The sequence below is a fragment of the Sinohyriopsis cumingii genome, chromosome 16 (genome assembly GCF_028554795.1).
Source record: "Sinohyriopsis cumingii isolate HCF-2022 chromosome 16, ASM2855479v2, whole genome shotgun sequence".
In the NCBI taxonomy this organism is placed as follows: Eukaryota; Metazoa; Mollusca; class Bivalvia; order Unionida; family Unionidae; genus Sinohyriopsis; species Sinohyriopsis cumingii.
In genome coordinates, this window is record NC_142976.1 from 88775966 (window position 1) to 88848054 (window position 72089).

Consider the following 72089-nt stretch of genomic DNA (forward strand, 5'->3'; position numbering starts at 1 on the left):
AATATAAACTTTTTGCCGAGTTCAAACTGTTGGTTTTCGCGTAGGATGACACAGCAAGTACGTGTGATTTAGCCGGTCCTCAAAAGGTCACGTGCATTCAAATTTCCATCTTTTCATTCAAATGCAACTATTTCCAGAAAATGCAATATAATCCATGCTAATATTTTGTTATATTTTGTGTCCAAGTTAATCCTAATATACAAAAGATAATTAAAGTGCATCTGAACATACAACTAATTAGCTGGATTTCGTCACTAATGTAAAAAATGAAGGAACTTAATCAGTATCGTGATATATTTAAGACTTATGTCCCTTGTTTCTTAAAATAGTTTTTATGTAGATTAAAAGTGTTTAGGTAAAACATGATCCAGCAAGTCGCAGAATTTTTTTATTGGTGATGCGGTTATTTAAAATTGGGATTTTCTTGTCGCATTTTATAGCAAAAACAAATCGTTGTGTTGCATTATCAGTGATGTTTATTTACATCAAACAGAGTTCATTATGAATTATACGATATGCTGAAAATCAGATAAAGAAAATAGCACATATATCTTTAAGAACTCTTAATAAATTTAAGAAAGGAAAGGAAACTATTTAAACTAAACAAAAGCAATGTTAGTAATCATCACGCTGTACGATAACAATTCTCTCAGTCTATATTTGCGCGTTAACCAGTGATGATATCCTTGATGGTTGTGCCTGCATCACAGCATGAACTAGTCGTGCAAGCGTAGTATCCCTGGTAATTTCCTGGCATCAGACACACGCACGTGTTGCAGCCGTCAACCGCTTGCCACTGTGCTCCCAGCACGTACCAACCGTCGTTACCCTGGTAATGGCATTCCCCTGGGAGCTCTTGAAATTTCGGTTTAGCTAGAAATAATGTTTTCTTAATAAGTGAAGGGCATGAAACAGCCTGGACATATTTATGCATTTCATTGAAGTTAACACCCTGTCTGCAATGTCCACAGAAAACAGGAAAAACCAATAAATTTATGCAGAAAATATATGTAGTATTAGCATACTTGGTGTTAGACTATCATGGACCCATAGGCTCTGAATCAAGGTTATTCATTCTTGCTTAGTAACGTACAGCTTATGGAGACTTTATGTTTAAAATATTTTAGACTATGACTTGATTTATTCAGTAAAGCGACGTGTACACATCTTGGATCTTTGGCAGCTAAAAATCGTAATTTTTAACACGCTTTTTAATTCATAAGGAATTTTATTTAACGATGCTGAACGTGCTTGCTGGTTTAGAAACGAAATTTACGTTCCAGCTTTAAAAACAGTGGCAAAAAGCTTTTGAATCTTTTGAGAAATGTATAGTTCTGCACATATTTTAAATAAAATGCCTATCTCTTGAGTTGTTTCGAAACGTTTCCATACCATATACAGGAATTGCTTTCACCTCGCTGTTGCAAAGCAAGTACATACGTGTATGGCAAGCCATTGAGACCATAACTTGGTAACGCTTTGCGGTCTCGATGCTTGATTACGAGAACCATCAAAATGGAACTTTTCAATTGCATGATCTCATTAGGTCACTTAATCGAGCGCTCCATTACGCGTTCTCGATTTTTCTATTCGCAAAAGAGAACTTCCTATTCGCGTAATCAAAATGCCAGGCTAGCTAACGGCCATAACGTCAGAACTTTTCTCGTTCTCATAGGTCTAATGCACATGTTCAATACTCGATCGAGTGATATCGAGAGAACCAATCGCACATGATCACGTATTGGAGAAAACTGGAATACATGTTGTAGAGGCTCTAATACATGATTTCGAATCTGCTATACGAGAACTCGAGAGAGCGGACATGAAACGTCCTTTGACTCACATGATTATGTATTCTGAACAACAGGATTGCGCGTTGTGGAGGCCCAAATGAGCATTCTGGAGACAATCAACTGAAGAAAAAAAAAACATTTTAATCACGTACTAAAGAAAACAGGAATGAGTGCTCTTGAGAACTGAATACGAGATCTCGCACGACTCAATCAGAAAATTAAATTTAATCTGCGATTATAACGTGACGTTTACTTTATTTACATTGCAACTATACGATATGCTATTTTAATTTGCGGACAAAATAGTTCATTATTTTGGCAATTATATCACGGAGGAAGTTTATTTTCTGGCTGAACACCATCAAACACTGGGGAATTTACTAGTAGGAACTAATGAGACAGAGATTAATAAGTATTTAGAGTAAAATCGGTCTACCTGTCCATTGTACTTTATTTAGAGTAAAAGATGTCTACTTGTCCATTGTACTTTATTTCTGTGGGTATATTCCCTTATTTACCTACTTTTTGTAGGGACCCTTATCAACAAACATACAAGATATAGTAACAAACTTTTCCGTTCAGTAATTTTGGACATGTTTCGTACACTTCCATGACCAGTACAGCTCAACAACAAATACACATTACAGATCGCTTTTGCAGTAACACTGGAATGTTAGTTAACTTGGATAGGACACGAAAAAGTGTGTTTCACAATGAAAGACATTTTAGGAATTATAAAAATGTTTTGTTTTTTCTATAAATGGGACACAAATTGGTACAGTTTCATTTTACAAGTAGATGGGTCTTGTGTTTGTACCCAAAGTATCCTGGACTATGTACCAAATAAATATTAGTAACTATTTCGCGAGGTGGAGAACTCTGTAACGCTTAAAGGAATGTTCGATTATGTGCGTCATGCAATTGGCAAATTTCTTCTTACTGATTCGAATTCGCGTAATCCATCGAGAAGCGTTTCCATTTTATGGCCCTAATGGCTGCCATATACATGGTTCATCCTATACGTTGTACTTGAGGGTGTAAACAATTCCAGACGGCTAAGATACAGTTTGTGCCTTTTATTATTTATATGCATCCTATAAAACTGATCACAAAAGAAGCCATTAAAATTTCATTTAAATTCATATAAAGTTAGGCAATATGAATATTTTTGGGGCTGTCCAAACTGTGGTTTGTATTAAATTTACGGAAAATTTAAAGATTGTATAATTGTATGATTGAGATTCTCTCTAGCTAAACAAAATGGTATGGTTCAGCATTTATTAAGTCTTTTTAATCATGCCGTAAGGAACATATATTAAACACATTAAACCAGTTTTCCTGGCTAATACCTTTTCTCGCGGTATCTTGATGTCCCATTTCTTTAAAATATGTATTTGACGCCATTTCATTCTCGGATGCAATCATCCTCCGAACTCCGTGAAAATAAATAGCATTCATGTAAAGTAGTAAGTCTAGAGTTTAACTTTAGTCATATTATCTCCCCTTGGAACTTGAAAAATGTTTCGATTATTGGGACTCCAGGCAACTAGAATTTGGTTTTGAAAAAAAAGAAACGATTTAGGAACTATGTGGGAAATGAAGTTGTTTTAAATAAACCAACTTCTTCGAATAATTTGATTAGAGGCAATAAAGCATGTTCCGCATTTAAGGTATATTTACACCACATGAGCCAATGAATTGTGTTTCTCTGGATCTATGCTAAATGGTAACGAATATTACTTGCATTTAACAGAAAGTGGCATATAAGCCTAAACAACAAATAAAATCATTAAAGATTTCAGCCTGTTGGATTTTGCATGGGATGACAAAGCTAGTACGTGTGATTCAACAGGTCCCTAAAAGATCACGTACATTCAAACTTCCAATAATTTTATTCAAATGCAACTATTTCTAGAAAATGCAATACAACTTATGTTCATATTGCCATATGTTGTGTCCAAATTAACGCCTAACATAACAAGAATAATCAAAGTACATATCAGCCAAGAACTAGTGAACTGGATTTCGTCACATGTATAGAAAACCAAGGAACCAGTCTGACTGGTTCTGGTGTTAAAGTTTATGTCCCTTTGCTTCTCAAAATGGCTTTTAAAATAGATTTATAAACTGTTGCAAGTAAGACAAGATTCAGTCAAAGAAATTCGTTATAGGTGAATAACGATATTGCTGAATACCAATGAGGTTATTTAAAGATGGAATTTTTCTAATCCGTCTTTATAGTGAGAACTAATGGTTGAGTTGAATTATAACTGAGATTTATTTTACATTAAACAAAGTTCATTAAGAATGATTTGAGAAACCGAAAATCAAGGTAAAAAGAGAAAATACCACATTTTATATTTTTAACAACTCTTAATAAATTTTAACAAAATAAGGAAAATGTTTCAACTAATCAGACATAAACAATGTTAGTAATATTCACGATCTACGATAAAATTTTCTCATCCTATATTTGCACGTTAACCAGTGATGATGTCCTTTATGTTTGTGCCTGCATCACAGCACGAACTAGCTGTGCAAGTGTAGTATCCCTGGTAATTTCCCGGCCTCAAACACACGCACGTGTTGCAGCCGTCCAACGCCTGCCACTGGGCTCCTAGCGAATACCAACCGTCGGTACCCCGGTAACGACAATCCAGTGGGAGTTCTTGAAATTTCGGTTTAGCTAGAAATAATTTTTTCTTAATAAGTGAAGGGCGTGAAACTAGACAGCCTGGATATATTTATGCATTGAATGAAGTTAACGACCACTCTAGAATTTCCACAGAAAACAGGAAAAACCAGAACATTTAATAAAACAAATCACTGTTGTTTTAGGAAATTGATTTTTAGACTACCTCGGACGCAAATAAACTGTGAATCAATGTTTATTAATCTTGTTTTTATAAACAAGTTCGTACTGTGTGTATTGTGTGATCAGTCTGTAACATATAATGTAACATATAATTTATGGAAATATATTTAAATTTGTTGAAAATATCATGGTTTATTCAGGAAACTAGTGTTTACACACTTGGCACTTTAAAATCGAGCCTTAAACCTAGCAGATAAATTAAACCGTAAACTGTCAAGCTGTACAAGGAGGAAGCGAAAAGAAAGAGAGCTTGAACTTTACGTCATGCTTTACTGTGTTAACATGAAATGAACTGTAATACACCATGGGGAGAACAGTTGGTTGTAACGGGAAAAAAGTACCTCATGTAAAGTTCAAAGTTCGTGTCCAAACCGAACGTGAAAAATATAATGTTAGACTTGCTGCATGGGTTTAGCTTGAGGTCGCTGTTTTCCCTCTATTTCCATGGACCATAGCACAGTAGACGCTGTCATTAAATGATTCTTAAACCGGCTAATACCACAAATAAATTTCCTAAAAATTTAATCAAACTAAGGATCTCACATTCACGAGTCTCTAATTGCATATTTGCAAGAATGTTTCTAGTTCAGTTTGGAATGGTTTATGAGTATGCAATTAAAAATTGTTGGTCGGAATTCATATGACACACCAGAAAACAGGTATCAATCACCTAATAAACACAATTATTCTTATCTCTAATTACTTATAGATGATAATGTCCACAAAAATCATTTTATTAAGCATTCTGATGGAGCCAATTTACGAAGCACATCATTGATGTCGTAAGAGACAGTTCATCCGGTTTTAGTACGACGACTACAAACTGAATAATTATTCTTTTTAACAAATATTTTCCCAACATGGGTTCCACATAGTCAAACAAATAAGTACTATAGTATTTACACCATCCCGTTTGTTTACATCCCCGCCCCGACCGATTTTAAAAACAAAAGGCTCTATTAATATTTTTAAAAATGCATTAAACTTAGTCATTTTACTCATTTATTTGTTATTTCTAGCCTGATTGTTGCCAAAAGGTCCCAAACACTATAAACTTGGCGTTTCGAATCAAACGGAAGTTTCTTTAGTAACACGGTCCGCCGCATCTGCATGGGCAAGTCTGTGTTTCCAAGCAACAGATATGATGTAGCTCACCGTCTTTGATAATCTCAATAATTCCGTAAAGTTTGGAGTTACATTTCTTTGAACAAATGTATACAATAGTTCTCCATTTTATTTGTTCAATTCTTTTATAAATATTAAAACTAGACATTGCAAATATCAGACGCAGGCGACACACTTTCTGGTGAAATCGTCAATGCTAGAACCACCAAAAGGACAATGAGCAGTCTGTCTGCTTCTTTACATCGGGAGCTTCCGTTTCCTTTGAAACGCCAATAATTCGACAGTGTTAGGGACCCCTAAGCGACAGTCAGGTTAGAAATTACAAATCAATGCATTAAATGACTAAGTTTTGTGAATTTTTATATATCCTTCATACTTTTCGCTTTTAAAATCGGTAGGCGGTGCAGACAAACGGGAGTGTATGTGAATACTATAAAACTCATCGAATCTATAAACGGACACGTCAAACAAATATCAAATATCCAAAGTTTCTTACAATGTCTACGCCCGAGACATCACTCGCCCCCGAGTGATCACAAACGTCATGCCAGTGATCGCAAATGGCAAGTAAATGATATGCTAATAAGCTATCCCATATTTAATTCATTATTCCTGAAGTAGGATTCTAGAGCTATAAAAAATAAGATATTTTCTATATCTCAAGTGGTCATGCCACTGACCCTACACAACCATCAATCTTAAACTAAATCATAATCTTGGATATATATATATATATATATATATATATATATATATATATATATATATATATATATATATATATATATATACACACACACACACATATATATATATATATATATATATATATATATATATATATATATATATATATATATATATATATATATATATATATATATGTGTGCACAGCGAGCTCCAGTTCGGCTGTAACTTTATCACTAATGCACCAGACATCCTTGAGCATTCTCATGTTTGTCGATATGGTAAGTCTGATTGCTTTAAAAAATTCCATTCAATTCATGACCGGTCGATAATTAAAAAAACAACAATATAAGTTGTTCTTGTTGTTGTTGTTGTGGGGGTTTAACGTCATTTTTCAGCACACGATAGGCTATACATGGCGGCCAGTATTAATGGTCGAGGAAGAACCCGGGAAAACCCCGGAAAGAACCACCGACCCACGAGAAGCTACTGGCAAGCTTTCTCACATACCCACTGAATCCGAGACTAGAACCCACGCAGACAGAGGTGAGATGGTAGTGATCCGTAACGGAGAGCGCTTTAGACCACTGGGCCACTCGGGACCCCTAACAATATAAGTAAGACGCTTTAAGAAACTTATGTTTCAAATATGAACATAAGCGCCCGGCCTTCTGTAGTCGTGTTGCGTTTAACAAGGCTCGAGTAACTTAGTTTTGTGAGAAGAAATGGTATTCACCGGCGACTCCTCACCACTCCAGTATCCGTTTGTTTTGTTTCCATACTCGTAAGGTGCTCTCACCACTCCAGTATCCGTTTGTTTTGTTTCCATACTCGTAAGGTGCTCTCCTCTGTGCCAAAGCTTATCTCTGTCAGTCATAGTGAGATATGGTCATATTCTATTCTTATTAGTCTCACCATATACATGATACTATTTTCCCTGGATGTCAGAAGATTCAGATCCACGCTCAGACTGTACCGAACATGGCTTCAGTCAATTAATTGAACAATCTGAGTTGTCTTATGACCGTTCTTAGTGATGAGGCACGTGACAATAGTTACCTTCTTATTAATGTGTCATGATCCAGTCAACTGATCCAGGCAAATTTACTTGCAGTTTGGTTCTCAGCGAATCGTGTAACCCACACCCAAGTCACCATCTCAGAAAGATTGATCATGAGTCTTCGGAAAATAGGTGGCATTCTGATGCCGAACAGAGATGCCTGATCTCTCGTATTTCTTTTGCCGCCATATTGCCTCCCTATATCGTGAACACGAACTGCACGCGCTATGTAGTTCTCAGCTATACTTCTGGGCAATGGAACTCACTTTGGATAAGCGCAATGGCAAAACTTAAACTTTGTTCAGAGTATATGGTTGGGTTGGGGCTCAGCATTGTCCCTTGCTGGAAGAAATGTCTGGAGACAGTGCGGAAACCAAGACCTTATATGGCAATTACAGGTTATTGGAAACGACGGACTTGATGTCTATGACAGTATGGTTAAATTCTTCGGACAAACTAACTATACGTTTTATCGTCGCACCTTACACCTGGTGGAGTGAAATCTTGAAAGAGTTCCACTTTGGAGTCGTTAGAAAACATTTAGATGTTGACAAAAAAAAAACAGTAAAGTTCGTCAACGGTACTACTGACCAGGTGTGGGAGTGAGAGTTGAGAATATTGTACAATATGTTTCGCTTACGATCGGCACAAGAATTCCGACCATTAGCGCCAAGCGAAACCCCAGGCCATAACGGTTGATGAAATAGGGGAGCTGGTAACGCTCGATATGTTATGATCATACCGGTATTTCTATGGATATGATATGCGTATAGTATATACCGGTATTTCTCTATGGATATTATATGCGTATTGAGTACCATACTGGTATTTCCATGGATATAATATGTGTATAGTAGTACAATACCGGTATTACATGGATATGATATGCATATAGTAACATACCGATATTTACATGGATATGATTTGAGTACAGTACACGACCACATCTCTTGTCCGTATTTGTTCTTAGCAGTTGTCGTCTGGCAAATGTCAGCGATAGGACACTTTTTCTAGTTTTACTTGGGATTGAATTGACAATTAAAGTTTAAATATGAAATTTGTTAATGCTTTTCTACAAGTATTTACAGTATGTGTACCATTTCCTTTCATTCAAATACATTATTGTACGGTATTCAAGCGCTGATATCTGGTAAAATGTTCGTTAGATCTGTTTTGTATACATGACAATAGTTTCGTTTAAAAAACATAACAAACATTACTACACAAACATTTGTTAAAGATATTTTAATTGTACAGTATTTATCATTTTATTTACATCATGTCAGCATGGAACTAGATGAGCTATTGTTGTACTTAATGGTTGCTATGGCCCACCCTTCTGTATTGATCACATACATGTTTATTCCATATGCCAATGCAGCCAATGAACACAGCCAAGTGTAGGATTATGACCCTTATCCAATATGCCAATACAGCCAACGAACACAGTCAATAATAGGATTATGACATTATCGCATATGTCAATGCAGCCAATGAACACATTCAAGTGTAGGATTATGGCACTTATCCCATATACCAATAAAGCCAATGAACACAGTCAATGGTAGGATTGTGACACTCATCCCATATACCAGTGCAGCCAAAGAACACAGTCAATGGTACATTTATGACATTATCCCATATGCCAATGCAGCTAATGAACACAGTCAATGATAGGATTCCGTATACCTTACGCCATGCAGCCAACGAACACAGTCAAGGGTAGGATTATGACCCTTGTCACATATGCCAATGCAGCCAACGAACACCGTCGATTGTAGGATTATAACCCTTACCCCATATGCCAATGCAGCCACTGAGCACAGCCAAGGGTAGGATTTTATGACCGTTATCCCATATGCCAATGCAGCCAATTAACACAGTCAAGGGTAGGATTATGACCCTCATCTCATATGCCAACGCAGCCAACGGACACAGTCAAGTGTAGGATTATTACCTTTATCCCATATGCCAATGCAGCTAATGAACATATTCAATTGTAGGATTATGACCCTTATCCCATATGCCAATGTAGTCAATGAACACAGTCAAGTGTAGGATTATGACCCTTATCCCATATGCCAATGCAGCCAATGAACACAGTCAAGGGTATGATTATGCATATACCAATGCAGCCAATGAACACAGTCAAGTGTAGGATTATGCATATACCAATGCAGCCAAAGAACACAGTCAAGTGTGGTATTATGACACTTATCGCATATGCCAATGCAGCCAATGAACACAGGCAATGGTAGGATTATGACTCTAATCCCATATACCAATGCAGCCAACGAACAGTCAAGGGTAGGGTTCCTTATCCCGTATGCCAATGCAGCCAATAAACACAATCAAGTGTAGGATTATGACCCTTATCCCATAAGCTAATGCAGCCAATGAACACAGACAAGTGTATGATTATGAACCTTATCCCATAAGCTAATGCAGCCAACGGACACAGTCAAGTGTAGGATTATGACCCTTATCCCATATGCAAATGCAGCTAATCAACGCAATCAAGTGTAGGATTATGACACTTATCCCATATGCCAATGCAGCCAACGGACACAGTCAAGTGTAGGATTATGATGCTTATCCCATATGCAAATGCAGCTAATCAACGCAGTCAAGTGTGGTATTATGACACTTATCCCATATGCCAATGCAGCCAACAAACACAGTCAAGTGTAGGATTATGACGCTTATCCCATATGCAAATGCAGCTAATCAACGCAGTCAAGTGTGGTATTATGACACTTATTCCATATTCCAATGCAGCCAACAAACACGGTCAATTGTAGAACTATGACACTTATCCCATATTCCAATGCAGCCAACAAACACGGTCAATTGTAGAACTATGACACTTATCCCATATGCCAATGCAGCCAACAAACACGGTCAATTGTAGAACTATGACACTTATTCCATATGCCAATGCAGCCAACAAATACAGTCAGTTGTAGAATTATGACACTTATCCCATATGCCAATGGAGCAAGCGAACACCATCAAGGTTAGAATTATGACCCTTATCCCATATGCCAATGCAGCCAACGAACAGAGTCAGCGGTAGGATTGTGACGCCAATGAGCACAGTCAAGTGTAGGATTATGACCCTTATCCCAAATGCCAATACAGCCAATGAACAGAGTCAGCGGTAGGATTGTGACGCCAATGAGCACAGTCAAGTGTAGGATTATGACCCTTATCCCAAATGCCAATACAGCCAATGAACAGAGTCAGCGGTAGGATTGTGACGCCAATGAGCACAGTCAAGTGTAGGATTATGACCCTTATCCCAAATGCCAATACAGCCAATGAACAGAGTCAGCGGTAGGATTGTGACGCCAATGAACACAGTCAAGTGTAGAATTATGACCATAATCAGAGACAATAAGAGAACTTAAACTGTGTTGTGATTAGGGCATATATTGTGACAGCCATGGTGATTATATGCAGGCCTTTTAATGTATAATTAAATATGTATACAAATGTTAAAGACAAAAAAATTATTTAATCCGTCTTCATGTTTGTAATTGTTGTTCTTGATTTATAATTGTCTCTATTTTTGTTTAGGTATACACTAACTTAATTTCTGCTAAAACAATCAATGGAAAGACAAAATTATTAAATATTTAATGTTCGAAAATTTCCCATGAGGTGACAATAACAGAGCAGAAGAACTTTCGTTTAGGATAGAAACCAAAATATTTTAAAGCTTAAAATCTTTAATTTTTTTAACTTACAAATGCTCTCTTGTCTATGTAGAACATGACTCTTGAAAACTTTGAAGTTATTATGGACAACTCATAAATTGTAATCTTACTGTATTTTCAGAAACCATTTTAAATCTAATTGTATTCTTGTAAATTTAATTTTGTTTTGTCAAATCAATGTGAAGAGATCCGGAAAATCTTCTAATATCTTCAAGTTGTAACATATTATTTTCTTTGGAGGTCATATATATATATATATATATATCAAATGTGAAATTAATTATTGTTTCATACTTTACAGTTTTAACGGCTTTGCTTGGTCTACTGGGAAGATAAAAAGCTAATGATTTAATGTCAGTATCATAGAAAGTTATATGTCAATGACAGATTTTTTTTTACAATAATATCCTTTTAAATACAATATATAGACAGCTACATTTAACGCGTTCCAAAATTGACAATAAAAGAACATCACTTTCAGATATCGATATGGTTGCTTCAGTACTAAAGCAATTAAATATGTATGGGAATTCTTTTAAACAATGTAGAATTTGTTACGATATTGTCATTTAAAATGATGCAACAATCTTTAAGTACACATTTATATTAAGTATGATTCCGAATGTCCTGTAGCATATGAATTTTTAATCATCTACAGCATCATTTCAAACAATAGAAAGAGAATGTCAAGAAAAGAGAAATGAAAGTTTAAAGAATGAATTAACTCACCGCTCTAAGCACGCATTATACAAACAGCAATGATTAGCTTTCTAAACAATAAGAGCAGTCAAGCAGACAATGAATTTCTCAGCAGATATTATTGATATAGAAAAATTTCCAAGAAGTAGAACCATACCTAAAGATCATAATAAGCGCCAAAAATCTTGGTTCTGTTAAAAGATTCTGATTCTGTTAAAGTCAAGCTATATTTTGTGATAACACTTGTAATGACGACAGAAGACGTACCTACTTGTAAGGATTAGTATCACAAAAAATAAACATCATATAAAATATGAAATGCAAAGGATATATAATAGACTAATTCAAATTATTACGCATCAAATTTGCCAAGAGGATAAGTCAAAATATGAAAAAGTATTTAGGAAAAATAGTCTATTTAGCATAACCTGTAGACAGGTGCCACCCAATGAGAGCAAGGTCATAAACAAAATTACCAGAATAGGTGAACGACAATATTGCCTGCATTGAAGATATAAGAAAAGGACAATAAATGTTTCCTTTATAATGCCTGTAGACAATGATGTTGTAACATTTAGAAACTACCATTATTAACTTGAAGTATTGCACGTTTTATATTATGATTTTTAAAAGCATCATAAACCAATATCTATTTGCAAACAAAACTCAAAAACATCGTCGCCGATAAAAACAGTAAAACTATTGTCAGAATTTTGCGTTAATGGAAAATCAGATGACGAAGACTATGGGCATTTATTATACAGAGAAGTCTATACTGCATGGAAAGGTTAAGAGGTTAGTTTTAGGATTGGTCAGCCTGGTATCAGGATAATATGAGTGGGTGGGACACGATGCGACATGTCCGCGGCTTGATGCCCCAGTACTAGACATCACTATAAACTGCCACACTGCAGATATCGTAGCGATATAACTGGAAAATTGTTAAAGCTACGTTAAAAATCCAAATCACACACACACACACACACACACACTTCTCCCGGCCGAGTCATACCAAAGACTTTCAAAAATTGTACTAACAGCTGCATCGCTTGGTGCTCAGCATTAAGAGGTTAGTGTTAGGACTGGTCGGCCTGGTGTCAGGATAATGTGACTGGATGGGACATCATGATACATGTCTGCAGCATGATGCCCCAGTGCTAAACATCGCTATAAACTGCCACACTGCAGACATCTTAGCGATATGACTGAAATTTTTTTAAAGCTACGTTAAAAATCCAAGTCACACACACACACACACACACACACACACACACACACACTTTAATAAGCTAACCTCATCTGGGTATTAGGTAATCTCATAAGTATAAATTGTAAGCTGTGTCTGTTCTAATTCCCATCTTTTCGCATGCTAATATTGTAATACAGTCCCTTCTAAGTGCACAACTCACCGAATCCCGAGGCGTTGCACGCTTTTCCCGTGCATTGCATCCCTCGTTCAGTACACAGGCACTTGTTGCATCCATCAGCGGCCATAAACACGTCGCCGATATTATGAGTGTGGAAATAATACATACAGACGGGTTCCCCGGCAGTGTGGCCTATAAAGGTAGACACATTAATCTGATATACAGACATGACAATTCCAAATTTAATAATGTTGAAATATGATCGCTTCATTGCATAAACATCAGTAGAGTTACCAACAGAAATATGAAGAAGATGTAGTCGTGTTCATTATCTTATTAAGTAATGGTAATGAAAATACACAGCTCTGTGTGTGTGAACGTTAGTTAAACAAGCACCATATCAGCAATAAATATTCATAAATCAGATAATAACTAGTTTCAGTCGACAACTCGAAGGATTTGTTTCTTTCCAGATTTGCTTGAGAACGCGTTAAAATATAAAACTGAACAAATTTACGTAAAACTTGATAATTCACACAAACCTCCATTATCAATGTTATTTAGTTCACATACAACAAGATCGAAATTAAATTGAATTTATGTAATTCCAGTCCTTTGAATTGAAAATCCGTAAAATTATGATTTAATGCATTTTTGATACATAGAAATGGTGGATGATATAGAATCGCAAAGTAGTATCAGCAGCAGGACATGATATTTATGCAAATCAATTTTATGGGCACTGGTCTCCAGTTTCCGTGAATTAAAGTGATTATAAACTTCGGATAGGCCATTTGATGGCATGCTTTGAGGTCTCGACGCTTGACAGAAACGTTCTGGAGACTCACCAGCTATAAATGAGTGCATTGTGTATGGCTCAAATGATCAAGGGAGGCGGGGGGAGGCGGGGGGGGGGAGCTCTACTTTAACAGGACTTGATCGTTATCGATTTCAAAATTACATTTTATCTGTTAGTTTATACTAAAGGCTCTTGTCAAGTGAAGTAACTACGTGACGACTTCAGCCATGCCCTAATAGTAATCTCTGTGGAAGACAAGCTGGCAGATGCTCCTTTAAAATTCGAGTATTTTTAGTTATTTTGTTTAACAAAACAGGCTAAAAAAATATCGCCTTGATTATTGAAATAATAGACAACAAAGAAACTTACTAAATGTTTTTTTTTATTCAAAGGCGTTGTATGATATTGTCCTGTGATTCAAATATTTTATTTCAGTGATCTTCATGCACGTATTTTTTACCTTTGATTTCTACAGATGGATACTTTCTTGCAATCAAATACTTTTCAGAAATAATTATGAGTATCGATTACTTCTGTGAAGACAAAATATTATATTTTGAAGACCTCTATACTTCCGATGATCGGCCTCCTGTCTGTACATATAATTGCTTGTGCGTTTATAGATCATGGTTTCTTTATTTCCAAATCCCTTATTCCGGAGAGGGGTGGCTATTCTGAACATTTATTTATTATATAACCATCTATTTTGTTTCCAGCAACCTAAATATGGGTGTAAAGAATGGCGTGCATCAAAATGGTTCTACCTTTCCTAAATTAGACAAGGATCTTATAGTACTGGAAGAAAGTATTCAAGTTTAAAATAAATCCAGAACATTTTAGCACTAGAAAACATTACTAAATAATTTGTACATAACATAAAAATACTTCATGTTATTAATCATTTCCTAATATCAGCATCGTAATATGCAAGTTTTGCTATTTGATCACGTTAAATGTACACTGTAGATTAGTTTAGCATGTTTGGGTGCATTACCGTGCATTAATACTTATTTTCGCTTAAAGCTGCAAGTGATATATTGGAAGCGGTTGATTTCTAACGTGCACAAGACTTAGAAGACAATATACTAAATGCTAAAAAAATGCAAAATGTTGTAATCTACAACACAGTAATTTGGCACTTATCGATATCTTGTAGCCACTTTTTGTGCTGGCAATATGGGCTTGTTTTATGATTTCAACCTGTTGCGTAGTTCTATTATAGCTGCTGTTTTTGTGTTCTACAAATATTAGCCAACTATTTATATGTCATCTCAAGATATGAAAAACGCTTTTAAATATCGAATACCTTTCAGTGGTCGTCTTCAACGTTACAAAATTGTAAACTTTTATTCCTGGAGCATGTGTAATCCCGTGAGAATGCTGTGATGAAACCAAGTCACTATTTTAGATTTCTTAATGGGAGCCCCAATCAGGGTGACCATAGGTCTTGGCTATGCCTTCAGAGCATTCTTAACCTAAGCCGAGAATCTGTCAGGGAATTATTCTAACAACTGATATCACTTTCATATTCACGTTGTGTATTGATTGCATTAAATTCTGATATTTACAGACCTAGGTAGGTTTTAGTTCGATTTTTTGTTACAGCGTTATACGGAAACATATATTTACTGCTGGTGTTATACTTAAGAGTGTACTGCTACAAGCAATGTCCACATTAGTAAGTACTCCAGATAGTACAGACCGTAATCACACACACACACACTCCAGATAGTAAACATGAGCATATGACTTTCCATTCCTCCTCCTCGTGCACTGGGTTAGCTTGCTTCATGTTGTCACACGCCTCACAATGTCGAAACAGCCACATATGTCAGAGACAGTCACATATGTCAGTGCACCTTGTTCTTTGGTGTATCGTCTTGGTACAGCCACACGTTAGCCAGATTTTTGTGGTGATGGGTTCTCGGGATTTTCCAAGATGTTATTGTTGCAGAAAATGGGCTGCTAGCGAGTCCGTATACTTGCTTAATGTAGTGCAATTTATGTAGGTGGTAGCCTTTCAGATCGTGCACGCTATGTAAACAGCGACAACTGTAACATTTCCATTTTTGAGATCTGAATTTAATTGAAGGTGCAAATTACGGACTAGCAGCTCGATCGCATCATAGGTGTCATCAGTAGGCAGTGGGGTTGTGCTTAGACTTTTAAATGCAAGTATGCTATCATCGTTGGCATATTGGAAACCCTTCAGAAAGCTAATTTTCCCTTTCCAGTAAAACTTCATGTATTGTCAGCACCACTTGTGGCTTAAATTCCTAGCAAGGCGGCTGTGTGCTCATTTGAATCAGTACTTTTTCTTCCTGTTTGGCAAACTTCTGGAGGATGACCACCATGCTACTTCTCAAACACAGTTATCGGTGACTGGTAGATGTCAGTGTCCGACTATTTCAATGATTCCATATTTGCTACATAAAGTGGGATCATCATGCATAGTGAGTCTTATAATGAGCAATGTGCTTGGTGAATACCTCATGCGCCAACAAATATAATTTCCAGTCATCCGTTCTGAGAAATCTGATGAAAATTATCGTCCTCATAACCATCTGCATATACTGGCATCACGACTGACTGTGGCTGGCTCCCGTTCTTAGAGTCGAATCGCGTCCGACCTTTCATTACGTTCCAGAACTCGGTGACCTGCTTGTTGTATCTCTTCACAGGCAAATTCTGCATATTACCATTCAAGATATTTCAGCTAAATATGTAAGCCTTCCTACCAGATCCAGATGCTCCTGGAAGGAGTCTTCCTTTTATAGCTAGAGTAGGGCCTGAGTGGTGACCATATGTGCCTATAATCCTCTCTTCACGTGATCCCTTCAATGTTCTGTTTAATTGTCATGGATCCATACATGTCTGACTTAGTCCAGCAAACGTCAATTTCGTTATTTGCGACGTAGGCTCTAATGCAGCATCGTTCTGTCATTACTATGTAAAGTATCACATAATCGATGTCTTTGCGAGCTACCTGGAGCTTGTTCTGCAGGCCTGTCAAGCACCATCTTAAGATAAATAGCAGTCTTGCGATCAAAGCCCACTACTTTTCTGTTGATGCCTTGCGCCGGTATGATCACCGTCAGTAGAATCTGACACTCATGTATGGGTGCAGCAGTGAGTGGTGGTGTGCCGACTTATGTTGTAGGTACCTCATCGCCTATCATCGAGTTATGTGCAGACTATTATTAAATGTATCCATTGATAGCAGCATCACTTCAGCAAGAACTGCATCGTCCACCTCAATCAGGGTAATTCTCTAACTGTCTTCTGAGACCCTTTTCAGGGTTGATCGCATAAGTCATGCAACATATGTGAGGCAGGCATCTAATGATTGTTATGCATTTTCTAAAATGAATGAGGTATAGACATCACTTTGTTCGCTTAGCTGTTGGCTTGAGGCAGTCCAAAAGTACAGACACTGTGCTCCTTGCTTCCTTCATCGAGAGTACCTCAGAGCTGGGCCAGTGAGTTCTAGCTTTGTTACCTTACCTTTAGGCTAACATCTCTGGTAGAGGGCCATGGTAGTAACACGCATGGTACATTTCCCATCAGGGGTGTCTTCTGCACAACCAACAGCAAAGAAGACATATGTTCCATTAATAAAATAAGGGAGAAACAAATGCTATCATTAACAAGATTCTCTGGAGTACGGTTGGGGCTATCTGCCCTTCCACTAGCAGGAGTCTTTTGTATTCAACTGACGTCCACAACCAACCCAGGATGCCGTGATTTTGTTCATTCGAATGGCTTGACGAACAACTCCAGCTGCTAGCTCTTGTGTCATTTCATGTGTTCACCTAAAGGTCTGTGATTACTTTTTGCTGATCTGATGCCGGGACAGGAGTATTATCCCTGTATTTTGTGCTAGGTTCAAGGCATGCTAGCTCACTTGGGAAGACTTCATGTTAGTTGCCAGCGTTGTATTAGGTTCCTGAAAGAACCACCAATAGAACCTGTACAGCTCCTTTGAAACGTATTCCTCTGGAACATATGTAACTGAACCACTAAAAGTTCCATGTTTTAGTTGTACTGATTGCCTTTATCAGCACAAAAACCGCATCAAACAAAATCTTAATGACCATGTCGCTTTCCACATTGCTCTCCTCCATCAGCTGAAGTGCAACAGCTCTTGAGGATCTCAGGTCTGCTCCATTCACAAATTTTTGTTGTGGACTTCTACATCAGGTATTTCAGTTTCAGTATTATATGAGCTGTTTTGGTGTTTTGCAACTGAACTCAAATTTATCCACGTTGCTGGAAGGATGTCTATGTACGCATCTTGGAATACAGACATGGTAACTACATTTCCATCAGAAGCATGCCCTCAACCATATTTAACATCTGTTGACAATTCATTATCCGCACTTGCCATAGACATCGGTGTGATCTTTGCGCTGCGACAAACATTTGTAACGTGTATTACCCAGTACACCGTGTGGAATTTAAAGTCAATTGCATTTATGTCTTCCGCCTTGATGGATGCTCAGAGCTTAACATGGAGCTGCTGATTTCTACTTTTCTCTATGGCATCTTTGACAGAACGAGCAGTGTATCAGTAGCAATCATGTTTCAGGGATTCTTCAGTGGCGTAATAGTAATTATACCATTAGGATCCTTGTATGATCCCTGTTTTCTCAAAAGAAGCACATACCCTTTTTCGAAGGGACACAGCGATAGCGGTTGAAGGTATTACTACCGGATGAGTGATTGGAAGGCAATTCTCGTTGGGTACCTTCGGAAACCATTCGCATTCGATATCGGTCATTGGTTCTACTGTATATAAGGCATATAATTAACTGCTTGCCTTCATCAAAATATTATTCAAATTGAATTTCATGTCGTGGAACATACTGATTATTTGTCTTGGATTCAATGCTTGATAAAAATCACTCTGATTTATGAGAGAGATAGAAATGAATATTATACATTTTGGATGTTCTCTTGTTGAAATCGGGTCACAGATAGATCTATATAGGCCATACATGCGTAATTAGACCAATCTCTTCGCAAATAATAAAGAATTAGTTAGTCCGAAGAGGAGCATAACCGGACTCAAAGCAACTTTAATTAAAGGCAAAATGGTTGCAATTTACCCAAGATTTCAACCATTAGCAAAGGTACAGGCAGATAGTGGCTAGATTTAACTATGTGCTCCTCTTCTCGCTTGTCGCAAGAATACGGCATGAAGCGACAAGTACATGGCCTCATAAACTTTCGATCCGGTTAACAAGTAATCACGTTGACCTCAGCCTAAGCATTTAGTTTGAGAGAGCGATCTAGCTACAGAGAAGTGTGTGTGTGTGTGTGTGTGTGTGAGAGACAGAGAGAGAGAGAGACCTGGCTTGCAATTAGGATCCGTCTGGCAGTTCTGTCCGTAGAAAGGATCACACGTGCAAATATTACATCCGTCACGTGCATACCATGATTGGCCCGCTTGGTAAGTTCGGCCTTCGTAAACACATGGCGATGCGGAGGCTATTATTTCACAAGAGAGGAAATAATAAATTTCTTTTCCGAATTTATTGCAAAGATCATCAGGGATATATAGATAGACAGTATGTATATATGTATTAGGTTTCAACTGCATTTCAGCACAATATTAGCTATATGGTGCAGCTTAAGTAAATCTCTAACACTGTAAAATATAGAATTGCAAAACTTTAACTCTTCCAACTAAACGTTGGTATTAATTTATGGCATGTATCCATTAGAGTTTAACAGCACATCAGCACAATAATGGATTCATGGTGCCGACGTAAGGTTTATGTGCACGTATTGGTCATTATACCATGTATTTAGACCTTGTTTTACCCATATGATTTTCAATGAGCACAAGTGTGTGTGTGTTTATATATATATATATATATATATATATATATATATATATATATATATATATATATATATATATATATTTGTCCCGGGACAAGCTCAGATTCCGCTCGGACAAGCCCAACTGTCAAAGTAACTTGCCCACGGGCAAGTCCAAAATAATTAGCTGAGGTTTGTTAGTTTGCTAGCATTCCGTTCCTAAGTCAAATTTCATCATCATCATCATCATCTTTATTTCCTTCCATGGAAGATTACATGATATAAGAATAAATCATCTGAATACAATCAATAAATATTTTTAAAAAAATTAAAAAAAAAAAAAACAAACAAAAAAAAAAATGATATATTAGAATACAAAAACTCATACACAATATCAATCAACAAAGTGTTCGTCAACTCATAAGTTGCAAGTTTCAGTACCTTATTTACAGAAGATAGCTGCACACTGCATGACAAAGTATGCTGCATACAGGACGAATAGCTTGGAGTTTTCTTTGTCGATTACTCCTTATGGTAACCTTTTACCTAAAAGATATTGTAGTTGCAGCTCATCTTCTGCATTAAATAACGTAATGTGCAGGCTCAGGGGAAATTTATCAGTAAGGAAATCCCAGAAAGAATTTCGAAAGTTCGACATATAAGGACAACTAACACAACAATGAAGTATCAAGTCTGTATAAACATTCCCAAATCTAATACACATATCAAGCTGTGTTTGTGGAACAGCAGCCCATGGTTTAGCTACATATGTAAATACCTTAGTGTGTTGTCTGGTTTTAGCCGACTGCCACACTGAGGCAGGTCGTAAGTATTCGTGTATCGAAGAGAATTTATCAAAATCTGCTTGATTAGACATACGAACTCTCCAGAGGCTATTTTCAAGACCAACAATTTTTGACCTTACAATTTCTTTCCAATTATGTTTATCTGAAATTTCAGAATGATGTAAATAATCAGTTAGATACCCGAGCAAGTCAAACTTCTTTGAGGCATAATATAAATTTGAAATTAACCCGCAGCTTGACATGCATCCGCTCAAAATGAAGTGAAATAACGCAACGTTAAACACACGTTTAGTATGTACATTGTTAGGCATCAAACACAATCTGTGTAAAAACATCAATTTTCTTCTATCAATTTCGGACTGCGCTGATGTCCATCCTTGCATTCCCAGGGCAATGTCTGATCTTGTATGTATTGGAAAACCTTGTAAATGTTTGGCAAAATACCTCAGAGTTTTATCCAATAAAGCGAGGTCACTTTTTGAAATGTTACACCATAATTCACTTCCATAAAACATTGAAGGGAAAATTACCTTTTCAATTACATTTGCCAATACCAAACAGACCGTGAAAAGATTTTTTCCCTTTCTTGCATGCATCGAGTATTGCGTCATGCGACGTCAGCTTTGAGTTAATCCGGTGACCCAGGTGTGTTGCCGAATCGGTAACCGGCAAACATGACGGGCCAAGATACCATTTCATATTGATATAATTCTTGTATTTGGCTCCGAAAATGATAATGTATGACTTTGTGACACTAAGCTCGAATCGCCGCTTATTACTGTAGTCGTATGCTATATCTAACAGCTTTTGTAGATTGCTAGGATATATAGCCAAAAGTGAAATATCATCAGCTAGGGTTGGATTTCCCACAGCTAAGGATCCAATCTTTGCTCCAAATCCACTATTTTCTAACTGTAGCAACAAGTCATTTATAAATATTGTGTACATCAAGGTTGACAAAACACCCCCTTGTCTCACTCCTTGGCCAATTGAGAACCAATCTGAAAACTGCCCATTTACAAGAACTTTACTTTGTAAATTTGTATACATGTTAAAAAATATCAAAAGGGATTTACCCGTAATTCCCAACGTGAATAATTTAAAAAGCAGTCCTTCGTGCCACACGGTATCAAATGCCTTTTTTGTATCAAGAAAAGCAGCAAAAACCCGTGAACCCATGTTTACATTATTTGTATTGATTGCAACAGCACAAAACTCGCTGTTGTGCAACCTAAACCTTTTTGGTAACCATGTTGTTGTGAACTGGGTATACTAGAATTAGTATCTTTGAGCCAAGTTACCAAACGTTCATGAATAATTTTCTCAAAGGTTTTGTAGATAACAGGCAGTAAAGTAACAGGCCTGTAACTTTCGAGGGAGTGCTTTGATTTTCTGTTACCTTTGTACAATGGTATTACTAACCCTTTTTTGCCATCTACAGGTATGTAAGATTGATCAATCATCCGAGTAAATAAAATTGTCATACACTCGATGAGGTAGTCGCTGCCATAGATCAAATGTTCATTGCAAATTTGATCATGGCCCGATGCTTTTGATTTCTTTAGACCTTTAATGATTTCTCTTACTTCGTTTAAACTGATACTAGTCTGTAAGGCCTCGATATGGCTTACTTCGTCCTGTAGACCCCGATTTAATTCTCTCTCTATAAATTCATAAAAGTTTCCGTCAAAACTATGGTTTAAATTCGGCGTGTGAATGTCCTCATAGTATCTGGCAAAGCCATTTGCGATGGAATCATCATCACGGACACAAACTCCATCATTTAATAGTTCCTGACAAAAATTTGTATTGTTCCCTCTCTTAATGTTGATCATTTTCCAAAAGTGTCTTACATCGCATGCATGTGCTTTTTCAATTTCTTCATACACCTCCCCCATATATTTTTCCACAGTCAGTTTTTGAACGTTTCTAAAGTCTCTCTTCTTATCTTTATATTCTCTGTAAGAATTAAATTGACTACCCCTCGGTCTTCCCTCATTTATCCAAGTATATCTAGCTTGTCTTTGAAGTTTATGTGCTTCTTTGAGTTCATTTGACCAGTATGGTTTGGCATGATAATTGAATTTAGACTTTGGAAGCGCGATGTCGCTTGACTGCTGTATTGCATTAACAATGTGCCGGTAAAAGCTATCAACATTGTCCGAAATAGTATCTATATCTAAAGTTTTCAGGCGAAGGTCCAGCTCAGATTGATAGTTTTTCAAGATATCAGTGTTTAATTTATTCCAGGCTATGTTGTTTCTCTTCATGGACTGTCTGAAGTCTCTCCCACAGGTCACTGTACGAAGGGAAGTAAGGATAGGGAGGTGGTCAGATATCACGTGCTCTTCGTGATCTGAAACAATGTGCACACTTCGTAATCTACCTATGCATTGATCCGACAGTACAAAATGATCAATCATCGTTCTTGCTGGGGTGAACGTATAACGGGAACCAGTGCATATTATTAAATGTCCAGCACTCACTAGATTATTATATCGCAAGAACTCATGAAGTACTCTATCTTTGTAATCTGTGAAAGTGTCTGGTTCAGCTACTGCATTGAAATCACCAGTAAAATACACGTCCCCCAGCTGTGAGTACTGATCATAGAGATTTTGAATCAACTCAATTTGCGCTTTGTAACAATCTATGCCATATAATAGGGTCGGCATATATACACAAAAAATATATACATTTTGCATATCAGGAAATTTGAATTCTATGCCAACAACTCTGTCACTATTAACTTCATCTATAAAGTTAGCATATCTCATCAGAGATGTTTTGCAGAAGATTGCAACTCCTCCTTTACCACATTTTATTAACGTGCTATTAGAGGAAATATCCTCTGCCTTAGCAGTGCATTTATAATCAGAACGAATAGTATCGCAAAATGGAAGTATGTGCTGTAATAGTTTATGTTCAGTTACGCAAGCTACGTCAGCATTATATTTATCCAGCATTGCACTAAAGCTAAGAGCAGAGGACATAATTCCTCTAACATTCCAGGTCAGTATATTAAGATTCATATTAACTTGCAATATAGGCATATTAATACTTATGCATCGTGAAAGCAAGGCTAAAATGACAAAGATGACAAAACACATTAACTTACGACAGAACATAATGGCAAATTTATGAACAATTGACTGTCACCCTAGTCACGGAATATCGCATCCTGTACCTTCATTTGCCTCCTGATCGCGATTGCTAAACCTGTCTCGCCAAGACTGATTCCCATACCACCTTCTTACATAAACACCTTTTGGCCATGTTACATCATTTTCAACAGTGTTGCAGTCTGAATTATATACAGTCAGCTTGGCCGATAGACAATTACGTCTACTGTGGATAAACTTTATGGATAACGGATCTATATCGTATTCTTTCAAGAATTTACCGAGGCCTTCAGCAGTAGATTTGACGCCAATGCCACCCACATAAAAGCGCCTTGTTCTACGCCTTGTACACCTTCAAATACAACATTCTCATTATTGTCATCAACATCCTCATGTCCAACAATACTCTCTGAACCTATTTCTAAACCTGATTTACCAAATGATCTAGGTCTTTCTACCTGACCCCCAATAACGGTAGGTATCTTGTTAGGAGGGGTTTTCAAGTCAATACCTTTCACATTACTGTTGCTAGCAATCGGATGCCTAACGTTCTCTATCCTGGTCGAAGTCGAAGTCCCCTGTTCAGAAAGCCGTTCGGTGAGGGTTAACAGTTTATTTTGATTCCGAATGCGTGTGCGTACAACATTTGTCACATCAGGATGAACATAGGCTTCATAAATCTGTGGGATATTTCCATCGAAGGAGGCGATATGTCTTCGATCGAAAGTCTGTGAAATTATATCCGAACTTTTTGAAACCAGAGTTTGCAGAGCACTGACCCCACTCTTTTCCAAAGTTGGTTGGGCCGTTACGCCGGTTCGTGACTCCACTGCCATTGTACCTGGTATAGAGTCGTCAGCCTCAACCGACACGGGAGACAAGCAGTTGGACACTGCAGTTCTGTTCTGAGATTCACTTGATAGGCAGCAGTGTGTATCGCAACAAGTTTTGTTAGAGTCAGTCAAGACGGGAGATGAACGACACATGAATCTTGTTCTGAGCAGCAATTGATGGAGAGCGTTGATCACCACATCCACTGGGGCTACATGTTAGGTTACTTACAGCTGGACTATTCGTGCGAACGACATCCGCATAAGACATGGGTTTACTCAAAGATTTCATCAGCTTAACTCTAAGTTGCTCGGTGATGGTGTGGAGAGTTTCATTTTCTTTCATCAACACGCTTTGAGTAGTTTTCAGTGACTTAATCTCATTACAGAGCAGTTCTATTGTTTGAGATTGTGCCTGTACCTTATTGTTTACATCAGCACGGAATGCATTAAGGTCATTCATAGTCACCAGTGTGATTTGGGTTGTGTGATAATGGATTCATGGTGCCGACGTAAGGTTTATGTGCACGCCTTGGTCATTATACCATGTATTTAGACCTTGTTTTACCCATATGATTTTCAATGAGCACAAGTGTGTGTGTGTTTATATATATATATATATATATATATATATATATATATATATATATATATATATATATATATATATATATATATATATATATATTTGTCCCGGGACAAGCTTAAATTCCGCTCGGGCAAGCCCAACTGTCAAAATAACTTGCCCACGGGCAAGTCCAAAATAATTAGTTGAGGTTTGTTAGTTTACTAGCATTCCGTTACTAATTGAAGTCAAATTTGACAAAGATGGAATACATATTGTTATTATAACTTTTCAGTTACATTTAATCGAAATATTTGGACGTATTTAGACGATGTTCTGATCCCTAACCTAGTTAGCTGGCTGAGTATAAAGATTGTTTGATGCATGTCACCGACTTTAGGTGAGTACGGCATTATTTGTTAATATTATAAGATTTCGTTGAAAGGTGTGTTTGCAGATAACAGGAACTCGTCACTAACGATTAACCACCAGGATTTCATTCAAAGCATAATCGATGAACCGAAAATGTGACACCCTCGCGAAATGTTTATGAACTGTTGTTTATGTGCTAATTAAAAAGACACCGATAAGTAAATACTGCCTTGCAAACAAATAAATGGATACAAAAATAAGTGTTCTCAACCTCAAAAGTCAGGTAGTCAAATATTATGATGCATGCATGTCAAGGTGACTAGATGATAACTGGAAGCGGCAGCAAACACGAGAGAGGACATAACACACCCAGAAAGCACAGGATAAAGTAAAATCATTTCCAACTTTGTGACTATTTCAGTGATGGATTTATTTTTATCTTGTTTTACTCTTGGGTGCATAATTAAATCTAATTGATCATTTGAACCTAAGTTGGAAACCTAAAAAATAATGTCATGTATGAAAACATGATTAAAATCAATGCAACTGTGTAATTGGTTGTCTAAAAACTCTCTCTCTCTCTCTCTCTCTCTCTCTCTCACACACACACACGCAGCTGTTTCGAAATCATTTTCCACATGTCCAGTTTTGGGGCCAGTTCAATATAAAAGTCAGCTTGCCCGGAGCAAGTTGACTTTTAGAAAAATCTTAAATCCCTGATTTTATATTTATATATATATATATATATATATATATATATATATATATATATATATATATATATATATATATATATATATATATATCTGTGTGTGTGTACAATGACGGTAAGTATGTATAAATTAAATTGTGAACCCATTTCAAGACATATGTAGCTTCAACGGACAAGCAAACATAAAGTACCATCCTTATTAATTAAATGTTTCGTTGTAGCTCATGCATGACAGAAGTGTTACATTACCTTAAATAACCTAAACTGCATAATATCAAGGTTCTAATTTCCTTAATTGCTCACCTGCTCTGACAACGGAGAAGACGATTACAATCCAAAGACTAGACCACTGAAGACACGCCATTGCAGCAGAATATATTACTGTCTTATCAGTAACAATAACGCATTGGTCTTATCTCAAATCTGTCAACATGCCACATCACGACACAGATTAATTTACATATAAACTAGTTCTTTCAAAAGAATATCGTGATATATTGGGGAGGGGGTATTATTTCTCCTGAAGATTCAAAATTTAGGTAGAATTCACTAATTTCATAACATTTATATATTTATTTATTTTTATTTTTTTTATTTATAGGGCTGTGTGACGTGAGCTTATGATGCGACTGCGTTGGTCAAGAGCCTGTCTATCTAAAGACATGTTATTTTCGACAATTTCTCAAAACTAGGAGATTTATTGTCCAAAATGTTCCTTATACCTCCTCTACCCTTGCACAAATGTGACTTCGTGTCAACCAGACACAATGACATTTTTACGGACGTGTTCTCTGGTACGACTGAATTGACGTAATCAAACTTGGTAAGACGCCTTACAAAATTTGTGTCTGTTTTTGTAGTAACAGTACGACAGTCATATATCAGCTATATGACCATGACTTTTTGAACGATTAAGAATTGATTAATTTCGAGGTAGCCTTCATAACAAAGATGTGACTTCGCCAGCAATAAGGTGTAAGACTTGTGGAAATGTTCCGTGCGACAAGCTGTATTGAAACTGTACCCTTCCTTCCTAACCTTTATATGGCTCCCACTTAATGAGATGTGAATCCACCATTTTACTTCTTGTCTTCAACAGTTGAACCGATTTCATCAAACTTTATAGACATCTTCCTTCGGATGGAAGCGATAAAAGCATGATTAAAATCATGATTTTAAGGTGTACAAGTGGAATGTAACCAAAAAAAGAATAATCAGCTTTTATCATTCTACTTTAAAAAACAAAAGATAAAACTTCTCATTCTCGTTCTTAAATTTCTTTATCTAACACATAACACGATCTGAGAATGAAAAATCATCGAGAAAGTTGTATGGAAAAATTGGTTTGAATACTTTATAATGTCAAGCTTATGCGCCTCGATTCTAAACAGGTAGGCTAAATATCTTCATGTACGGGATGCAGCCAATGATAACGATATTAGCTCCATATATATATATATATATATATATATATATATATATATATATATATATATATATACAGTTTCTCAAAGTTTAGAGTTAATCAAGCCCTTCGTCCGTGGAAAAATCTTATATAAGCAAAACAAACCCGCAAAACAACAGCCAGATGAAAACCTGAACTATTTACATGATTAAAAGCAATGTTCTAAAATTGTAAAAATGTTAAAATTCTGTTAAAAAGGTATCTAATATAAAAGATAAGGTAAAACATGTCAAATCACCTATGGTCACAATCTGTTATATAACCGCATTCTCTCAAACGTTCTAGATTTTCTCACGTGGTACATCACCATAAGTATCTTGAATGAGTTCAAATCAAAATATGTCTGTCCCATAGGATGGAACTGAATGAAAAACTGGATAAAACTATGTGAATTACGTGTCTGTTTTGTGTTGGGGTAAAAGTAGCATGAGCAATAGAAATAATCCGCGAAAATATATTTTATTTGTAGAGAGAACCAAAACATTTTGGCTGTACTCCAGGCTAATGACAAAGGGCAAAATCCATGCGTAGTACAACACATGACCATCAAAGACCAGAAAACTGCAATGCATAGTAAATATGATATCGCGGTGAAGTTAAAGCTAAACACGTTTATTCACAATGGACAATAAAGTCATGGATGAGAAAATGTCTTCTGTACCAAAATAAGCACTTTTAAAAAAAAATCTTCGTTTATTCCTTTTAGTGGGCGCGATATTTGCCTTGATTTTTATACTGAAGCTACTACGGAAGAAATTGGATATAACAATCCCATAACAAATCACCTTAGTAGCATTTCTAGAGCAGAATTGAATTCTTTACGTACACTATCGCAAGATAAAGGAATTCGTAATTAAAAAGCCGACTGTATTAATACTGAATCAGAAAGGATACGTTCAACAGATATAAAGGCACTTGAATGATACATTATATTGATCAAAATTTTCTGATAATCCTTTGCAAAATGCTAAAGCAAAAATCAGTGAAAGTATGCGGTCTACTGACAACATTTTATTTAACAGTTAATGTGTATTTTAAACTGTAGCTGCTAAAAATGTCCTGACTGATCGTTGATGACTCAAGGCAGGTAGCGACAGTAACATGCGAAGCGGCTAACTTCAAACGGAGAATGTCACTCCTCGGACATTGCTTAGTAATAGATTCGCGAAAAAAAGTAACTTTCTCTTGGATTGAAATTATTTGGTTCATGATATGAATGGCCATTGATAGAGAACAATGTTTGTCAATAAATGTACATCATGCCGCGCATTTAAAAATTTTTAATACTCTCTGATAATCAATGTTGTTTTCTAACTAAGGTTAAGCTAAAGAAGAGTGTCTTCTAGCATAGCTGGCGTATCTCATTTTGATATTTTGATATACGATGCTACGTGATTCGTATTGAATAAACTTGTCATAATACCCCAAGTTACTACTGTATAGTTTGTAAAAGTAAAGGTATGAGATTGATACCTGCTATGGTAGGGTTTACTGGGTCTGGACTTCTCTCATCTATTGGTCTAGTGTGTGGACTCACAGAGCGAATACAATGAGGGGTGTCATAAAACTCATCCGTGACGGAAATCCACTGGATGAATTGACTATCCACTTCAATCATTGACTTAGGAGAAATCCAGCAGATGTAGTTGACATCCACTGTTCGTAGTAGATACTTAACGTCCATAGGATTGAGACGACAGTCTATATATAATCTACGACGTAATATATATATATATATATATATATATATATATATATATATATATATATATATATATATATATATATATATATATATATATGAGATATTTTATAAAAATCGATAGGTTGATACTGTCGCGTGGTTCTCATGAAAAAGTATAGACAGGTGTATCTAAATTACGTCTATATATATTCTTTTTATGAATTTTGTTTGGATAAATGAATGTGAGATGATAGAAAAAGAAAATTCTCTTTATCTGTCTGTATACTGAAAGTAAATGGTTGAAGGAGGCAATATATAAGAAAATTCGATTGTACTTGTAAAACACGTATTTGCCCACGTACCTCCACAAGTCCAAATTCAATCAGTTGAAATATACATTAAATTTTTTGTACAACTGATACAGTTCAAATCCAATTAGATGAAATATATATTCAAAAATTGAAAGAAATGCTTAAGCTGGATAGCATCATTTTCATTTAGATCCATTAAAACACCACAGGAAGTCTTCTGATCAAAACCCCATGCCGATATGACTTTCCATGCAGGAGAAGTAGCAATAACAAGATTAACATCTAGTAGTTTAAAGATTGACAAGATGGCAACTGTGGCAGTGATACTGGATGTCTATGTAAAGCCATTTACATTTAGAACCATTTAGACGTCATTAGAGGTGGAAACAACATGCTGATATGACTTTCCAATCAGAAGGAGAAGTTATAACAAGATTTTCAAGATGACTGCCGAGCTGGGCCATATTTTACATAAAAGATCAGTACCATTTTCATTTAGTACCAACTAGATCTTGGGAAGGCATGTGTAATTTTCATAATAAACTTATGTTAACAGACTGACAGATATCATTTGGTGGACAACAGGTCATCCCATGAGTTCTTCTGGTCTATGACCAGTAGAGCCAATAAATTTATTCCAAGATTAAGTTCATTAACAGTCTAAGTGATTTAGCTCATCTTTAGATTTTATGGAATCCTTGCCATATATTTGAAGTTGTAATAGAGTTGATTTCAAGCATTATTCAAAACAATATGATTCATCATTAAAATTTTCAATGGCGAGATAATTCGAACAGACGTATCTCATTTTTGGCAAACATTCTGTTGTCACAGAGAGTCTTTCTGTTATTAACCATTATTAATAATAACACTTGCCCCAATTAGTAGTGGCGCTCATCAGCACAATCTGGGTCAAGGTCATGGTAAGTGATCAATTCCTAATGATGATTAGATTTGTTAGGCACAAATCAACCAATTTGGCGAATACTTTAATCCATTTAAACAGATTAAAACACTAACAGGATATCTGCCATGGTTCATGAAATTGCAAAAGTTACAGACATTAAAATAATTACATCATTTTGGGACAGTTACTGTGTACTTATTCTATCCACATTTAGATGCATCATAAATGCGAGTATATGTATACGAACAGACTAAAATAGATTTACAAACATAAAGAAAACCAAACTCCAGAACTGCAACCATAATTCTTTATTTGTAAGAGAAAACACCCAAACATTATCTTGTAAGTGTTCTTTATTGGCAGGCAAGGATATAATGAAGCCTTATTTACAGGCCGACTTCTGGACAGCAATGAATTTGCTGGATGCATGAATCCTGATAATAAATATTAATATTCTGTATATATATATATATAGAGAGAGAGAGAGAGAGAGAGAGATAGATATATAGATATATATAATTTATTTATGTATATCTACATGTTGTATATATTCTAGTCTTTTTTAAGATGTTATTAATAATCACATTTTGATGTACCTGTCTGTATTGCTCTACTGTAAATATGTACTCTGCAGTTGTTTGTTTTTCATACGTCATAACTGTTTCAAGACACACAGGTAAAATTGCTTGTCTACAGCTAGTATTTTAATGTTTCCCAGACTATCATCATTAAATAAAGTTTTTGTATCTTATAAATGGAAGCCCTTTTTTGTGAAAGCACACATATGAGGAACCACTAAACTAATGCACAAGTTAATCTAGGGCAACAAGTTGGATAGTCACATTGTAAACACAAACAAGAATGAAATATCAGAAGTAACTAAATACATTTCATTAATTTCCATACATTACTTCATGTTTCAAGAAATTCACTGACAACAAGAAGCTTTGCTCTGAGACATGTTAAAATGTGAGTCATTAACAATACACTATAAATAGCTAAACTTTAATTTCTGACAAGTTAAACTGAGCCATTCATTAACAATACACAGTATACAACAAAACTTTAATTTCTGACAAGTTAAACTGAACCATTTATTAGCAATACACTGTAAATAACAAAACTTTGATTTCTGACATGTTAAACTGAGTCAGTTATTAACAATACACTGAAATAACAAAACATAGTCAACTTGAAATTCAGCATGCAAACTTAATTTTTGTAAGAATTTCATGCCAGCTAAATTAAGTGATGACATTATGAATGAAAGGGTGATGTCAAAGCAAAATGACAGTGCAACTAAAACAGTTATGTCTACCCAAAATGACAGTATCAATGAAATGCTGCTGTCTACCCAAATGACAGTATGAATGAAATGCTGTCTACCCAAAATGACAGTATGACTGAAATGCTGATGTCTATCCAAAATGACAGTATGAATGAAATGATGTTGTCTATCCAAAATGGCAGCATGATGGCAATGGTAATGTCTACCCAAAATAACAGCTTGACTGAATTGCTGATATCTACCCAAATGACAGTATGAATGAAATGCTGTCTACCCAAAATGACAGTATGAATGAAATGCTGCTGTCCATCCAAAATGACAGTATGATGGCAATGGTGATGTCTACCCAAAATAACAGCTTGACTGAATTGCTGATGTCTACCCAAAATTACAGCATGACTAAAATGATGATGTCCACCCAAAATGACTGTTCTGAAAGTTCGTAACCAGGAACAGATGGTGGTAACTGCCAAGCGATACTAAGTATGTACTACCACATTAAATCAACTTCCAGAAGAAACGTTGAAGAAATGGTCTGTGCAGAATTTTAACATTTCCCATTGTTGACATTTCCCAATGTTAAATGCATTTTTATGAATACCTTGTGTTAGAATAAAACAATCACACTTCATTTTATCCATATTGCCACAGTTTGGCATGCAGCAATGTATTGTTTTTCATTTACTACCACCAACATTTCTTTTTTTTATCAATAATGTGCTAAATTGTACAGTGCTATTATGCTAAAATTAAAAAATCTGCTACAATTTAATTACGTTAAATAAGGATATTTACAGTAATTAAATAAACTACACCACCCCTGTGACATAATTAAATTATAGCAAGTCTTTATATATGAAAGCTAGACCACTCCTGTGACATACTTAAATTATATTAAGCCTTTATGTACAAAAGGTACACCACCCCTGTGACATAGTTAAATTATATCAAGCCATCATATATAAAAGTTACACTATCCCTGTGACATAGTTTAATTATATCAAGCCTTAGGTACAAAAGGTACACCACCCCTGTGACATGGTTAAATTATATCAAACCTTTATGTACAAAGCTACGATACCCCTGTGACATGGTTAAATTATATCAAGCCATTATATATAAAAGTTACACTATCCCTGTGACATAGTTTAATTATATCAAGCCTTAGGTACAAAAGGTACACCACCCCTGTGACATGGTTAAATTATAGCAAGCCATCATGTATAAAAGATACACCACTACTGTGACATAGTTAAATTATATCAAGCCTTTATGTACAAAGCTACACCACCCCTGTGACATAGTTAAATTATATCAAGCCTTTATGTACAAAAGGTACACCACCCCTGTGACATAGTTAAATTATATCAAGCCTTTATGTACAAAACCTAAATCACCCTTGCAACGTATTCAGATCATAGGAAGTCTTAAAGTACAAAAATTAAAGCATACTTTACAACATCCTAGCATGGTTTTCAGAAACATACTTGCCCTTGAATGGTCAGAAAGAACATTCTGCATTACTGAGCATAAATACGTATTATACCATAATGTATGGTTCAAGAAATTCAAAACAAGTTGGTAATATTCTGGCTACTTTCTGTATTTGGTACAATTTATTATCTATGTCCTCTGTACAGTTACATGAAATGTATTTCTTTCTTCTGTACAGTGACAGGTATGAAATTTTTATCTTTCCTCTGTTCAGTGACATGAAATGTATTTCTTTCTTCTGTACAGTGACAGGTATGAAATTTATATCTTCTCTCTGTACAGTGACATTTATAAAATGCAGGGCCTCCACTAGGCTTCACATTTGTTGCCAAATGCAAAAGAATTTTGAGAGTGGCACTATTTTTTACTGACTGGCGAAAGTTACTGGCGACAAATTTTTATAAAGTAATTTTTTATTTTTCATTGATATAAGTGACTCGGGCCACTTAAAACCTGTTTTCACTATCTGCGGCAGTCAGTGGATCATGTCGGTAGATGACAAAATGTTATTCAAACATGTTTGCAGCTAACTGCAAGCTGTCAGTCGGTTTTGAGAAGCTATTAGATGTGATTAATAGGAAATAAGGAATGATACTCTATTGCTGAACAAAGTCGGAACAAGATTCAATGCCATTTGCTGACTGTGAGAGGGGGTTCAGTCACCAGAATCTGTCATCAAAACAAGCTCAGGAAATTCTATGTCTACTCTGAAAAATTTAATGAGAATTTCTATTGATGGGCCCAGTGATGAGAATTTTGATTTCAGGAAGGAATTTAAGAAATCATCTGGGGGAAAAAAATGAGGTGGATATTGATGAAGTGTCAGTGACATTGTTCATAAAAACTAAGCAGTAATTTGTATTATCAGTAATAAAGAAACATTCTTATTCTTTTTCGTTTTTCATATGCTATACATTGTACGTCAGGTGTACATAATGGTATTGTTATTTATTAATAATTATTCTTGTGCAGTGAAATGTAATAAAAACATGTAAAAACTGTTTGATTGTCATGTTACATAGATTGAAAATATGGCCAAAATAATATTTACACATATATTTAAGTCCCTGCATCATGGCATAAAATGGCTCCTATGGCTGAAAAGTGCCTCCAAATTTTTTAATTTGGTGAATTTCATGGCGCAAAGAAAAATATTTCCAAGAGAGGCCCTGAAATGTATCTCTTTCCTCTGTAAAGTGACAGGTATGAACTTTATATCTTTCCTGTACAGTGACATTTATCTCCTCTGTACAATGAAAAAGGTTTGTATAAACTAAAAGGAATAGTGTTGTCTGTTACAGTTAATAATAATAAACAGATTCAGTTATTTGGAAAGCTTCTGTCCTCTCTATCTGTTAACATCATTTAAGAGCTCCTTGTAGTGTAATGACCACCTTTCTGGGACCTGAAAAATAGCAAGGAATGTTTTCTTAAGACAATCAGTTTGGATCCTGATACAAGTGCTTTATTATGTCACCCAGGGGTCAAGCTTGACTTGAATTTTAGGGAGAAGTGACTTCTTCTTTTGGACAGAACATGGAGAAGTGAGACCTAAACGGAGAAGTGGAAGCAAAGCAAGACACACACACGCACACACACACACACACAGACATATATATATATATATATATATATATATATATATATATATATATATATATATATATATATGCATGTGTGTTGTTTTCCTTCTCTAATTGAATTATGCCCTCTATTTCCCAGTATGCATATTTGTATTTAACATTGGTTTGAAGCAATAATTTATTTTCAAGTAGAAAATTTTCCGAGTTCTATCTATATTATAAACACATTTGGTGTATATATTGTAATGAATTTGAACTGAGTAACAAGACTACATTGTTGTAATTGCAAGCTAGTACAAATGCTTGATCAACTACCCATAATCAAGAATTGTTCTTGTTACTTTCTTAAAGTTATAAAAAAAAAGTTATAAAGTTATGAAAAGATTTATAAACTTGCTTGAAACAACCCCTGTGCCATGTACATAAGAGCAAATGTACAGGTCCTTCAGATCGTACTGTTCATCCTAATCCTTTTGTTGCCGATCTGTTCATAAACAATACACTGATGAATTAAAGTCAGTATATGAGTGAACTAATCTCTTTTTTCAGCCGAACAGACACAACAAACATGCAAATGCATCTGTTTTTAGATAGAGGGGTTTTCTTAATGTAACCACTCACTTTATAGCTTCGTTACAACAGTCCATTGATAGGCTTGCAAATATAAGGTTTTGTTCTTTGTCTACATACTTGGTATAATGTTAGGCATTGCTTAAATAGCTTTGCAGGCATTTTTTCTTCGTATTTTCACAAAAAGTAGTGCACTCAGAATACAACCTTGACCTTACACTATAACACATTAACCCCTGGAGCTTTTTGCCATTTTTGCCTGAAAATCGAGTAGGAAACACATTTTGAAAGCTATTTCTGAATAGACTCGAAAACACCAAATTCCCGGTCATCTTTCAATAACATACTGCCTAGTTGTGTTAGAAACATCATTTTTCGTTGGCTATTTGACTCATGCATGAGCAGAAGGGTAAAAGTTGGCCTTTTTTTTTTTTTAATTTTTTTTTTTTGCTAAACGGAGCCATTATTTTTGTATGGAGACCACTCTTTATCCTAAATGCCCATCTTATCCTACTTTTTGCAAAGGCTATCTGTCTGTTTGCAGTTCATACCAGTGTGCCTTAGATCTGAGACCAAAAAGTCTAAAATCCGGACACAAAATGGATTCCGACCACGGGCGAATTTTGCGTAAAAAAAAAGTCGGGTCCAAAAGATGAGGTTTTTCTATCTGTATTTTGTAGTGCAACTAGATATAACAGATTATCTGGTATCATTGTAGAGCTACATCTGTCTACCTTTCTATAATACCACCCACTTTAGTGTATCATGCATGACCATGACGCTACAGAGCTCGGCAGTAGGCTCCTACCTCCTGCCCCATAAAGTCATCGCTAGTGGTTAATGTGTTAAGTTAAAGCATCTATCAAATTCCACAACAAAGCATTCTACATAATAGCATTTAAAGCTAAATCTTCAAGAACGTAATAGTTAGACTCTGCTTTCTATGAAATATATTTCCTAAATATATTTGCAGAATGGTTTATGAAAGGAGACAATCTAATAAAGCGGTACTTCCCAGACTCAGCAATGTCTGCCTTTAGCCTATTTCCCCATGACCAGATCGGTCGGTGGATCACTTACAGTTCCAAACTGATTTTTAAGAAGAAAATAATGTACATGCGGCAATAAAAATATTTGTGTTACTGATTCTATTCTTAAAAACACAAATTGCTAGTCAAATAAGTTTAAGTTTTGAAATACAAATTTTTACATTGTTATCATCAAAAGATAGCTTAAGGAAATTGGGCAGTAATAGTTGCTAACTTACTCGGGAATGGGTCACTGCTCAATCAGCTATCAAAACACATGCCTGTGAATGTGCAGGAGTTTGTTTGTCTGCATAATTGATATCAACACCAACTATCTGATGGCTTGAAGCCTACACTTTCCCTTGTAAAAAACAACACTGGAACTAACTTGGACAAGGCAAGGGAGCATCTCAATAAGGACAGTCATTCAATGTTCCTCTTAAAAAATCATGGTGAAGTCGTTTTCACTTTCCTAACAGAAGAAGGCGAAGATTACATTTTTTAGGCAACTTAGTCACCCACTTTGCCTGATAGCGTGACCCATGGTCACCCAGTTTCAAATAAAAGGAATTGTCTGCCCATCGAAACACAATTGTATGTTTTAAGAAAACTCATTTATTGTAGGCAATTCACCAACAATTACAATATTCTGTTAATAGATTATATCAACAACAACAAAAAACAAACATTTTCTGAATTCAAATCTCTGCTTGTAACCTTAGTTCAGTTCAAGACTTCTCATGTATTCTGGCAAATGACCTGAACTTATACAAATTGTGTACTCTTCCTCTATCACAGAAAATTTACAGAACTGGTACCCATGTTAATATACATCACTTCTCTGTTTAACAAAACAAAACTAATTTACAAAATAAAAAAAGACAATTCCCTAAATGATATAAAGAAATGGGAAGTGCAAGCCAAGGACCAAGGCACCTGGAGACAGATGGTCCATAAGGGCATAGCAGTCATTGATTTGAGGAGAGGCCAGCTGGTGGCAGAGAAACGTCAGAGAAAGAAGAGCGTGGCAGCAGCCACAGCAACTCAGACTCCCAGTATGTCTGCACCAACTGCAATAGGGACTGTCACTCACACACAGGCCTGCACATCTGCAGCAAATGTTGCCAAAACCCCTGAGACAGACGACACTCCAAGGGCGCTACTCGCATGGTCTCTCGAGACTGAGCTGCCAGTGATGATGATGAATAAAGAAATACAAATGTTAAGTCCACAATTATCAGGGTAATAATTGCAAGTACATGCAAGAAAATTTATTTGTGTCGGTATTCATGGCATTTTTAATGCGTTATTGGCTATTTATGCTAGGTTAATGGAAGCTATGTGCTTTCCAAGGACATAATTAGGAAGCTGACCCAGGCTGGCTATGAAATTAGCAACCTTTGGATATGAATCCAATGTTCTAAAAACTGAGGCACAATGGCTCCCACAAGCAAGAGAAAGGCATGGAACTATTTATATTGAACTGGTACACTAGATATAACCTAATAAAACTAAGAAATTACTTGTACATAGAATTAATTAAATTGTATTTGCCTTGATTACAAATAAAAACTACTACAATGTATAGCAAAAGAACACCCATTGTCCTGGGTATTATTAATTTAAACTTAAGCAACATCATTAAAAGTATGCTCACATTTACAGTAAGGGTGGTAGAGACGGAAAGCAATATAACTGGGTCAATATTTTCCAAGAATCATAATGTACTGCAGAGTTACATTTCCCAATCACATTAGCATCAGGAGAATAGGTAAGACAAGGAGGTATGACTGAGCATCCAACATCTACTTCATCCTGTTGGAACTTTATTATTGCTTTATTAAAATGATGAACTTCTCCTACTGTGAGGCAAGTACAACTAAGGATTATGCATTTAGACACTTCCCAAGGTGATCCCTGTGGGTCCTGCACCTGGCTATTGCCATATATTCAAATGTTTCCTGGGTGAATCCAGCACAAGTTAAGGTTATGCCCAGAACTAAGACTGCCTTGTCATGAATGGATCATGGTAACTCTCTGTGCAGCTACCAGTGGTCTGACAAGACTGAGTTCTCTTCTTTGTGGGACCATATAATGTAAATAAAAACTGACTTCACTCTGATTTCATTCTCATTTCACTATGCCTCAAACTAAGACATCATGTTCAAATGTCAAGCTTGTGGAAATCACTCCTATTTTGGGCAGCAAATTCTTCGTTGGCCATACTATATCCAGTGAGAGCTCAACCCCAGCAGAAATTTTCCATGCTCATCCAACAGAGTCTGAGTGTGCAAACAAGGTCCTGTGGTTTTGTCTCTCTAGATGGGATTATTGAGGAGAATAAACAATAAACATATAGTTGTTTTCCAATCTACATTGCATGATAAATACATCAAATGAAACTGCATTCAGTTTGGGTCCATGGACAGTGCAAGCACCTCAATCACCATGGCAGCTGAAGCTGGTGCCATCAGGAAGCAAGACTTGTATGATAAATACTTCAGAAAGGTAGAAGAAAGGGGCTCAAACTTAGATGAATTGAGCCACATCAATACCCAGGATAAATTCCATTTTCACTGTGAGGGAACATATAATAAAAAGATCGTATTATGACTGCAGGAATAAAAAGAAATTATACCATTCCTCCTATTTTGTAAAATGAATAATATATGATAGCATTTTACATCTTACTTCTTTTTCTGTTTCAACAAGCTAATATTTATATGTGATTCCTTTTTCTTGGTTTGCTTAAAAACATAACCTCCATAACTCTCACTCTCACCATGGTTACCAAAATAACTGTAATATTAAACTTATCATATTTTGTAAAGCATCAAAATATTTTCATGGAATTTTTTGCTTGGGAATTTAGCTCCATCTTCCACAATACATTATGTTTATTAGTATTTGTGGACAAATCTTTGAATACTAATGGGAACTGTGTCCAGCTTAACAAAGTCATTCTGCAAGGTCTACTGTAGTTCAGTCAAAAGACAAGTTCCATGCCATGTAGTGGATGTCCACCACTACATAATTATATTGCAGTGAATTTTCAACAGGGGCAACACAACTTGAACTGTATGTATGTGGACTTAGGACAGCATCTATCTTTAGAAGCTCTAATCATTTTACAATATTAGATGACATATAAAACATACCATGACAAGATTTTAAAAAAAACACCATGAAATTACAAAAATGATGTTAAAGTTTGATTTGATATCATGCATTAGTTGGGTTCTATTTATTGTATGGAAGTTTCTCTTAGTAGCAAACAGAGATGGAGGGTTAGGGACTGATACAGTGAGATGGCATATGACAGAGTTGATCTGATGCAAGTTCATGGGACATCAATGACAACTTTAGAATATTATCATCAGGTTTATGAAGAATGAGTCAAAAATGTGACCACATTTATGGGTCGAATGGCTAACTGATTGTTTGAGGTTGAAAATGTGAATAGAATCAAGAAGTTTTGAATGGATTGCAGGGCAGTGAAAGTGATAACCTATCAAATTTCCATACTCCAGGAGTCTAAGAAACTGCTCCAAAAAGAGACATTTTATTTCATGCAATTAATAAGAGCCTATCATAGCATGAATAGGTCAACTGGCAAATATAACATAATGACATCATGATCAAAACAAAAGATGGCTGTAGAACAAGTGGCGAAAAACAACTGAGAAAGTCTAACAGTTCTTCCCACTAAAATAAGCAAATGAAGAAACACACCTCAACAGAACAGCCAATGCATTATAATGTAGATGAACAGTTAACACACACATATGACGTAAGAAAAGGCACAAAAATCAAGAGCAGCCGCCTCAAGCCTATTAACCGGTGGTGGCCATTATGAAAATCATACCTAATCAAACAAGTTAGAGAGTTATAATTCATCCCAATCCCAGCCTGGAATTAATTAATTCCTGGCAATATCCAGCAATCTGCTTAATTTTCAACTTACCAGCATTATTCCTATGTTCACATAACCAGATCCCCTGCCAGGAACCCAGGTTGAGTTTACCATCCGTTATTGGAACATTTACAGAATTTCCCAGAAAACATGCCTTTATATGTGCAGGCTGAAAGCAGAAGATGTGACTGAGAAATGTTTGCAAGAGATTGCTTCTGAAATGTTGATAACAAACCTAAACATTAAAATGTGAAAGGTGCTCTGACTAGCCACTATAGCTGCGGTCTCACATGAAAAGCATGCAGTATGAAAACCATTCATTTAATAACAATGCTTATTCACCTGTACAATACATATCTGTAGAGTGTAACCTATCACAATATATAATGTATAGTCATTAATATGGGAAGTTTATCATTACATAAGCATATACATTTATACTTCCTACTCCACTTGTCAGAGAAGGCCTTCTGATGAAGGAAGGATGCCTGAACAAAAATATTAATCCAATGTTAGTAAAGCACTGAATTTAGGTCACAGTGACTTTGGGCTGTAAGGGTGTACTACTAACATGGATACCGTACATCCAATTATCAAGATCAAGATTTGAACATAAACAGCACTCATTAAAAAACTTTATGCACACTTTAACACCACTGAATCTTGAAATATATGTCACAGAGACCTCTCTTTGCAAGAAGGGATTTGCACTTATTAAGATGTATCCCCTCACAAAAATGAATATACTTATAAATGCAAAAATTTGGTCTCCAGATAGTAACAAGCTAAGTCAGTCTGATATAAGATTACCATATTAATATGCATATATCAAACTCATCCAACAATAATACATGACTATTTAGCAAGTTTGATCCACATTTCATTTGAAATATAGTTAACAGATTGTTGAGAAGCTCAGCCAAAGTTAAAGTTACATCATTAATGTGTCTGTCTGTATGTGTCTGTCTGTGTGCGTGTGTGTCTGTCTGTGTATGTGTGTGAGAGAGAGAGATTTGGATTTTTAACATAGCTTTAACAATTTTTCAATCATACTGCTACAATGTCTGCAGTGTGGCCATCATGCCACAGACATGTTGTATCATGTCCTACCCAGTCACATTATCCTGACACAGCAGGGGTTCAAACCTGTGACATACTGCATCCAATGCAGATGCTCTAACCACTTAGGCCATCAGAGCAGCCTTTACTATGCATGAATTACACTTATAATTATATTCAACCAAGTATTTCTATACCAAGTCTGATCAAATACCACTTTAAAAAAAAACAGTCATCCCATTAGATGCAACATCACTGTACATGTCTCACTCATAAATTAAATCATCCTACATCTTGACCATATAAGCCTACTTACCAAGTTTGATCAAAATCTGATTAGAAATACAGTGTCTCAAATAATAAGAAGCTCATCCAATCATATGCAAGATCACCTAATTAATACGCATGGATCCACCCACTATCAAACTTTCCAAGACCTTGACAAGATAAGCATATAATTCAGATCTGATCAAAACTGGATCAGAAATATGACTACCATAGCGATAACAAGCTTTGCCAATTAGATGCAAGATTACCTTTATTATCACACATCTATCTCATCCAAGATCTTGAAGACATATCCCCATATTCAAATAATAATCAAAACTGGATCACAATAAAGGATCACAATAATGGATCACAATAATGGCTTCCAGGGTGATAACAAGTTTGATCAATCGCGTCCAGGATCATCTCATTGGTATGTGCCAATTTCACTTGTTATCAAAGCTGTTCAAGATCTTGATGATATAAGAATATAAATGTATTTCAAGTTGGATCGAAATCTTGTCACAAATATGGCTACCAGACTGGTAACAAGCTCAGCAAATCCAATGCAGGATTAGATTATCATGTGTGAATCTCACTGATTGATTGTCCAAGATCTTAATCATACAAGTAGATATTCCAAATCTGATCAAAATCATGGCATCCTGATTGGTAACAAACTTAGCCAATCAGGTGCAAGATCACCTCACTGATATAAAGGGATCTCGCTCAATATAAAAGTAAATCCAAGTGTTTGATTGAAATCAGATCAGAAATATGGATGTCAGAGTGGTAACAAGCAATTGTTGACAGATGCACAATGAACAATGATGCAAGACCTAAGTGCCTTACGGTCAGAAGCTAAAAACAAAATAGATTTTACACAAATTTGTATACCACATCGTTACAGTATAGAATACATCACTTTTACTGGCTCAAGAACTTAATTAATTTGTAATGCAAACAAAAGGAAAGAAAGGACAAAGAAAAATCCCATTTCACCTTTCTGATCCTCACCAGTTTTTCCCTAATTACATAATATGATGTTCAAGTTATTTCAAGCTATATGAATTAGAGGAAAAACAAAAACATACCATATCATCTGGTCCTTCACATGAATGTTTGAATGGAGTGCTCTGTAAATAAATAACAAAAGGTAAGACCAATAAAGGACTCGTACCTAGCTTTAACATCATACATAATCAAATCAATTTAATCCCCACAAATATCCCCAAACTGAACACAATCTTCGATTCCAAAATGTGTTAAAATGAACATCTTGAGACCTTGTCATATTTAACAATCAGAAATGTGATTATGAAACACAAATGTCCAATACAGTCACCAAAAGCACAAAAGTTAACTGGAACAACATGTACCAATGTACTGATGGACAAGGGTAACACCCAACCACATCCATGCTGATGTCATTCATTTGTTAGGGCAAGAAACATCAGACTTTGTGTGTACAAAATTAAATTTTATTCCACAAACTTCATTATCATAGTTTTATGATGACCTAAGTATTCACACTGATATAAGTCTAAATAATATTAAATCCCTATCAACAAAGTAGTACACTATGTACTAGAATGTTTACGATTGTTAGGACGTAGGAAAATTTTACAATTTGTTTTGATTTGACCCAATTGCACAGGTGGCTAACTCATTATTGGCATTTTTTATTGTCCATTAGTACAACTAGACTAAATCTGACTAAGTATGGGCTGGCGTTCTTGGGAGTGCACAACATCCATTGCTGGCTTGCCTAGTTCCTTGTCCTCTTGCCTCTCTCGGACATCGTATAATGGCGGAGATGTGGAACAATTTCCACCCGCCTAAAGCAAGGTGTCCCGATGTGACGTCATCGTTGTGACCGATCGCAATGGGCATTACATACTGACTGGGTCAACACCTAGTACAGTCAATAATGGACTGAAATCAACTCTTTGTTAACATGTGTGTTGGGCCCATTCCCACTCATGAAAGCCCTTCATTCAGGTCGTTAGAGACATATAGTCCTATGACCTGATGGATAAATTAGCAGTGCTCCTTGAGCACATACACGCCTGGGGGATGTGGCACTAATTCCTTCCCCCAGGAACATTTAGCATCCCGCTGTGTGGGAATAAACCCGTCGCACATGCCCTACTGGGCGCATGCGACATAAATCTAAGTAATCAATCAATCAAGTAAGCCTTGTTTTGCCTGGTCTCAAAATAATGTTTATTCCTTTGTTTAAATTCAGTTTCATTATCAGCCAGTCCAAGATTTCTATTGCAAAGTACAGTCAGTATCAGCCAGTCCAAAATTCAGTTGTAATCATTATCAGCCAATCCGAAATTACATTGTAAAGTCCTTATCAGCCAATCCAACAGTCTGTTGCAAAGTATAGTCATTATCAGCCAATCCAAAACTCTGTTGTAAAGTATAGTCATTATCAACCAGTCCAAAATTCTGTTCTAAAATATAGTTATTATCAGCCAATCAAAAACTCTTTTGTAAAGTACAGTCAATATCAATCAGTCCAATATTATTTTATAGAATATAATCATATTCAGCCAGTCCTAAATTTTTGTTGTAAAATATAGCTATCAAAAAGTCCAAAATTCTGCTATAAAAGTTTAGTTTTTATCAACCAGTCCAACATTATGTTATAAAGTATAGTCATTATCAACCAGTCCAAAATTTAGTTCTAAAGTATAGTTATTATCAACCAGTCTAAAATTATGTTGTAAAGAATAGTCATTATCAACCAGTCCAAAATTATGTTGTAAAGAATAGTCATTATCAACCAGTCCAAAATTATGTTGTAAAGTATAGTCATTATCAACCAGTCCAAAATTTTGTTCTAAAGTATAGTTATTATCAACCAGTCCAAAAATATGTTGTAATGAGTAGTCATTATCAACCAGTCCAAAATTCTGTTGTAAAGAATAGACATTATCAACCAGTCGAAAATTCGGGGCCCCGAATGGCCGAGTGATCTAAAGCGCTCTCCGTTACAGATCACTTCCATCTCACCTCTGGCTGCGTGGGTTTGAGTCTCGGATTCGGCCAATGTGGGTATGTGAGAAAGCTTGCCAGTAGCTTCTCGAGGGTCGGTGGTTCTTTCCAGGGATTTCCCGGGTTCTTCCTTCACCATTAATACTGGCCGCCATGTATAGCCTATCGTTGCTGAAAAATGGTGTTAAACCCTACAAAAATAACAACAACAACCAGTCCAAAATTCTGCTGTATAGTTATTATCAGCCAGTACAAAAATTTTGTTGTACAGTTATTATCAGCCAGTCCAATATTATGTTGTAAAGTATGTTACTTGTGATCAGCTGAGCAAGAGATCAAGCTCAAATTCATTCTTATTAGCTTTATGATCTCCAGACCTAATCTGAGATTTAAAAACCTTGAATCTGAGTCTGATATTAATTTTACACCATCAGCCAATCAGGAACATCAATCCATAAGAAATGTCATTTGTAATTGGTTGAAACCAAATTGCCAGCAAAACTCAAAATAATGAGATTTATGATTCCATGTCTGACCTAGTATACATATATATAGCAGAGCTTCAAAAATGTGAAATGCTATGGACCCAATGTTTTGAGGGTAACAGACAATACTACAAACAGGGACAGAACAAGTCATTTCAGTACATCTGAGTACTATCGAACTGTTGTCATTCAAAAATCACTTCCAAGATAAACTTTACAGAAAACTCCATAAAGTCTGGTAAAATATAAGAAAATCGAGTACATTCTGTTTTTCCATATGGTGTTTTATTAGAGTAACAGTAAGGCAATATTTGGATTTAGAGGATAAGATTGTATCTTACTGCAGTAGAATAATCTAATGTTCTTCCCCGTACCCTTTCAGCATGCTGGATCTAACATGCACAGACAAGAGTCTCTCAAAGGGGTTGATGCTCTACTTTCTGAAAAGGATTTCCAGGAATCTATGATATGACCATTTCTTCTTTTCAACTGTTCAGCGTTTAAACTATTTTTGATATTTTTGAGTTACTTTCAAAATGGCCTCTGTAGCAGCCACATTGGCACCAATTTGATTTAGGACCAAATAGCCAACAGCAGAAGTTTTCTGGCTAAAACCCTATACCAATATGACAATCCATTCTGAAGAAATAGTGATAACAAGATTGGACTTTGTGGTGGCCAAACAGGATGTAAAATTTGCCACCATTTTCATTCAGAGCCAACTAGATATCGTAATAAGTCTTTTGGAGAAAGACCCTATGTCAATATGGCCATTCATTATGGAGGTGTAGATTGTTAAGATGACCACTGTGGTGATCATACTGTATCTCAGTTCATCATCATTTTCATTTGGTACCAAACAGACACCATAAAAATCCTTCTAGTGACAACCCCAAGCCAATATGTCTCCATTTAGGAGTAGCAATAACAAGATTTTCAAAATGGCTGTCTTGACAACCATATTGGACATGTGACTGGCACCGTTTCATTTAGGAAAATCTAGACATCATGACATGTCTTTTGGAGAAAACTCTGTCAATATGACCAACCATCAAGGAATAGTAATGATAACAAGATTTTCAAGATGGCCAAAATAGCAAACATTTAAAGTTGAATTGATACTATTTTCATTTTGGACCAAATAGACACCATAAGAAGTCTTCCTGTTAAAACCCCATGTCAATATGACTTTCCATTTAATAAAGGTAGCAATATTAAGATTTTCAAGATGGCTGTTGGCTGCCATATTGGATATCAGTTCTGCACTATTTTCATTTAGGACCAACTAAAAATCATAGTCTATTGCTGAAAACCCCATGTTTATCTGACCCTCTAGGAGAAGTAGTGACAATAAGATTTTCAATACAGCTACCATTGTGACAATACTGGATGTCAGATTTGCACTATCTTCATTTAGGACTACATAAATATACAAAGTCTTTCATTGTAAATCCCATGTAAATTTGACCAACTATTAAACAGATTTTCATGGCAGTCCTACTGGATTCAAGATTGACACCATTGTCATTTAGGACCAACCATACAGTATTTCAATGAAAGTCGCACATTAATATAACCATCCATTCAGTATTTTCAAAATAACTGCACTAGGGAGGCCATATTGGATGTCTGAGTGGCATAATTTTCTTTTAGGACCAACAAGACTTTGGAAAAAGTTAATATAAAGTTTTGTGGCATCTTCCAGGTACTTTAACAGAAGCAATAATGACTTATGCAAATAGACAAAGATTGGGCAACATACGACACATCATACAATAAAATAAATCTAAAAAAATACATTATTGCTGGTAAGTGACATGCCTTCAAATTCCCCATTATAGCTTGATTTCAAAAGCAATATCTAAGTCATTACACAATCAGCTGTAAATTCTTCTTGACATTTTTATATCTCTGGTTTCATATTTGTATCAATTACTCTCATAAGAAAAGGAGGCAGGAATACAATGTTTAAATAAAGGTGATAATCAATTGATGAAACAATCATTAACTATTCTGATGATTGGACACCCAGCCATTTAGAAAATGAAAATTTAAAAAAAAAAATTAATTGGACATATGCCACAAGATCTGAGCTGATGAAACCCAAATTCCTTATGAAATTTCTGAGGAGAATTATGTGTGTGTATATGTGTGTGATTTGGATTTTTAATGTAGCTTTAACAATTTTTCAGTCATATCGGTACAATGTCTACATTGTGTCAGTTTGTAGTGATGTCTAGCACTGGGGCATCATGCCGCAGACATGTAGCATAATGTCCCACCCAGTCACATTAGAGGAGAATTATGTAACCCATCTTTTTGGTCAGAAACCTTTCATTGTGCTGTAGTAAATTCAAATCACTAACACATTTTTAATTGCAATAAAATTCAATCCAAAGTCATCAGAGACAATAATATAAAGTCTTCAATTCAAACAGAGATCATGGAAAAGATTTTATATGACAATCATACAATTTCTTACCTCTGGAATAAGTTTTGTCAGGAACATTTCCATGTCTTCCCTGTAAGTAAAATGAAAATACAATTCTCACTCTCTGTAACACTACTCATGGCAGACATAAAAGTAGCACTATGAGGGAGCCTTAAACTGGGGGATGATTCAAAAAGGCTGTTTATTATATGCTCATTTTTTTCTCTGTTAACTTTACCATTGTCAGAATCATGCAATATTTTACGATATTGCACACCTTCGTATTGCATTCAAGTGCAGGACACAGTGTATTAGGAACTACTTTGTAAACAAATCATGTACATTCATGTAGCAGACGCTTTACATTTTGGTTGATCAAGCTTGTTTCTGAATGAACTAAAGCAGATGTTTCGTGGACTGCCAGATACCAGCTGCTTTCACACATTCTGTGTTTCAGATTTAGGTTAGCTATAGACACCAGACAGGGTCCTTACAAATAGCATGCAAGTGACAAGGCAGAAACTGTCTTCTTTAGCTGGTAATAAGAATGACAAAAAATAAACTTACAGTTTTACATTCTGAATTTCCTCAAAATGTACTTTCTTAGTTCTGCAAATCTGAATTACATGAGCCATGTCATGGGATTTCAATCTTAATTACACATATCGAAACTGTACTATAATTTCAACTATATTCCAAGTGCAATTAAATCCTCCTTACTGCACTCAAAATGAAATACACATTATATTACAGAGCATCTTTTTGACATCTGCAATTGAAAGACTGAATATTTTTCCCACATTAAGATTTCAAACATTCAATGACAGAACAGAAACACACTTGCAGATGTCAACACGCTGCTGAAATCTGATGTACTTCATGTACAACTGGCACAGATAAATCCAGTCCATAATCCCAAAATTTCATAGAATCGCCAAAAATACCAAAGTCTGTTCATTCCAGATCAAACGGAAAGGTTGTTGCAATGCACATTCATTCAGAATATGACTCCAAATTTCAATTTTAAGTAAACCAACAAAACACTATTTTCTCTCAAAAGTTAAGTCTAGCGCACGACTAAGTTCAAATTTATCTGAGGGAGGTATGTGCGCATTAATAATGTTGTTGATGTGTAATGATGAATCTGCGCTTGTGTATTAGGATTGAAATACAGCATACATTCAGTTACTTTGTTTCTTGAAGTGTATTTTTGTTTATATAATTTAGCCTTATGTAGAATAAGAAAATGAGTATATAATAAAAAGGTTATTGCATTTATGAAAATATGAACTCGTTTTGTTGGATAGATATACTGCACTCCCAAGGTTGTGCAGTATTTCCATCTAAAAACTCTTTCATATTTACCCATACAAATGCAGTAACCTAGAAGTCTTCATAGCATATTGAGAAGTAAAAAAGGTGATATACTCATATTATAGTTATTCTCATAAGAAAAGAACTGAAAAAATTTTTAATACAGTAAAAATCTGGCCATAACAGTCACCTTAATACAGCAGTCACCTGGTCTCAACTGCTATTCCCATTCCCATTCTCTCACCCCTGCGCCCAAAATTTCCTCTGTAAAAAGTCTTGTATTAGATGGTCACCTGTTTTCTGTGGTCAATGTCCTGATCCCTGCAGATCAGGGTCTATCTTGTTTATTCTGCCGATTACTCCTAACAAATGCACAGATCCAGATCTGCCAGCACATTATGCAATGACAGATCTGGGTCTGTGCAGTTTGCAGCTGGACCGAATTATAAGCGAGTATATATAGTACAACTATATCCGATGGATGTACTATATTTTATTTTCTGCATATAAATAAATATAGCTCCCCCACTATAAATCACCTCATTATACTGCTTCCCCTTTTATAAATCTGGTATGGGCATCAATCTAATTGGTTACATTTTTTTCTAATATTTCTAGTGAATATGTTAATTTATTGGATTTTATTACCTGGTTGTTGAGAGTTATGGGAGTGATTTCATACCATTAAGTAACAAGAGTGCTAAGTGGATTGTTCTACTGCATGTTGGAACATACATGTATCACATAATAAGTTTCCCTCATTTATAACATAGGCTCCCATGAAAAGAATTATAGGGAGTGACAGTACTGTACATTTTCCTTCTCTATCTTTCAATATTCTGCAGACTGGAAAATGCACTGGTGAAGCAAACTAATTAACATTTCTGCAGTTCACATCTCAATCTCTGTAAAAGTTGGAAGTGAAAAAGGTTACCTATCTATGGGGGGCTTTGTTTTTTTTTCTTCAGGTACCTAAATTTCCTACAACCTGAATGAATGTACAAACAAAAAAAAAATTCAAAGAGTCGACATAAAAATTAGGGAAAGACTGTCAAAGATTGATGTACAAGAATGTATGTACATGTATTATGTATGAAGGTTTAATGGCACATCAGCACAATAATGGCTATATATACTGATTAAATTGTAAATACAAAAAAATTGCAAAAAGAACTTTAGATTAGCCCTTCCAAACAAATAAAAAATATGTAGTACTACAAGTTAAAAGATAAAAAGAAAATACAAAAAATAGTTTGTAAACGGTACATATGATAAAAGCTAATGTTAAAAAATGAAACAAATCAGAAAAAATCATTCAAGTATGAAGTCAGATTTTGTTATATAAACCATATTCCTGCAAAAGGACCTAGATTTTCTCTGGTGGTATAATGGTACATCATCAAACAGTTTCTTAATTGAGTTCTGTTTTGCAGTGTGGAAGTCAATATGCTTGATAAAAATGTGTTCCTCTGTCAGGGGACATTGGCAATATATGCAGATTGAGGTTCACCCTTCAAGTTCTTGCAACAGTCAGGTACAGTACAGTAATCACTTCTGTGATTTATTCAATACAAGGGATGCCACTCTCCACTAATGGGTTTGATGTTTTCAAGTCTTTTTGTTGAGTCCTTATTCCACATACATCTCTCTCTCAATAACTTGTAAACAACTGGTTCCAAAAGTAAGTATAAATGAGGGCACCAGTTATCAAGGACCTCTGCAAAATAAAATAGGGGATGCAATCCCAGCTTGGACATGAACAGTGGGGAGATGAGGCGGGAGGCAGTGCAAAGTTTTAAAACTTGTTTTATAATTATCTTGGGAATAACTGTCAATATAAAGCTATTTCTAATGAATCTGTTCATTTTTCTGTCTAAATTACCTTATTTTCAAGATAGCCAACCTCTGAAAGATCATTAAAAACATTACTCCAAGAGGTTACAACACACATCCTCATCTCTACTGCAAAAACACTGTGTATTACATCACTGCTTTATGCATATATATTCGAGCATTATTGCTGACTCACAATAAAACAAGATTTATTTTTTGTAAAAACTAGAGACATTTATTTTCTAAAATAATAACCATCAGCATTGAAACTATATTGTTTTTAAATTAGTTTGTTTTTATTGCTAAACAACTGATGCTGCAACTTCACTGCACATCATAATGAATTTACTGCTCATCCTTGAGCAAACCTGAGTGCCAATTCAGCAATTTTAAGTTTACCACAAACTTTGGAACCTGCTTCTCCATAATGAACTGCCTCTCTGAAGCAAAGCTTTTCATTCACTAAGCATTCCTTTCACCTGCTTCATTAGCTATCCTTAATCACATTTATGAATCAGTAAGATAAACCACTAATTAACATGAACTACTTGAATTATCTTACTAAAATAACAATATTTAAAACTGTCTGATTGGTCAACTGAAATGAGTTGACTGGATAGAATACCATGACCAATAGTTCACATGAATGCCTTTTTAATTCTTCTATCCCACCCCCTTTTATGATACAAAAGATGTAATTAGCATGATAATATAAAGTAAATGTACCTTTTGGATGATGGTAACAATACAAAAAACACTACCACAAATCAGAGATCAAAAGAAAACAGCACTTAATTAGGTTCTCAAAGAGATGCACATAGACATAGCTGTGATGGTAGACGGACAATTTTCATGTTAAAATACAAAGGGACATATTGCATTTATGATGATTACACTGAAACCAAATTAAAAGATAGAACTAAAACAGGAACTTCACCAGATAAAACTTATTTAATTGGTACTTATTTCCAAAAGTGCAACCATTACTAGGTATTACAGATATTTTCATGGACTGAAAATTCATTGAATATTGTTATTTACCGAGTAAAATGACTTTTTGTACAAAGAAAATTTAACAAAAGTTGTGACTTGTTATTAAAAGCTGCAAATTTCATGATCATGAATCACATTTCTGAGTATTAACTTCAATTTTGATTTTTTTTCATTTTATGAAAATTATGAGGACAAAGGAAACTACATGTACTGGACTGAAAATAAACTTACCTTACCTCTGGATCCCAATTCTGAAAAGAAACAAGAGAATTATGGTTACCGGTAATATGTTAATTCTGATCTAGAAACTACTAGTGCAATAATTACATAAAGAGATATAATACAGTACTACCTTATAATAATACCTTTCATTATAATTCCTGTTGTAAAGCAGATATGGACCTGGATCTCATTTCATTATTCTGTAGCAGACTCATATGTATCATCTACTTCATTATAAGGTAGTCTCTCTGTAAGGCAGTATACTCTGTGACTCCCATGTACAGCATTATAATGAGGGACTAAGTACATCATTATAAGGCAGTCTCACTATCAGACAGTATACCCAGTGACTCTCATGTGGAGAATTATAATGGGGGAATACTGTATAATGCACTTCATTATCAGGCAGTCTCTCTATAAGGCTGAATACTCTCTTACTTCCACATAAAGCAATATAATGTACTTCATTATAAAGCAGTCTCACTATCAGACATTATACTACATGGCTCCTATGAAGAGCATAATAATGAGGGAGTACCCCATTCCTGGCCTTTCGTGTCCCTATGTACTCACACACACAAGTCAAGTCCAAATGCAGACTGCACACACAGATCTAGTCTATGCTCATGTTAGGAATAATCAGAAGAACAATCAACATAGACCCTGGTCTGCCAGTGCACTATATGACTGCAGGTCAGGGTCTATACTGTTTGCAGTTGGACTTGCCTTATAAGCAAGTATATACAGTACTTAAAGCATGTGCCATTTTGAAGAACAAGGACTTAATTTATCCTTTGTTAGTGGGATGATTACATTTTCACAGCAGCATTATCATGTTTTGATACATTCATGTATATTCTAATTATCTTCTTATACAATGAGGAATAAATACTCAGCTTCAAACAAATTATAATGAGATTAAAACACAACTTGTAACTGAAATTTTGTGCACAGTGGAAAATGTTAAAAAAATAAAGAAAATTAGTATTACAATAATAAGATAAACCAATGCATACTAACCAGCATTAAAAACATTTATACCATATGACAGTACTAGTTGTCAGATGGGAGTTTTAACATTTTGGTGAGATTTTTTAAAAAAAACATTGCCTAATAAAACTCCTTTGGATAAGTTTTCTTTCCAAAAATTAATTACACTAAGACCTTATCCCCACAACAATTCAATGCAGTGCTATTTCTAGCCTGGTTTAGGAGGTTACTGCACTCTGCCCTCCCTTGGTGGTGCATTGTATTCCCCAGGTGGCACCCTGCCTAATCTGGGGTGTGCACTGCCCTTTCTTGGGTGCTGTCTTAAATCTACAGAAGTGTATTGCATTCCATATGGTAAAAGTCTATATGTGCATTTTGGGCATCAGCTTGGCATCACTGACTCCTTTTTAGTCATTAGTGCTAATATTATTATAAATACACCAATGGAGTGCATCATATGCCCTCTTATAAAAAGTTATCATCATAAGAGAGTTTACTGTGTTTAAAATGCCCGGGCAGGCAGGTGATACCCTATTCTGATTAGTGGTTTGGGCACAACATGGGAACTTAGTAGCTGTGATCTGTCTAGTGGTCTGTGAACAACACTGTAATTTAGTAACTGTGATCTGTCAAATGGTCTCAGAACAACACTAGAATTTAGTAATTCTGATCTGTTCTGTTGTCTGGGAACAACACTGGACTTTAGTAATTCTGATCTGCTGAGTGGCCTGGAAACAAAGCTGGAATTTAGTACTTCTGATCTGTCGAGTGGTCTGGGAACAAAGCTGGAATTTAGTACTTCTGATATGTCAAGTGGCCTGGGAACATCACTGGAATTTAGTCATTCCAATCTGTTCTGTAGTATGGGAACAACACTGGAATTTAGTAATTCTGATCTACACTGTGGTTTGGGAACAACACTGGAATTTAGTAATTCTGATCTGTCGAGTCAGCTGGGAACAAAGCTGCAACTGAGTACATGTAATCGCTATCTAATGGCCTGTGAACTAGACTGGAGTCCTGTAATTCTGATCTGTTTAGTGGTAGGGAACAACACTGCAATTTAGCAATTCTGATATGTTCTGTGGTCTTAGAACAACACTGTAATTTAGTAGTTCTCATTTGTCCTGTGGCCTGGGAACAATACTAGAATTTAGTAATTCTGTTATGTCCTGTAGTCTGGGAACTACACTGGAATTTAGTCATTCTGCTGTCCTGTGATCTGGGAACAACACTGGAATTTACCATAGTAATTCTGATCTGTCCTGTCATCTGGGAACAACACTGGAATTTAGCAATTCTGATATGTCCTGTGGTTAGGGAACAACACTGCAATTTATTCATTCTGAATTGTCCTGTGGTCTGGGAACAATGCCTGAATCTAGTCATTCTCATAAGTCCTGTGCTCTGGGAACAACAATGCAATTTAGTAATTCTGATCTGTCCTGTGATCTGGAAACAACACTGGAATTTACAGTAGTAATTCTGATATGTCCTGTCATCTGGGAACAACACTACAATTTAATAATATAAGATGCTAATATATGAATACTGGTAGAAATCTTACCTCACTTAGGACTAAAGATGCTAATATATGCATATTGGTAGAAATCTTTCCTCATTTAGGACTAAAGATGCTGATGTATGCTTAATGGTAGAAATCTTACCTCATTGATGGCCAAAGATGCTGATGTGTGTTTGACTGAAAAAGTAAGTGAAACAAATTAAAACATACGTCTACAAAAATTCATCACTGGCAAGAAAAGAAAGTAAACAAACCTGAAGTTATGATCAAATACCTTCCATCAGGATAATCTGCAATTATACAAGATGGCAACACATTTTAAACCTTCCATTTGTTTCTTGGAGAACTTACTTCTTGCTTTCTTTTTTTGATCCTAGTTTGAGCTAGCAATGGAACTGAATATACAACTCAAATAAAACCATGTTTCAATAAATGATATGGACTCTTAAATACTACCTCTTGTTTGACACTCAGTATTACTGGCCTGTTCTGGGATCACTTTACATTGTTTCATCACATTTAGTCAGATCCCTAATATACTATATGTATCATATACACCATCACAGATTGGTTAAAATCTTAAGAGCACAATAAAATGAGAGTACAGAGTTTTGCTTCTTATACAGACAGGTTCCTGTAAACTTAACAAAAACAAATTCCATAACTTTTCCATGGTCATTTCACAAAACTCAAGGACCACAATATCTATGAAATGAAACCATTTATTCATTGTAATTGTGTTGTGTCTGAACATGTTTTTTTAATTGGTGCTTGGTGCTCTATGAAACAGCTATCAATGTTTTAACTCCATTGTCAGAAATTTCATGCCTTTTCCAAAACTTTGCAAGGTTTTGAGAAATTTCATGACTTTTCAAGGCCTTTGAAATTTATTTTTTAAACTCCAAAACTTTTCCAGAATTCCAGGAACCCTGTATAGAATACTAAGATAATGTGTTTTCACCTATTACATGTAAGCACTTGTAAGGTACGGTTGAATCTGGAATTTTTCACCAGTGAGTCTCAATGACCGGAATGTTTGGTCAAGTTATGCAGTCTGCATCTAAACTTAATATTCATAAACTATTGCGGGAGGTCGTGGGTTCGATCCTCGTCCGAGTGATATCAAAGACTTACAAAAATGGTACTGACAGCTTCCTTGCTTGGCGCTCAGCATTACGAGGTTAGTGTTAGGACTGGTTGACCTGGTGTCAGGATAATGTGACTGGGTGGGACATCATGCTACATGTCTGCGACATGATGTCCCAGTGCTAGACATCACTAAAAACTGCCACACTGCAGACATCATAGCAATATGACTGAAAAATTGTTAAAGCTATGTTAAAAATCCAAATCACAAACACACACACACATACAAATAAACTATTATTTCTTATTAGACCTAACATCGCCATGACATCTGGCTTTTATACCTCATAATCTGAGCTTGTTAAAATCCTAAGTGAAAGCCATCTATCTGGTCATGGAACTTACTCTAGTAGAAAAGATTTTCTGCAATACCCATTTTCTTTGAGCCATAATGACCACCAATCATTGACCTTCTGACCACAAAACCATTAAACCTTTTTCATATCATATGCAAGCCATCCACAAAGTTTATTACAGCTCTATGATGTAAAACTAATGTTATTGTGCAGAAACCATTTTTTCTTCTTTCAGGCAGTGGCATTGACCTTTGATCTATTGACCCCTAAATCAACAAGCTTCATCCTTATACCAAGTGCAAGCAATTCACTGATTTTGGTCCAAGGCTCGGATGTAGAAATAATTTTATGGTATGGAAATTTAATTATTTTAGTCACACTTGCATTGATCTTTGACCTTTTGACCCCAAAATTAATAGGGTTCATCCTTACTCAAAGTATAAGCAATCCAAAAAGTTTGGTAACTGAAGATATTGGAGAACTCAACTTACCGTGCAGAAACTACTACTCCTTCAGTCACAATGACCTTGACATTTAACCCCCAAATCATTAGGCTTCTTCCTTACCCTCCAAATGCAACCCAACCTCAGAAAATGTAGATGGAGAACTTAAGTTACCATGACCTTTGATCTTTTGACACCAAAATCAATAGGATTCTTTCTAACCCTAATTGCAAACCATCAACAAAGTTAGATCCAAGTCTGTGAAGAAGAACAATTGCTGTTGTGCAGAAACCATTTGTATTCCTTCAGTCTCAATTTGACATTTTGACCCCTAAACTGATAGGGTGCTTCATTAAACAAAGTGCAAGCAATCCACAAAGTTTAGTAAATGCAGATGGTAGAGAACAGGACTTAATGCCCAGAAACCATTTATCTTCCTTCAGTTTCTATTCTTAACCTTCAGCACCCAAGTCAACAGGGTTCTTCCTTACCCCAAGTGTATACAATCCATAAATCTTGGCAACTGTAAATGGTTGATGACAATAGTTATTGTGTGGAAACTATTTATCTTCTTTCAGTCAGTGAACTTGACCTTTGGAACCAAAAATCTGATAGGGTTATTCCTTACCCAAAACTAAAATCACTGAACGAAAACAAAATTGGTAACATATGTATGGACACACTGACAAAAGGATGGATGGACAACAACATAACACTATCATACCCAGTCTTACACTGGGCATATAAAAAGGATTCAATCTAAACCAGTATGGTACCAGTCACACACATATCAGAGAAGCTACAACTATTATCACTTCAAGTCTGATTTTAAAATTACAGTGTAGTACTTTCCTCAAGATCATACACAACTAGCTTGGTAACCCAATACTTAACTACAGGTAAATATTAAAGCCAAGCATATCAAAGCAGGATCCATACCAAGGGCACATTCAGGTGAAATATTCGCCCATTACTGCCATTTTGCCCAAATATGCAAAGAAAGGAAAGTGAGTTGGTTTGAATTTCTTTAAGTTGATTCCTCCCCCCACCATACCTTTTGTACCAAGTGCTTTGTATTCCGAGTAAAATACTGACTATTGTTTGTTATATATATATATATATATGAGAGAGAAAAAGAAAGGGACAGTAACAGACAGAGAAAAAACTAGGAAAACTAGGCACAAACCACAACATTATTCAATTTACATGTAACCATATAAGTGGGACACTCCAAATGGTTGGGTTCAATTGGATAATGCGCTTGCCAATTTTCTAATGGGACAATAGAAAAAAAGGAACGTTACTATAAAAAGAACTGGATGGCACAACACAAAGATGGCACAAATCCACTCCAATACAATGAAAGGACTGACGGATAACACAAAAATGAAAGAGAAATTGAACATACAAATGTAATCTTGGTACTCAAAGGAGAATGATTGAAGAATGAGAGATGCAGGAACTGACTGTTCTAGCTTGGATTCATTTTTGATTTAATGTTTCTTTCAATAACTATGTTTCAATGTTTCTCTCAAAATTCTGCCGTGATGGTCAGACCTTATCACAGTTCCTTCCCAAGCATTAATCAGTTCTGTGTGATACAGAAGGTTTCCATTGGTTGTTTTTGACTTGTGATACTGCTTTCCATGCATGCGTCAGCAATTTAAAAATAAGGTCATTAAAAGATGTATACATGTGTTCTGTTCTGACAAAGGATTATTACTAAAAAAGTGCTCTGAAGGATTTAATGCCATAGATCAAAAGAAGATGGTTTTTAGTTACCATCCACATACCAAGGTTGGTGAAATAAATGTAATAATTAGTAGCTAAATTCTGATTATTCCTACAATATAAGACACATCACTTGATATTTTTGTTTTCAGGGGGGATGGGTCTTACTGCCTAAATAACGGTGCTGTGTAGCATGTTTTGATGTTGACTAACAGTGTAACGAAAGTTTAAATTTTCAGGAATATCAAACACAACTGGCAACCAATAATGATGCTTTTCTACAAAGTAAAGTTATAACGTTTTTGCCAGACTTTACTTACCCTGATGTCTTATCTCTAATAAATTCAAATTCTCACAAAAGAAATGGACCTGTTTTCAAGTTTCACTGACCTACCTTTCAGTTGGCTGGAAAGCAATGAAAGCCAATAATGCCAAAATCGGGTTAAATTTAAATATTATTCTTTAACGAAATGAATAAAAATATAGTATGCCTATTGGAACTGTAAGCAACATTTCATTTCGTTCGAGAAACATATCCACTACATGAACCTACTTAAACATACTTTGGTACACCTCGACTACTGCTGCATTGCAACAAATTTAAATGCATGTCAACATAACATGAAAATGTGTCCATTTGCTAGTGTCATATTTTTTATTCCGCTAGGATAAAGACAGTACAGTAAATATGTTAATTACACATAAATTAGTGGAAGGGTGTCGATATAGACGGCCAAGAGTGTGAGATATTCCTGAAAATTTGACTACTCATTCCGATGTCAACCGACATCGGAACAGGCTATACAAGGCCGTTATTTGGAAAGTATGACATAGCACTAAAACAAAAACATGACGTACTATGTCTTACATTGTAGGACTAGTGTCGATAAGTCAGAACTAATGGAGAGTTTAACACAGCGTAAAACTTCAGTATGAAATACGGCCCGATAACGTTGGTCTCCGCTGTCAGAAAAAAAAACAACAAAAACGGAGACTACTTGTCGGTCTATATGACAGCTCCAGTCAAAAGAAAAACCCGGTTTTGAAATCGCTAAAAACCAAACTATATTGGTATATTGTACGAAAAAATTCAAAGCAGAAATAACTAGATACGTTTCTACAACCAGAAAAATCTATATAAGCTTTATATCTACAAGAATGTACATTAAATACACTGGGTCGAAAAAAGGTGACCATCCGAAAATATGAACTATTGGGCAAATCACCAATAATAAAGAATATACTAACTATGAACATGGGCAATTCCCATTTGAATGTGCTTAAGCTCTGGCATTTTCCCGGTTATTTCTTCCGTAATGAGATGGAATCCTCTTTTCTTTCCAGGAATAGAGACTTCCCTCTGATACCATACACATCCCTCTTTACCAGTCGCCATCTTTGGGGTAATTTTGGCTTCGTTTAAAGTTTCTCCAATGTGAGGAGCACCGTCTAATGTGAGGAGCACCGTTTCTCAGCGAGAGACTATCAAGTGCTGAGTGTAATAGGTTAACAAAGGGCAAAGGTTAAGCTAAAAAATAGCAGAAATTTGTATTTATCATTCTTTTATATGCACACAGGAATATGAAACATATCCAACAACTTAATGTCGCTTTCCATAAACTTTCACAGTGTAATAAAACAAACACATTATTTTAGCAGGTGACTTCAATTTGTCCAGATATAGAGTGGGAGAAATTAATCATAAAACCTGGAGCTGCAAAAAGGGACATCCAACAAACCTTGATTGACTAATCCATTGATTGTGGACTAGTCCAAGTGCATGATCAACCTACTCGTTACGGAAACGTGTTAGATTTGGCTGTGGCGTCACTAGGGTTGGTGTCACCCAGTGCGGTAACTCATGGTGTCACGCCCATGGACCTCCTTCCTGCAAAAAAATTCAAAAATTGTATAGACAGTCATTTAGGTGTCACCCCATTCCTACCCCCTAGTGAAGTCACTGTGATTTAATGTTCACTAATAACCCATCCCTGGTGTAGATTTCGTACAGCACACTAAGCATTAGTGACCATACTCTGATATGACACTTCGACTTACCAAGCAAAACCAAGGAAACGAATTGTATACTCCAAAGCTGACTGGGACACCATCGACTTAAAAGCAGAACAGATATCCAAAAAAAAAAAAAAAAAAAAAAAAAAAAAAATAACGATGAATAGCAACAAGGAAAAAATGTTGACAATCTATCGTCTCTCTTAAAGAACACGATCTTCATCAGCGTGGACAAAAATATTCCAGCAAAACTGTACAAAATACGAAAATCTATGCCATGGTTTTAGTCACAAACTGAAGAGCATGGCAAAACGTAAATCAAGAATTTACAACCAAGCTAAAAAGACAAACCAATGGACTGAATATAAATTATTTCAGAAACAGTGCAAACATCAATTAAAACCAACAGAGATCAACCATATAAATAATACCATCCAAAAGGACTCGAAACAAAAACACAAAACCATTATGGAGATATGTAAAATAAAAAAATAAAAACATGACAACTTCGGCATACCACCACTAAAGAAAAAAGGATTCTTAGTAAATAACAGCAAAGGAAAAGTTCAACTACTTGTCAACTAATTTAAATCAGTTTCTACCAATGACATTTCCAACACTATGCCAAAAATGAACAAAAAATCTTATAACTACAACTTTCCAAGCCTTACAATAACAACAGAAGGCGTTGAAAAGCTGTTGTCAAATATAAATACTTCCAAAACAAGCAGACCAGACAACACTGCCAACGTAATCCTAAGATATTGCACCGACCAACCAACCTCTGGAATGCGAGAGTAGTTAAGTGGGATACCCTAGCCTCAATGGGAATTAGCATTACAGAGACCCCTGGGACACTCTAGCCTCAATGGAAATTTAACATGGAGAAAAATCGTGGGACACTCTAGCCTCAAGGGGAATTTAACATGGGAAAAAGTCTTGGGTCACTCTAGCCTCAAGGGGAATTGAACATGGGATTTTTTTTTTTTTAAATTTTTTTAAAAAAAGGGTAGGCAATTGAAAGGCTATCTCTTTTCGAGAAATATGGCTGGCCCTGAAAAGGGCCTTTGGGTTTATGTTAATATTAATATTAACATAGATGGCATCTGTCACATCTTCTTCTTCTTCTTAAACTCCTTCTAACTGCCGGTCCATACACAAGTACCCTCTTGAGACATCCTTGTCTTTCTATGTAAACTCTCCTCATCCATTGACTAGTATCTGTCCTATCAACAACAGTCCACTTGGACCTGACATACATGAGCATGTCCGTCCTAAACATCATGGAAGACACAAGGGTGGATGACTCAACTGTGGTCCACATCTTGAAGCGACGAGAATAGGTGAATCAGTACAGTGAACTGCGCTTATTTATAGGTACAGGAAGGATTGAAACGGATTGAATTCATTCACCGATCCGAACACGCGTTACAAAATTCAGTCAGCTCGCATCCAATCCGAAGAGAGCAGTCTGTGACGTCACGTGGTCTATATAGATTCGTTAGCGCTTGTGTGCAGTCAATCTATGCGACAGTGATTCAACATGACGGAAACTCAGAAAACGATCCATTGGGGTGCACCAGCAGGGGAGACTGCCCAAGGGAACACGGACTTACTTTCAGAAGAGGTACATTGGGATTTTGTGGATTTTCTTACCTCGCAAGAATTTGTTCCGGAACCTTCGTTACCTTCTTCATTACCGCAAGTGGAGAATTTTAGACAGAGACAGAAAGAAGAATTGGAGAAATTTATGCAACGACGAAAGGAAGCGGAACAAGCTTTTCTCTTACAGCAACAGCAACAGCAACAAGAAGAGGTAAGAAAAAAACAAGAAGAAGAAGAAGTAGCAGCAAAGAAACAAGAGGGTGAAAATCAAACGGCTACGGTACTGTTGGACATTTTAGCGGAGTTAAGAAGTCTGAAATAAATGTATCAGACTTCTTTATCACGACCGAAGAGAATACGACGTTCCCGAGCTAAACACGCCAACTCTGTGACTAAGCCTATCGTACCACCCTTAGTGATTTCAACCCAATCATCAGAAGTAGGCCTCGGCCGTGGCAAAGGCTTAAGGCAGTTAAAGTTGATTGGTTAAACTCACCCCTACACCAAAATTAAAAGGCCCTTTTCAGGGCCACCCACTTCTCTCGAAAAGAGATAGCCTTTCAATTTGCCAATAACTCAAAAATCAACAAAAAAAAAAACAAACCATTTTACCCTTATAGTACATGTCTGTGTATGAGTGCGTGAGTGTAGCTTCTTATTTTAAAATCAAAACTCAAAGACACTTACCTTATATCATTCATGTATTCTTTTATCCATTTTTCACAATCCAATTCACAATTCACCACAGAACACTTTAATTAAAAGTTCATTGACTTCTTCTTTCTCCTTGTTTAGTCTCTCTGTTTTTTGAATTTCTTCACCGTTTTTTCCTCATTTTCTTCCCTTATTCTTTTCTTCTCCTGTTTCTTTGCTTCTTTTAAATAGAATTGTCTTCTTTCTTCCTCTTCTTCCTCTGAAGAATCCCTCTCTTCTTGCGAAGAATCCCTCTCTTCTACCGAAGAATCCCTCTCTTCTTCTGAAGAATCCTTCTTTTCTTCTGACTCCTCTTGTTTCTCTTTTGGGCAATCTGGAGACCAATGTCCTTTTTCTTTACAATAATAACAGGCATCTTGACTTTTGTCTTTTTTAGCCCCTGTTTTTTTTTTTTTGACGGTCTGGACACTCTGAAGACCAATGCCCTTTCTTCTGACAGATATAGCAAGTATCTTGACTTTTATCTCGAAAGGAAGGAGAGTAGTCCGTGGGCTGGTCTGAAGAGAATTTTCTAATAACCCCTCGCAAAGCTCTGACGAAACGTTCCATCTGGGTAGTCTCTTCCATCGTTGTGCTCGGCTTGAGAGTGAAATGAATAGTGAAAGAACAAGACACACACCCTTTTATATACGCTGGTCTGCCATGACTATAAATTAGTCTATGGTGTTTACACTTGAGTCATTTGACGTTTTGCACTCAAGATGAAACGATCCCATTCATTCGAGAAGAAAGAAGAAGAAAGTAAGAGGCAGAAACGTGATCTATTGCCTCGTACCAGAGCTGAAATCTTGGCACAAATTCATGCCAGTGATTTTGAAGAGGACATGAGTGAACCAGAATTTGAAACCTCTAAACCAAGTTCGTCACCCTTAGTCAACCCTGAAAAATACTATTCCATTCGAGAGACGGAAAAGCGCTCCTCTAGAAAATTTAGAACCACGGCTTACACCTACACGGTGAAGTTTAAAGATTTCAAGGCCGACGTACCATTGGAGAAAGCAGAAAGGTTCATCACTGGGGTGTGGGATTCTTTGCTCACCGCACTCAAGCGACAATGTCAACCCAAAGAAGACGATCGCTTGACACTATCCATAGATCACGACGGTTTGAAATCCCCTGTTTGGATCGAGTTTAGCAGACCCGCAGAACTAACCCCTTCCAAAGTCATGGACAAGATTCAACACGTACAACAATCTAATGACCAGTTTGACATCACCGATGGTAAAGCCACACTGAAAATGGCTCACGTCTCTCTTCCTCAAGGGACTGGAGGCAAAAAGATGTTATTGGTGGAGGACCTTCGCAACACCAAAACAAGTCTCGTCCGAATTAACAACCCTCATGACCAGATGTGTTTAGCCCGAGCCATCGTGGTGGGACGAACCTATGCCAACAAGAACGACACGACAGAATGGAAAAGAGCCTGGAAAACTATTCGACAATCGGACCGAGCCAAACAACGAAACGAAACAGAACTCCTGTTGCAACAAGCTGGTCTGTCCAAAGACACACCCTGTGGCATTCCTGAGATGCAGAAATTGCAAGATGCCCTAGCTCCACGCTACACCTTGAAAGTGCACCCTCAAGAAATGCGTGGGTCTCTGTTGTTTCGAGGCCAATATTTTAAGGACGGAAAATACATTCACCTTTATCATCACGATGACCATTTCGATACCATTACCAGTATCACTGCATTCCAGCGATACGGTTATTATTGTGAGAAATGTGATTATGGTTATAACAATCGAGAGCAACACAAGCATTGTGGATGGAAATGCCCAGGATGTTTGGCCTCTCAACCCTGTCTAAGCGAAGAACCAGTGCCTTGTTCAACTTGTTTACGCACGTTTGTCAGCCCTACCTGTTACCAACAACATTTGAAGACGCAAGGTTCACAGAAGAAATGTGCTTGTCAACTCCTGAGATTGTGCCCTACCTGGGGACAAGGCATACTTACCAATAATGCCAAGGCACACGTATGTCGAGGAAAGAATAAATGTCACATTTGTCACCGCATCGTGGACTTGGAACACCAATGCTACGTGCAAAAATACCAACCCCCACCAGAGAAAGAGGACGGTCACAAGAAGAAAGGCAATTTCATCTTTTTCGATTTCGAATGCATGCAAGAGACCGGCATTCACATTCCTAATTTCTGCGTGGCTCATCGAGCGTGCGAGAAGTGCATTCAAGAACCTATCTTCAGTCATTGCCCTCACTGCAGCAAGATTCCCGGAGGGCGTGAAAAAATCTTTCGGGGACCAAAAACGTTAGCCGATTTTGCCCAATGGGTCTTAGACCCCATCGACAAGACGTGGAGCCAAGAGGACATCGAACGTTACGGAGATTGTCATCGTCATGCCAGGGTGATGGCTCACAATTTCTCCGGATACGATGGACAGTTTCTTTTGAGGTACTATACGGAACATGGCACCGAAAGTCCTAAAGTGATTTTGAACGGAGCCAAAATCATTTTCATGCAAGTGGGACAAGTGCAGTTTAAAGATTCGATGAGTTACTTGGCCATGCCTTTGAGTCGAATGCCTAAAACGTTTGGAATGACAGAAATGGCTAAAGGGTACTTTCCTCACTTTTTCAATACAGAAGCCAATCAACACGCCGTTCTACCCCATTTGCCTGAGGCTCACTATTACGACCCCGACAACATGCGTACCGAACAACGAGGAGCTTTCTACGCTTGGTACCAGGCTCATGCCTCTGACCCCTTCGACTTTCAGGAAGAAATGTTAAAGTATTGTCGTTCCGACGTGGACATTTTACGACGTTGCTCTGGAAAATTTCGAGAACTGTTCATGGAACACGGAGGGGTCGATCCTTTGAAAGAAGCTTGCACCATTGCCAAAGCGTGTTCCTTAGTGTACCGCCAACGATTTATGCCTGAAAACACCGTGGCTGTCATCAGTCCTCAAACGACCAACTATGTCAAGCGTCAATACTCGGTCAAAGCCCTACGTTGGTTTCATTACTTGTGCGACAAGGAAGACAAGTGGATTCAGCATGCCCGCAACGGAGGAGGCGAAAAGACCATCGGAACGTATTCGGTCGATGGCTGGGACTTAGAAAACCCCAAGATCGTGTACGAGTTTAACGGTTGCTTATTTCACGGATGTCCCGTCTGCTACCCTGACCGTGACACTAAAAATCAGTTTTTACAACGGACCATGGAAGACTTGTACCAGGACACTTGTCAGCGGCGCCTAAAGTTAGAACAGCAAGGATACCAAGTGGTGGAAATGTGGGAACACGAATACGATCACCGTATGAAAACCGATCCCGAGTTTAAACGCCTCGTGGAAAGTTACCAGTTCATGGACCCGCTGTACCCGAGGGATAGTTTGTACGGAGGAAGGACCAATGCCAACTGTTTGATGTACCAAGCCGACGAAGAGAAAGGAGAAGAAATCAAATACTTGGACGTATGTTCGCTGTATCCCTATGTGTGCAAATATTGTCGCTTTCCTGTAGGGCACCCGCAATTGCTGACGGAACACATCGACCTGGTCAACATTCGACAATACGAAGGCTTGATCAAGTGCAAAGTTTTGCCTCCCACGAACCTATACCATCCCGTCTTACCTCACCATTGTCAAGGCAAACTGATGTTTCCCTTGTGCCGTACTTGTGCAACCAAGATCAGCCTTGTCATCACAGAGAGGAAGAAGGGGCCTTGACGGGAACCTGGGTCAGCGTAGAATTGTTCAAAGCTCTGGACATGGGACACCAACTGTTAGAAGTGTACGAAATTTGCCACTTTCCCAAGACACAACAGTACCACAAGGATGACCCTACTCAGAAAGGCATTTTCGCTGACTACGTGGATGCCTTTTTGAAACTGAAGCAAGAAGCCAGCTGCTATCCTTCCTGGTGTCACACTCCCGAAGACCAAATACAATTCAAAGAGAAATACTATGCACAAGAAGGCATCTCTTTAGACCACATCGAGAAAAACGAAGGCAGGCGATCGTTTGCCAAAGTGATGTTAAATTGCTTGTGGGGTAAAATGGCACAACGACCGTGTTTACCCAAGACGGAATATTTGACAGAACCTTCCCGCTACTTCCAGATGATTCACGACAAAACCAAATACATGAAACACGTGGACGTCGCTCGAGAGGATTTGATCTTGGTCAATTACGAAGAAGATCTAGACTTTGTACAAGACGACCCTTTTGGAAATGTCATCATTGCGGCTTACGTGACAGCCCATGCTCGCTTAAAATTGTACGAAGCTTTAGAACTGTTAGGGGAACGCGTCCTGTACTTTGACACGGACAGTTGCATTTACATCCATCACCCGATTCAACATCACCCTGACATCGAAGGAGACCGTTTAGGAGCCTGGACAGACGAGCATCCCGACGACAAGATTCTAAGTTTCGTCAGTGTCGGCCCCAAAAATTACGGCTACGAATACCGGGACAAACAAGGAGAAGTGCACACGACGTGCAAAGTGAAAGGACTGACTCTGAATCATCGTACCAGTCGAGTGGTCAACTTTGGGGTATTGAAAGAAGCCTTGCAATCGGGAGAGGATGGAAACTTTAAAGTGACCACCTATCAACCGAACAAGATTGTACGTTTACCCACTCACCACATCGTCAGTCGACCCTTGGAAAAAGTCTATCAAATTGTATACCAGAAGCGAGTGCGACTTCCCAATCACTTTACGTTGCCGTACGGTCACGTCGGTATTGGTCTGTATATAAAAAGGAACCCTAGGCAAGATCGATAGTTCATTGTTCATTGAAGTAACTTACCATGTCGTTGACGAAGAAGAAACCAGATTGGTTTGGCTTGGACCCAAGAGGTGGCCCAGTATGCACGAGAGTTATTCAAGGAAAAAAGTTACTTTTCAACCCGTGTTAGTGACGGTGCCAGAAGAACCCATCACCCAGGACGGGACTGTCGTGGACAGGCCTGAAAGACCCTTTCGGGAGGACACTTGTGTGACCTTACCCCCTACTATAGAACTGGTTAGAACTTTGCCCAAAACATGTTGTACAGACACTTGTGTTTATTCCACGTTCATGGTTATCATGTGCCTTTTATTCTTGTACTTAAGCCTTTGGCTTTTATGTATTTTTGTCTTTCGTATTCATGTTTGAAAAAAAACATTCAATAAACGTGTTCTCAAAAAGTATATAAACTCTTGTCTTGTTTGTTTTTCGTGTCACAAGTGACATTTCTCATACAATGGCTACCTCTGCTGTCTCTGCTCCCTCTTCCTCTACTGTCAAAGTCATCGGCGAACACTTAGATCGTGCCAGTTGGGAGGCTTTGTATCTTCGCCATCCCTTTAACATGCTCATTGCTGGACCTAGCGGTTCAGGCAAAACCGAATTCGTCAAACGTTTGATCGAACATAAACATCATTTGATCGATCGGCCATCTCAACGGATCGTGTGGTGTTACAAAGAATGGCAATCGGCGTACAGCCTCTTGCGAGAAAGTCAAGGCGATTCCATCGTGTTTGTGGAAGGCATTCCTAAAGAAGACGACGGCATCGTCTCTGACTCCCGTCAAACCCATTTGGTCATTTTCGACGACATGTTAGGAGAAGACGAAGAAGAAATTAAACTGTGGTTCACGCGCAAAGGGCATCACCGTAATGCCAGTGTCGTTTACATCACCCAAAATTTGTTTCAACAAAGTAAAGCCCATCGCACCATCAGTCTCAATGCGCATTACGTGGTCTTGTTTAAAAGCCCTCGAGATAAATCGCAAGTGCAAGTCTTAGCCAAACAGTTAGGAACGCCTTGGCTGACTCAGGCGTACGACGATGCCACTCAAACGCCACACGCCTATTTACTCGTCGATTTGAAACCTACGACCCCCGAGGATTTGCGATTTCGTACCCACTTGTTTCACCACTGGTGCCAAGACGGAGGGCCTGTCCTGTACACGTCTCCGTCCTCGACTTCATTTCACTCCCCATAAAAAATCTATAAAAACCTCAGACCCTTTTTCGTCTGTCTCACACAGTGTGAACATGACGTCCCTTCAGTCGCATCTTCCCGTCAAATTGATTCGTGCTTTGTATGGCATTAGTCGAGAAAAAAATCCACAAACACGAGCTCGTGTCTTAGAAGCTAGTCTCAAAGAAGTCTTACGATGGTTCACGGTGACGGCACGTCAATTACTCCAAGGAATCATTCAGATTCCTCATCAAACCAAACGCTTTTTCGATCGAAACAAAGTCGCTTTGGTCCAACTGGCCGATCCCCGCATCGACACTCAAACCAAAAAACAAATCATTTTGAAACCTGGAGGGAGCGGTACTCTAGGAGGGGTCATCATTAACTCACTTTTAAGATGGGATCCTAATGCCCCCAAAGTTATCCCCAAGACAAAAGTACAACGAAGTCCCAAGAAGAAGAAACAGACCAGGTCCCCAAAGAGAAGAACTTCTCCAGTGGCAGGACCCTCCTCTGACCAGACACCACCACCCCGGAAAAAGAAAAGAAGCCCCCAGAAAAAGAAACAGAGATAAAGTCCCCAGAAAAAGAAAAGTCCACAGAAGAAAACTAGTCGCAAGAGAGGCACTTCGGCCAGGACGCAACCTTACAATCGCAAACCACGATCTGCCACGGCAGTGACTGCGTCTCCGGCATCCTCACGTTCATCCACTTCTCCGTTAATGACACCCAGAACTGAAGAGTACTTGGAGACGTTGATCACACCAAGAACATCTCCGTTGATGACCCCCAAAAGAACTTCCCCAGTGGCAGGACCCTCCAATTTAGTGGCAGTGGCTGCTGCTCACAAAGTACCTTCTCCCAAAATCAAAGTCCAAGAAAGATCGGGCATGTTACAAAGTTTACTGGATTTGTCCAAGCAAGAACTGGCTCGATTTAGTCCGTTGCGTACCCCTGCACGACGTGTCATGCCTGTCATGAAGTTGATACGACGTAAAGACAATCAGTGGCGACGCGTTCCAGTATAAAAAAGGCCTGTGACCAAGTCGGAGTATCAGTGTTTTGGTGCTCCTGAAGATGTCACCCTCCAGAAAACCCCAAGGAAAGAAAAGGAAAGGACTGCCTCCTCGTTTAGTCAAACATGGGGACATGTTATCTGTCCTGTCCAAAGCTTCTCCACCCCTACGAAAAAAACTCATTCAAACGGCCTCCAAAGAGGTCATCGATACCGTGTGCGAATGTTGTTTGAACGTTTTAAAAGGCACGATCCCTTTGTCCAAACACCAGAAACAATGCTTAGGCAAACATCGTCACGTTCTTCGCCAAATGGTTCGAAAGAAAATTCCCATTCGTCAAAAGAAGAAGATGTTGGTCCAACGTGGAGGCATTTTGCCTCTCTTGTTAGGCCCCTTACTGAAAGGAGTCTTGGGAGGACTGGTGGGAGCAAGATAAAAAGGCCTTCGGAAGTCCCAAGATTTCAGAATCGACCCCTGACAACCCCATGGAAGTACGAAAACTAGCTTTAGTGCCTTACAAACGATGGACGGAATACCATCGGTGGCAAGAACAACGCACCCCGCATTTACCTCCCAATCCCCATTTGAGCGAGATGTCCCAGTTACAACACGAATTGCAGTCCTTGATGGATCGCCAAGATTTGTCCGAAACAGAAAAATCGCAAAAGTACGGTCAACTCTTGCAACGACTGCAACTCTTTCACCAGAAAGCTTTAGACGAAACAGCTCTACCCACTCTGAAAGATTTTAAGACCTTGATGAAAAGTCCAGCACCATCACCAGTACCAGTACCACCAGTACCCGTGACCAAGACAGAAAAAGAAGAAGAAGAAGGGTTTCAAACTCCACCCGAAAAAGTACGCAAGTTAACAACACCACCTACCTCCAGAATTGGATGGACTAAAAAGATGATGGCCACCCCTTCTTCCTCACAAGAGAAAAAGAAAGTGAAGACAGAAGTGAAGACAGAAGTGAAACAAGAACCGATATCCCCCGCTCAGACATCCTCCTCTTCAACACCTATTGCCGGTCGCACACGCAAAGCATTGCAATCCAAAAAAATACCCCAAGAGAAAAAGAGTAGCCTCTTCCAAGAGTGGTTGCCTTATTAACACACCAATCAACACAAAAAAAAAAAAAATGGAAAAAGTCTTAGCCAGCATTTACTACGATCCCTCCCATCCTGCAGGTTACGCAGGAGTTCAAAAATTGTATCGTGCTGCCAAAACGCGACTGAAAAGTCTCCGTTTACCTCAAGTGCAACGATGGTTACAAGAACAAGCTACCTACACTTTACACAAACCCATTCGACGCAAGTTTGCCAGAAGTCGCACCCGAGTGGAAGGCATCGATCATCAATGGCAAGCCGATTTAGCCGATGTCTCTCATTTGGCCAGCTACAATCGTGGCTACAAATATTTGTTTTGTGTCATCGACGTCTTTTCCAAATTTGCCTGGGTCGTGCCCTTGACTTCCAAATCCAGCAGCGAGTTAGTGCGAGCCCTGCAACGAGTGTTGAAACAAAGCGGTCGTCACCCTCTTCGATGGCAAACGGACAAAGGCACCGAATTTCTGAACCAAGCTTTCCAAAAAGAATTAAAGAAACGTGACATTCATTTTTTTACCACCGAGAATCCCGAAACCAAAGCCAGCATCGTGGAACGTTTTCAACGCACTTTGAAAGAACGCATGTGGAAATATTTTACGCATCACCACACTCTGAAGTACATCGACATCTTACCGCACCTGGTGCAAGCGTACAACCAATCTTACCATCGAAACATCGGACGTGCCCCGCAGGACGTGACTCCCGAGAACGAAGTGCTGGTGTTCGAGCGTCTGTTTGGTACGTCCCCGACGAGGGCTGTCCCCAAGAAAAGTGGAGAGTTGGCCGTAGGAGATTGGGTGTGCATTGGCAAAACCAAACGCACTTTTGACAAAGGTTACTTACCTAACTGGACGACCGAACTGTTTCGCGTCACTGGACGAGTGCATGGCCGTCATCCTGCCGTCTATAAATTGGAAGACATGAACGGAGAAGTGCTCAAAGGAACGTTTTATTTGCCCGAGTTACAACGTGTCACCAAAAAAGAAGACGACGTGTACGACATCGAAAGCATTCTCGAACGCAGAACCCGTAAAGTAGGCAAACGACGTGTCAAAGAAGTCAAAGTACGTTGGAAAGGATATCCGCCCAGTTTCGATTCTTGGATCGACGCTTCGCAAGTCATCGACTATAAAAAGAAGTGACCATCATGCCCTTTCACACATCAGACGCAGCTACGTCGACCACTCCTCCTTCACCCAGTTCTTTTGTGCAAGATTTACAAAAACAACCCTTGTGGGTGTGGTGTGGAGAACGTGTGCCTAAAACGCAAATCGTCTTTTTCTGCCAAATCTTCGTGGTGTATTGTGTCATCGGGGCAGCCATCGCCAATTTGAGTTTGCAACAAGGAGACAAACA

At 37.1% G+C, this 72089-nt stretch overlaps 2 protein-coding genes across 4 annotated transcripts; both read right to left on the bottom strand.

Moving 5' to 3' along the window:
- Nucleotides 1–450: 450 nt before the first annotated feature.
- On the bottom strand, nucleotides 451–26755 carry LOC149780962 (uncharacterized). 3 transcript variants are annotated; one of them, XM_089938068.1, is made up of 4 exons: nucleotides 26661–26755; nucleotides 19477–19614; nucleotides 13368–13517; nucleotides 453–873 (listed from the first exon to the last, which is right to left on the bottom strand). In XM_089938068.1, the coding sequence occupies exons 1-4, from the start codon at nucleotides 26719–26721 to the stop codon at nucleotides 668–670; spliced, it is 555 nt and encodes a 184-aa protein (XP_089794194.1). In that variant the 5' UTR covers nucleotides 26722–26755; the 3' UTR covers nucleotides 453–667. The 3 variants fall into 3 exon arrangements, with proteins under 3 accessions (XP_089794196.1, XP_089794194.1, XP_089794195.1); XM_089938069.1 differs by lacking the exon at nucleotides 453–873 and adding an exon at nucleotides 3263–4479; XM_089938070.1 differs by lacking the exon at nucleotides 19477–19614 and having other exon boundaries at nucleotides 451–873; nucleotides 26661–26748.
- A 4262-nt stretch (nucleotides 26756–31017) lies between these two features.
- Nucleotides 31018–59759, bottom strand: LOC149780963 (uncharacterized). The gene is made up of 7 exons (XM_089938071.1): nucleotides 59590–59759; nucleotides 54868–54902; nucleotides 52220–52239; nucleotides 47900–47939; nucleotides 43021–43062; nucleotides 40652–40769; nucleotides 31018–34911 (listed from the first exon to the last, which is right to left on the bottom strand). Exons 1-7 carry the CDS (start codon nucleotides 59735–59737, stop codon nucleotides 34868–34870), a joined length of 447 nt encoding a protein of 148 aa, XP_089794197.1. The 5' UTR covers nucleotides 59738–59759; the 3' UTR covers nucleotides 31018–34867.
- Between the last annotated feature and the right edge of the window lie 12330 nt (nucleotides 59760–72089).

What these genes read in the sequence shown, in the direction of transcription:
- LOC149780963 (XM_089938071.1), bottom strand. Translation starts at nt 59,737, where the DNA reads ATGGCGACTGGTAAAGAGGGATGTGTATGGTATCAGAGGGAAGTCTCT. An exon ending in GGGAATTGCCCATGTTCATA is followed by an intron (nt 54,903 to 59,589) that starts GTTAGTATATTC and finishes TTACTTTTTCAG; the next exon opens with TCAAACACACATCAGCATCT. An exon ending in GTGAAGGACCAGATGATATG is followed by an intron (nt 40,770 to 43,020) that starts GTATGTTTTTGT and finishes TTCTGCTTTCAG; the next exon opens with CCTGCACATATAAAGGCATG.
- LOC149780962 (XM_089938068.1), bottom strand. Translation starts at nt 26,721, where the DNA reads ATGGCGTGTCTTCAGTGGTCTAGTCTTTGGATTGTAATCGTCTTCTCC. An exon ending in CTTCTCCGTTGTCAGAGCAG is followed by an intron (nt 19,615 to 26,660) that starts GTGAGCAATTAA and finishes GTGAAATAATAG; the next exon opens with CCTCCGCATCGCCATGTGTT. An exon ending in GGATCCTAATTGCAAGCCAG is followed by an intron (nt 13,518 to 19,476) that starts GTCTCTCTCTCT and finishes CTACCTTTATAG; the next exon opens with GCCACACTGCCGGGGAACCC.